A 72,089-nucleotide genomic window follows, 5' to 3' on the forward strand; every position below is an offset into this window, starting at 1 on the left:
GCACGCCAACTTGAAGAAATCACTCGGTTTCCAATGACTGCTTCGCAGCAATGAAGTTTATACGGTTTTTCTGTCAAGAAATAACACAACATAAGACACTAGTCACAATTCAGCAAGCACAACAGTCGAACTGATAAACGTACCAAATTTGTTGACAAACAGTTCTCAATCCACTGTACGGTACACAAGTTCCACAGGTTGGCCAATGACGCACTGAATAAATAAATTCGCGATGTTACCTTACACAATTATTACGTAGGCTACCGTACCGTACAACCATAACGCTAGGTCAATAATCATTAAAAAACAAAGAAACGTGGCAATTCACTTGGCCTAGTTAAGATCGGTTTACGAGAATTAATTTCCATTAGGCTGACAAATTATTGGTCAATAATTCAGTAGTAAACATAAATCCACAATTCACGACACAAATCAATCAATCATACAATTCAGAATAATGAACGTACCGGTAGTATGACCGGATCAGTAATGCCAAATGATGCACTTGTACGCGAAGGATTCTATAGTGATTGACTCTGCAATATTTAAGTTTGAAGTATTAGCCTAACAACAATTTACGCACATCAGAGATACGTTACGTTTGTTTACGGTAGACAGTCAACATTCAGCTACAAAAAACATTATTACATCACAAGTACGCTCACCAGTAAGTTGAACTTTGAGATAGCAAGCTGCAAATATGGAATTCAGCCTACACGCAAATAAGTATTACCATAGCAGTTGTCAAACTTAAGTCCTTATTCAAATAGAAGTACATAACAGAGAAGCAGCTAACAAAGCATAAACATCAATCAATCAACTTTCAGTCACAAACTACAGTAACTAACAAGTTCGGCTAGCTGGCAAACTAGCAGCAAAAACGAAAACGTCTCGAAAGTTCCATAGACAATCTCGTGATGAGTGTTGCCATTTGCAAAGAGCGATAACATAACAATGAAGGGGAAACGACGCTAGGTGGCGAATACACAAATTAACGGGAGTAATGCGGTAAAACGAAAGGCAGGCCTATCAAGGACCTGTTGAAAATCTAACACTCCCGGGCCAAAGAAGGGCCAAACTGGCTCGTTCTTTTCATGAGTAAAAGTTTTTCAACAGTCTATTGTCATGTAACAGTTCAGTCTCTTCCTCATCGCTCTGATCTTCCAGCAAAATCTCAACGGTGTCTATTGGTGTCTCATCTTCATCTGGATCATCTTCTTCTCTTTGGACAATTACACAAAGTTTGGATATTGGTCTCTTCAGAGATCCGGTTGCAGTCTTCACTTCTACGGAACGAACAACGCCGTGACGATCAGGAAATGTTTCAATTACTCTGCCTAGTGGCCATCGTTGTCTGGGAGCAGAGTCATCAATCAAAAGGACGATATCTCCTCTTCGGATATTCTCCTTTCTGTGAAGCCACTTTGCTCTTGACATCACAGATCGTGGGTATTCCTTAACCCACTGCTTCCAAAAGGTGTTTGCCAGAAACTGCACATGGCGGTATCGATCACTTGGTCGGTAGCCATCTCTGTCGCAGCTTAACATTGGCGGTAAATTCGATGAAGAATTCAACTTCAACAAGTGGTTAGGTGTCAGGGGTAAGTCGCCATCAACTTCCAGTTTCACATCGGTGAGTGGTCTTGAATTGACGATGTCTTCTACTTCAAGAAGTAATGTGTGCAATGTGTCATCATCGAGTGGTTGTTTTGGTAAGATGTTCATAAGAATTTGACGTACAGTGCGAATCATTCTCTCCCAGGCTCCGCCCATATGGCTGGCTGTTGGGGGGTTGAATGACCATTCTATTCCTTGTTGTCGAAGGCTCTGGTGGATCTGGTTCTGATTCCACTCATCGATGGCTTGCTTCAAGATTCTTTCACAACCCACAAAGTTGGTTCCATTGTCAGAGAAGATTTTCTTGATGGGGCCTCTGCGAGCTATGAAACGCCGTAGGGCATTTATGAATGCGCCAGTTGTCAGGTCTGGTGCCACTTCCAAGTGAATGGCTCTAGTTGTGAGACATGTGAAAAGGCAGCCGTATCTCTTAATGTCACTTCGTCTGTTTCGGACATTTAGCGGCCCAAAAAAGTCAACGCCAGTCTGTGAGAATGGTGGCTGTGATATTTGTAACCTTGCTTCTGGCAGTTCTGCCATGAGCTGTTGTCTAGGTTTTGCGGTCCTTCGCCGGCAAGGCAGGCATCTTGCAAGTACCCTTTTAACCGCAACTTTGGCATTAACTATCCAGTATTTTCGGTTAATATTGTTCAGTGTATGGCTTTCACCCATGTGCTTCGATTCGTTGGTATGACAATGTTCAATTATCAAGTCCGTTAAGTGGCGCTCTGGAGCTATGATAGCAAGATGTCGCGTTTCGAACGGTAAGTCGGCTCTGTCGATTCTTCCGCCAACACGTAGAACATCTTTCATTAGGACAGGGCTGAGTTTTTCGAGTGGGATCCTCTTGGCTTTGGGCATGTTTGGATGTTTTCCTTTGGATAGAGATTTGATCCAGGCTGGAAAACTCTGACGCTGCTCGTATTTGATTAACTCAATTTCTGCCTCATCAAGTTCTGGCACACTGATTGGTCCTTTCAGTGTAATCTGGGTTTCGTTCTTCATGCGCATCAGTAAGTACGATTTGAATCTCAGGAACCAGGCTACTGATAGTTTCAGTCGGCGCAGAGATGAGAAGTAGGAGATTAGCCTGTTTGTTCCTTGGCTTTCAGTTGTAGAAATGGTAAAGGTTTCGATTTTCCTCTTTGGTTTGTAAGCAGCAAAGATATCTTCAAATTGTGGTTTCTGAGCAGTTTGATTGGGCCATTCTTCTGGAGGTTTCCTCAGAAAATCTGGGCCATTGAGCCACATCCCAGAATGCATCAAGGCTTTGGCCGTCATGCCCCTTGAAGCTTGGTCAGCAGGGTTCTGCTTCGTGTCAAGGACAAGAAAATTTGAAATGTCAGATTCAGCACCGAAATTGCCTACACCTGTCTCTTTTGGTCGAGTACCTCTAAGCAACCAGCCTAAGGGTGTCCTGACTGCATCAGGTCCTTGCTTCGGGTTAGGTGCAAAGCGGCTTTCAATGCATCGGTGGGCGACAGCATGATCATTTCCGATCAACAGTGTAACTGTACCATGGTCCAGTTGCTTCAAGTCAATGCCTTGGAGGTGCTTGTGCGTTTGCAGATACTCCGGAGAAGGCGCTGGAGTTGGCTTGGTAGGTATCTTGTCAACGACGATCACATCTGTCAGTTCTTGCACTTCGCCGCCAACTACTGGTAGAACTTTCAACGATACAGTTGAAGAATTAAAGGAATATGGTCCACTCGAAGACAGTGTTTGTACCTGGAAGTCACCAGATGGCTCAGGTTTCAATTCAAGCATGTCTACAAGCTTTCGTTCACAAAAGGTGCGGTTTGAACCAGAATCTAGGAGAGCATAAGTATGTATTACCTTTCCTTCTCCTGTCACACGTACGGGAACGATGTCCAAGTAAGTTGCCGAGTTGCTTGTTCTGGAATGGAAGGTTTCTACAACTTCATTTGTGTTCCTTGCTGATGGTCTTCTTCCGGAATCATCTGGCTGGCTATCATTTCTATTAGCAATGTGATTAGGGTGTCGTCTCTGGACGTGTTCTCCAGTTGTGACCAGATACCGATGTAAAAGAGAATGATGTGATGAGCTTCCGCATTCAGTGCATTTACCTCGGCTTCTGCAGTCGGCACGTATGTGATCTGGTCCAAGACAGTTTAAGCACAGTTTGTTCTTCCTTACAAATTGCTCCCGTTCAGTGACGGATTTGGCTTTGAACTCTTTGCAGTGTTGCAAATAATGTGTATTATCGCACAGGATACATTGTATGAGTCGCTTGTTGCCAATTTGGAGCTGTCCGGATCGTTCAGTAGGTTTTGTCACTACGTTAAACAGTGAAGCCTTTTGTTTCCCTTTGGTGTCAGGCTTGTTAAGTTTGTCGACATTTGATGAAAAGAGTTTCACGCCATAGATTGAATTGGCAATCCTAGATTCGTTCGTTATGAAGTCAGCAAAATGTTGGAATCCAGCCACTTTTCCAGTGTCATCATTGATTTTCAGAGCTTCAATTACCCACTTTTCTTTCAGAGACGCTGGCAGCTTATTTGCAAGGCAGGTGATAAACTGCACGGTATCCAAGTTCGAAGCTTCGGTGTTTGAGCTCAATGATGAACAACATCTTTTCAACAGGACGGACAACTTCTCCAATTGTTCGGGTTCGTGGTGAGAAATTCTGGTAACAGCTCTCAAGCGTTCCTCGCAAGCATGCGCAATAACGTGTGGTTGGCCATACCTCCGTTTCAATTCTTCCCACGCTTCATCATAGCAGTTGTGACCTTCGCTGCTATCGGCAAGGTGCCTTATTTGTTCACAGACTGCATCACAGCAGTGCTGCATGAGGTAAGACATCTTCCTGTCGGGTGTCAACCAATCAGAAATATGGGACTTAAAACGGTGCCAGAAAGCCCAGAAATCGAGTGGGTCACCAAAGAATTTCTTAACATCTGGTTTAGGTAGAAGTCGTTCTGAAAGATCAGGTTGTCGGCTAGTATAATAACAAGGGTAATTTACCTTTTGGTCTGGCATTCTTGCAGATGTTGCAGTTGGTTCTTGTTTGTGCCGCTCATCACCGTGACGCAGAGGTTCCAGGTGTGTGTCTTTGTGAGTGAAGGTTTGCTGTGGCAATCGTACGGGTGTCATTGATCCAATATTGATAACCGAAGAAGAATCATCTTGCCAGAGTGCGGCTTCAGTTTCAGCAGCTTTAATTTGACGCAGGTCTTCAGCTTCGGCTCTCTCACGTTCAAAGCGAGCTTTATCCTGCTCCAACCGAGCTTTCTCTTGTTCCATGCGAACTAGTTCTTCTTCCTCTCGTCGCCTGGCATCATTCTGTTCTTTTGTCAAACGAGCTAGTTCCAATTTGGCATGTGCTTCACGTTGACGCAAACTATACATTGTACTCGATGACCGAATGCTTCCGGATTTGGAGCGATGGGAATGAGTACGCAAGGACGAGTGATGTGAGCGTAGTGGAGGAGTTTTAGTGTCTGTCCTCTCGCATTCCGAGAACCACTGTTTGACTCTATCAGCAAATTCTTCTTTACCTTGAATGTAATCTCGTTTAGTTGAAAGGCCTCCTGGAATTTGTTCATTCTCACGGACATCGACACAAAGCGCCATTAAAGAGGCATAATTTTTGTCAATTTCTAACAGGATAGTCTGCACTTCTGTGAGGTTTTCACGTTTGCTCATCAGTTGTTCACCACGCTTGTAGCTGTCTCTCAAAGTAACAGCTGCTTGTTGAATAGCTTCGGCTTTGGAATCCATAACTGTGTATGCAAATCCGCTTCGTAACAGCATAAGCTAACTTCAGCAAATGAGAGATGTCACGTGACACTGATGGGAACTAGGTAAGTAAACGCAAATTTGATCGTCAGGTTGGTGAAGATCAGCAGTTTGGTTCAATTGACGAAATCAGCTTCAGTTCAAAGATGGTTAAGCTTTGATGTCAAATTTGAAAAACGATGTTGTGTGCGACGCGAACACAACAGGTGCGGTAGTTAATTGCGCCGGTGACGTCACGATTTTCCTAATCCACCCGGCAGGACTGAGCAACTGTTAAAGCACGCCAACTTGAAGAAATCACTCGGTTTCCAATGACTGCTTCGCAGCAATGAAGTTTATACGGTTTTTCTGTCAAGAAATAACACAACATAAGACACTAGTCACAATTCAGCAAGCACAACAGTCGAACTGATAAACGTACCAAATTTGTTGACAAACAGTTCTCAATCCACTGTACGGTACACAAGTTCCACAGGTTGGCCAATGACGCACTGAATAAATAAATTCGCGATGTTACCTTACACAATTATTACGTAGGCTACCGTACCGTACAACCATAACGCTAGGTCAATAATCATTAAAAAACAAAGAAACGTGGCAATTCACTTGGCCTAGTTAAGATCGGTTTACGAGAATTAATTTCCATTAGGCTGACAAATTATTGGTCAATAATTCAGTAGTAAACATAAATCCACAATTCACGACACAAATCAATCAATCATACAATTCAGAATAATGAACGTACCGGTAGTATGACCGGATCAGTAATGCCAAATGATGCACTTGTACGCGAAGGATTCTATAGTGATTGACTCTGCAATATTTAAGTTTGAAGTATTAGCCTAACAACAATTTACGCACATCAGAGATACGTTACGTTTGTTTACGGTAGACAGTCAACATTCAGCTACAAAAAACATTATTACATCACAAGTACGCTCACCAGTAAGTTGAACTTTGAGATAGCAAGCTGCAAATATGGAATTCAGCCTACACGCAAATAAGTATTACCATAGCAGTTGTCAAACTTAAGTCCTTATTCAAATAGAAGTACATAACAGAGAAGCAGCTAACAAAGCATAAACATCAATCAATCAACTTTCAGTCACAAACTACAGTAACTAACAAGTTCGGCTAGCTGGCAAACTAGCAGCAAAAACGAAAACGTCTCGAAAGTTCCATAGACAATCTCGTGGTGAGTGTTGCCATTTGCAAAGAGCGATAACATAACAATGAAGGGGAAACGACGCTAGGTGGCGAATACACAAATTAACGGGAGTAATGCGGTAAAACGAAAGGCAGGCCTATCAAGGACCTGTTGAAAATCTAACACTCCCGGGCCAAAGAAGGGCCAAACTGGCTCGTTCTTTTCATGAGTAAAAGTTTTTCAACAGTCTATTGTCATGTAACAGTTCAGTCTCTTCCTCATCGCTCTGATCTTCCAGCAAAATCTCAACGGTGTCTATTGGTGTCTCATCTTCATCTGGATCATCTTCTTCTCTTTGGACAATTACACAAAGTTTGGATATTGGTCTCTTCAGAGATCCGGTTGCAGTCTTCACTTCTACGGAACGAACAACGCCGTGACGATCAGGAAATGTTTCAATTACTCTGCCTAGTGGCCATCGTTGTCTGGGAGCAGAGTCATCAATCAAAAGGACGATATCTCCTCTTCGGATATTCTCCTTTCTGTGAAGCCACTTTGCTCTTGACATCACAGATCGTGGGTATTCCTTAACCCACTGCTTCCAAAAGGTGTTTGCCAGAAACTGCACATGGCGGTATCGATCACTTGGTCGGTAGCCATCTCTGTCGCAGCTTAACATTGGCGGTAAATTCGATGAAGAATTCAACTTCAACAAGTGGTTAGGTGTCAGGGGTAAGTCGCCATCAACTTCCAGTTTCACATCGGTGAGTGGTCTTGAATTGACGATGTCTTCTACTTCAAGAAGTAATGTGTGCAATGTGTCATCATCGAGTGGTTGTTTTGGTAAGATGTTCATAAGAATTTGACGTACAGTGCGAATCATTCTCTCCCAGGCTCCGCCCATATGGCTGGCTGTTGGGGGGTTGAATGACCATTCTATTCCTTGTTGTCGAAGGCTCTGGTGGATCTGGTTCTGATTCCACTCATCGATGGCTTGCTTCAAGATTCTTTCACAACCCACAAAGTTGGTTCCATTGTCAGAGAAGATTTTCTTGATGGGGCCTCTGCGAGCTATGAAACGCCGTAGGGCATTTATGAATGCGCCAGTTGTCAGGTCTGGTGCCACTTCCAAGTGAATGGCTCTAGTTGTGAGACATGTGAAAAGGCAGCCGTATCTCTTAATGTCACTTCGTCTGTTTCGGACATTTAGCGGCCCAAAAAAGTCAACGCCAGTCTGTGAGAATGGTGGCTGTGATATTTGTAACCTTGCTTCTGGCAGTTCTGCCATGAGCTGTTGTCTAGGTTTTGCGGTCCTTCGCCGGCAAGGCAGGCATCTTGCAAGTACCCTTTTAACCGCAACTTTGGCATTAACTATCCAGTATTTTCGGTTAATATTGTTCAGTGTATGGCTTTCACCCATGTGCTTCGATTCGTTGGTATGACAATGTTCAATTATCAAGTCCGTTAAGTGGCGCTCTGGAGCTATGATAGCAAGATGTCGCGTTTCGAACGGTAAGTCGGCTCTGTCGATTCTTCCGCCAACACGTAGAACATCTTTCATTAGGACAGGGCTGAGTTTTTCGAGTGGGATCCTCTTGGCTTTGGGCATGTTTGGATGTTTTCCTTTGGATAGAGATTTGATCCAGGCTGGAAAACTCTGACGCTGCTCGTATTTGATTAACTCAATTTCTGCCTCATCAAGTTCTGGCACACTGATTGGTCCTTTCAGTGTAATCTGGGTTTCGTTCTTCATGCGCATCAGTAAGTACGATTTGAATCTCAGGAACCAGGCTACTGATAGTTTCAGTCGGCGCAGAGATGAGAAGTAGGAGATTAGCCTGTTTGTTCCTTGGCTTTCAGTTGTAGAAATGGTAAAGGTTTCGATTTTCCTCTTTGGTTTGTAAGCAGCAAAGATATCTTCAAATTGTGGTTTCTGAGCAGTTTGATTGGGCCATTCTTCTGGAGGTTTCCTCAGAAAATCTGGGCCATTGAGCCACATCCCAGAATGCATCAAGGCTTTGGCCGTCATGCCCCTTGAAGCTTGGTCAGCAGGGTTCTGCTTCGTGTCAAGGACAAGAAAATTTGAAATGTCAGATTCAGCACCGAAATTGCCTACACCTGTCTCTTTTGGTCGAGTACCTCTAAGCAACCAGCCTAAGGGTGTCCTGACTGCATCAGGTCCTTGCTTCGGGTTAGGTGCAAAGCGGCTTTCAATGCATCGGTGGGCGACAGCATGATCATTTCCGATCAACAGTGTAACTGTACCATGGTCCAGTTGCTTCAAGTCAATGCCTTGGAGGTGCTTGTGCGTTTGCAGATACTCCGGAGAAGGCGCTGGAGTTGGCTTGGTAGGTATCTTGTCAACGACGATCACATCTGTCAGTTCTTGCACTTCGCCGCCAACTACTGGTAGAACTTTCAACGATACAGTTGAAGAATTAAAGGAATATGGTCCACTCGAAGACAGTGTTTGTACCTGGAAGTCACCAGATGGCTCAGGTTTCAATTCAAGCATGTCTACAAGCTTTCGTTCACAAAAGGTGCGGTTTGAACCAGAATCTAGGAGAGCATAAGTATGTATTACCTTTCCTTCTCCTGTCACACGTACGGGAACGATGTCCAAGTAAGTTGCCGAGTTGCTTGTTCTGGAATGGAAGGTTTCTACAACTTCATTTGTGTTCCTTGCTGATGGTCTTCTTCCGGAATCATCTGGCTGGCTATCATTTCTATTAGCAATGTGATTAGGGTGTCGTCTCTGGACGTGTTCTCCAGTTGTGACCAGATACCGATGTAAAAGAGAATGATGTGATGAGCTTCCGCATTCAGTGCATTTACCTCGGCTTCTGCAGTCGGCACGTATGTGATCTGGTCCAAGACAGTTTAAGCACAGTTTGTTCTTCCTTACAAATTGCTCCCGTTCAGTGACGGATTTGGCTTTGAACTCTTTGCAGTGTTGCAAATAATGTGTATTATCGCACAGGATACATTGTATGAGTCGCTTGTTGCCAATTTGGAGCTGTCCGGATCGTTCAGTAGGTTTTGTCACTACGTTAAACAGTGAAGCCTTTTGTTTCCCTTTGGTGTCAGGCTTGTTAAGTTTGTCGACATTTGATGAAAAGAGTTTCACGCCATAGATTGAATTGGCAATCCTAGATTCGTTCGTTATGAAGTCAGCAAAATGTTGGAATCCAGCCACTTTTCCAGTGTCATCATTGATTTTCAGAGCTTCAATTACCCACTTTTCTTTCAGAGACGCTGGCAGCTTATTTGCAAGGCAGGTGATAAACTGCACGGTATCCAAGTTCGAAGCTTCGGTGTTTGAGCTCAATGATGAACAACATCTTTTCAACAGGACGGACAACTTCTCCAATTGTTCGGGTTCGTGGTGAGAAATTCTGGTAACAGCTCTCAAGCGTTCCTCGCAAGCATGCGCAATAACGTGTGGTTGGCCATACCTCCGTTTCAATTCTTCCCACGCTTCATCATAGCAGTTGTGACCTTCGCTGCTATCGGCAAGGTGCCTTATTTGTTCACAGACTGCATCACAGCAGTGCTGCATGAGGTAAGACATCTTCCTGTCGGGTGTCAACCAATCAGAAATATGGGACTTAAAACGGTGCCAGAAAGCCCAGAAATCGAGTGGGTCACCAAAGAATTTCTTAACATCTGGTTTAGGTAGAAGTCGTTCTGAAAGATCAGGTTGTCGGCTAGTATAATAACAAGGGTAATTTACCTTTTGGTCTGGCATTCTTGCAGATGTTGCAGTTGGTTCTTGTTTGTGCCGCTCATCACCGTGACGCAGAGGTTCCAGGTGTGTGTCTTTGTGAGTGAAGGTTTGCTGTGGCAATCGTACGGGTGTCATTGATCCAATATTGATAACCGAAGAAGAATCATCTTGCCAGAGTGCGGCTTCAGTTTCAGCAGCTTTAATTTGACGCAGGTCTTCAGCTTCGGCTCTCTCACGTTCAAAGCGAGCTTTATCCTGCTCCAACCGAGCTTTCTCTTGTTCCATGCGAACTAGTTCTTCTTCCTCTCGTCGCCTGGCATCATTCTGTTCTTTTGTCAAACGAGCTAGTTCCAATTTGGCATGTGCTTCACGTTGACGCAAACTATACATTGTACTCGATGACCGAATGCTTCCGGATTTGGAGCGATGGGAATGAGTACGCAAGGACGAGTGATGTGAGCGTAGTGGAGGAGTTTTAGTGTCTGTCCTCTCGCATTCCGAGAACCACTGTTTGACTCTATCAGCAAATTCTTCTTTACCTTGAATGTAATCTCGTTTAGTTGAAAGGCCTCCTGGAATTTGTTCATTCTCACGGACATCGACACAAAGCGCCATTAAAGAGGCATAATTTTTGTCAATTTCTAACAGGATAGTCTGCACTTCTGTGAGGTTTTCACGTTTGCTCATCAGTTGTTCACCACGCTTGTAGCTGTCTCTCAAAGTAACAGCTGCTTGTTGAATAGCTTCGGCTTTGGAATCCATAACTGTGTATGCAAATCCGCTTCGTAACAGCATAAGCTAACTTCAGCAAATGAGAGATGTCACGTGACACTGATGGGAACTAGGTAAGTAAACGCAAATTTGATCGTCAGGTTGGTGAAGATCAGCAGTTTGGTTCAATTGACGAAATCAGCTTCAGTTCAAAGATGGTTAAGCTTTGATGTCAAATTTGAAAAACGATGTTGTGTGCGACGCGAACACAACAGGTGCGGTAGTTAATTGCGCCGGTGACGTCACGATTTTCCTAATCCACCCGGCAGGACTGAGCAACTGTGAAAGCACGCCAACTTGAAGAAATCACTCGGTTTCCAATGACTGCTTCGCAGCAATGAAGTTTATACGGTTTTTCTGTCAAGAAATAACACAACATAAGACACTAGTCACAATTCAGCAAGCACAACAGTCGAACTGATAAACGTACCAAATTTGTTGACAAACAGTTCTCAATCCACTGTACGGTACACAAGTTCCACAGGTTGGCCAATGACGCACTGAATAAATAAATTCGCGATGTTACCTTACACAATTATTACGTAGGCTACCGTACCGTACAACCATAACGCTAGGTCAATAATCATTAAAAAACAAAGAAACGTGGCAATTCACTTGGCCTAGTTAAGATCGGTTTACGAGAATTAATTTCCATTAGGCTGACAAATTATTGGTCAATAATTCAGTAGTAAACATAAATCCACAATTCACGACACAAATCAATCAATCATACAATTCAGAATAATGAACGTACCGGTAGTATGACCGGATCAGTAATGCCAAATGATGCACTTGTACGCGAAGGATTCTATAGTGATTGACTCTGCAATATTTAAGTTTGAAGTATTAGCCTAACAACAATTTACGCACATCAGAGATACGTTACGTTTGTTTACGGTAGACAGTCAACATTCAGCTACAAAAAACATTATTACATCACAAGTACGCTCACCAGTAAGTTGAACTTTGAGATAGCAAGCTGCAAATATGGAATTCAGCCTACACGCAAATAAGTATTACCATAGCAGTTGTCAAACTTAAGTCCTTATTCAAATAGAAGTACATAACAGAGAAGCAGCTAACAAAGCATAAACATCAATCAATCAACTTTCAGTCACAAACTACAGTAACTAACAAGTTCGGCTAGCTGGCAAACTAGCAGCAAAAACGAAAACGTCTCGAAAGTTCCATAGACAATCTCGTGGTGAGTGTTGCCATTTGCAAAGAGCGATAACATAACAATGAAGGGGAAACGACGCTAGGTGGCGAATACACAAATTAACGGGAGTAATGCGGTAAAACGAAAGGCAGGCCTATCAAGGACCTGTTGAAAATCTAACAATCAGGTCAAAACATAATCAAATTAATCATCTGACCAATAACCTTTCTTCATTAACTTTTGCATTCACCACATGCTTAGCAGAGACGAATGAAGCCACTTTCAACCTTGCTTTTGCTACGCTATCCCCCCTCCCCCCGGACAGGAGAATAACTAACTTTTATGATTTAATTTAGGGTGCTTTTAACAGAACATTTTTAACGTAAAGCATTAAATCACCGCTTTGGGCCCCTAATTTGCGCACAATGCACTTAGTTACCTTTCCGGGCCCTCTTGCTACATTACGGGCCGCCCCAGGACTAAATAATAACAACTTTTATGCTTGAATTTAGTCATTTAGGATGGTTTTAATCAAACATTTTTGCGCGTAAACTATAAAGTCACAATTCCGGGCCCCCCAACAGTCACAAGTCTGGGCTCTCAAGGGTACGCCGTACCCTCCGTACCCCCCTCTCATAGGCCCTGCTTGGCTTTGAGCACTTTTTGTGGTAGGCTAGGCCTATTATAGTAAGTTAGTATTTATTGTTAATTTAGTAGTATGGTAGCCTATTTAAGTCGATCACCATGGCATGTACTTTATAGCCTACCCGTGTAATGTAGCCGTATGGACTTTTGTAACCAAATGTTTTTTGACAATTGAGAGTAGCCTACTGAGAATTGACAGTGATAGACACCTTTTTGCTCATTAGGCTCAATTTATCAGCGGTGTAGCAGCAGTCAAGAGCTGTAGGCTAAAGCATAACTTAGTGGTGTGTTACTGATTAGCCCAATATCATTAGCAAAACATATGTCTCAATATTTGCTAGTTTGCTACACTTGATTGCCGAGAAACATTTGTTTATTGCAAAATTCTTCTTGGCTGTCGTGGAGGCAACATTGGTGAGGTTAGCAATTAGGTAGGCACTTTGACATAGGACAGTTTCCTTGCGAATAAGCTAATTTCAGTCATGCGACTCAACACGTGATATTCTGACCGATCTACTAGAAAGATTTTTGATACAAAGAAAATTAAGTGAACGTATCGCCACAAGCAGCGTGACATAATGGGTTAAGGTTAGGGCAAGGGAATAGTCATTTCGATAGCGTGGGTTCGATACCCACCATCTGCTAATGTTCTTTTTTCTTCTGCAACTGAGCTGAGTGCAAGAAGGATTTTAATGACCGTAATCAATAAAGAGTCGAGGCATCACTGTATGCATGTGAGGCCTCGACTCTTTATAGGAGACACGAAAGGCAGGTGAACCACTTCCACCTTTCCTGCCTCCGAAAGCTTCTCAAGATTCGATGGCAGGACAAAGTCCCAGACACCGAAGTTCTCAGTAAAGCGAACATGCCCAGCACTCTTACCCTCATAAAAAAGGCACAAATAAGATGGGCTGGCCACGTCCACCGGATGCCGAACCATCGCATTCCTAAACAACTGCTCTACGGAGAACTGACTAACGGCAAACGTCATGTAGGTGGTCAAAGAAAACGCTTTAAGGACACTTTAAAAGCTTCCATGAAAGAATTCGCCATCGACTTAGATTCGTGGGAAGACTTAGCCGCAGAACGACCAACTTGGCGCAGTCTTATTTATAAAGGCGCAGAATCAGCTGAGAAACACCGTACGCTATCTGCTGTCAGAAAAACGAGAACATCGCAAGGCCCGAGCCTCAAAAAAACCTGGACCTAGTCAACCATCCTTCCAATGTCCATCCTGCAGCAGAAGCTTCACCGCACAGATAGGCCTCATCAGCCATCTCCGCACTCATGTAGCCTACACTGACCAAAGCCCACACTAAAAAAAAGAAAAAAAAAGCTTGATCTCAGTCTCATTGGCCATCTTCGGAAACGAAGGGCGAACATCAATCAATTGAGTTTATAAGGAAAATTGTCCTACCTTTCTTAACCAATGCGCCACGGCGCAATGGTGGTAGCTGGTTCGCACGGAAAACTGTCCTATGTCAAAGTGCCTACCTAGCAATTAGCCTACAATGATCAATTTTCTAGTAGGCTAGTAGCCTACAAATGTACGATACTCACCCTTGTGTATTATCAGGTGGATTGCTCCTTCTACATAAACTATAAGTTACAAAAAAAAAAAATCCGCTAACATTATTTGACAATGACACACTTTTTTATTGATCGACTAGGGATTGGACTCGACTAACATTTGGCTTTATTTTGGTCTGGCAGTTTTTGAAGGTGCATTTTGCTTTTTTTGAAATTTGGGTCTGGCAACCCAATACATCAGCAGCCAAAATATTGTCTAAAATTTGTGTTGAAAATTGAATGAGGCTGTTCACCAGGCATTAAATTAAATGATATGAGATGTTCTACTGGTGCAAATTAAGCTAAACTATCACAAGATGTATACAGTGACAATCTGCTTTTATTCCGACGTTTCGTCAATCAGACACGACTGACTTCTTCAGGGGGCTAGACCAGGTAGTGACCACCTGTCTAGCATGGCAAAACACAGGACATATTGCTGAAAACAACTAAACATGCAAAATGAAAATTAAATTTCTGGACAAAAACTTATCGCGCACAAAGTTTGAAATAAGTTAGAAAAAAGGGGGGACTTAATTGCGATCAACAAGAAACTTAAATAACAACAAGATAGGAGAGTGAACGACATGAGTCATGAATCGAGTTTTGTACGCACTACTGCCAGGGGCGCCGGAACGATTTTTGACTGGGGGGGCAAGATTACGAAAAAAGGGCACTTTTGTTTACTAAAAGGCCAATTTTTTTTTAAGTTTTAAGATAAGATATAGCGATAATGCTAATCTATCAGCTCACTATGTATTGAGTAATGATAGCCTACAAGTGTCCGGTATACAAAGAAGGGCATCATGCTATGTTATAATGATGTAACCTACTGTCAAGCCTTAAAGCAGCCAGCGGCCATGGCCGCTAAGTAGTGCTTGAATGACCGCCGGTGCTACCTCCTCAATCGGCCAGGTTTGGCCCCCGGTCTCTTCTAACCAATTATTTAATTTCGCAGTAGAATGATCGTGGATTAACTGTCGAAAATATGTAGCCTAGTATCAAAGAGTGACGCAAAATTAGGTTAGCGCGTCATAATCGCCACTGTTGCGTTGTGCGGGAATATTTGTTATTGATGGAATATTATTATCCATGTGCGATCACCAGCGCTGTAAGTTTGTCTAAGTCTTGTTTGTAATTCCCGACGTTTAGTTTAACAAAGTCTTAATCCGAAGTGCTAATTTAGGCTACATCGGCTGGCAATATTGTCGTTTTATTGTCGATTCGATGTTGTCGGTCATTGAATCGTTGTTAAAAAGGAGAACTAAGTTAGTTGACATCCGAGGGAAAAACATCTTTTGATCAGATTTTGCAAAAATTATGCTTCTTTTAGTACCGGTAATGTCCTTCACATCATTGAAATACTTATTTTATTACCTTGCCGTCATCGTCAACACATGTCGAACGTTGTTTTTCGTTGCTAAAAAGAATTCTAGGGGAGTGGCGAACTTCTTTAAAATCAGCCACATTGGAGACACTCGTGCGAGTGTCGTTAGATGGTCCCGCAGTACTGGATTACAATCGCGATAAAGCAGTTACTGCGTGGTGCAACGATTCTATTGTAGGACGTCGCCCAGGCCCAGACTTCAACAACGCTAAGTGATCATTTTAGCATTGTTGCAAGTTTAATTCTATTTACTTGTGCTATCGTCATTTTTAGTTTGTATTTTGGCCGCTAAGCACGCAGATTTGGCCGACGAGAAGGAGCTCTGGTAGGCCACGATGGCTGCCGAAAAAAAAACAGTTTTAAGGCCTGTTACCTGTGTTGCAAAATTGTGTTCCGTAAATATTATTTTGAAGCAAAAATAAAAGATTATAATTAGGCTAAAAGCGAATAGCAGAAAATGTTATATTGCAAAGTGTGCAGTAACTTACATGACTTTAAAAGGGCACCATTGCCCCCCCCTGCCCCTCCATCTGCAGAAAAATTGAGGGCAGGGGGGGCATCCGCCCCCCCTGCCCCCCCGCTTTCGGCGCCCCTGACTACTGCACAGTTTTACAATCAGCATGAAACCAATTTAAAAAACGTCAAATAAGCACTTACAATAGTTTTTTGTAGATAGCGGGAAAAGAGATGCCATCATTGCGATTCATTACATGATCGAGGCTTTTGATTGATGAACCAACTTTCAGAAAACATTCGCTTTTTATAATCACTTTCAACTTTTAGAATTTTAGAATTGCTCCAAGTTATTTTATGATCTGAAGTTATGGCATGCATGCAAGGAGCAGAATGTTCAGGGCGTTGATATTTGAAAGCTCTTTTGTGTTCATTAATGCGAGAGTTGAGATCTCGTTTTGTTTGGCCAACATAAATTAAATTGCAATCATCACAAGAAACTTGATACACTAAACCTGAGATTTCGCTTTGATTCAAGGGGTCTTTTAAAGACGGCAAAAATTTACTTATTGTCAAGAAAGGTTTCAAAGCGACTTTTACACCAATTTCATTTAAGATACGCCGAATTTTTTCAGAAACTCCCTTAACATAAGGTAAAGAAACAAAAGGCTTATAGGCCTACTAGGTAGATAGGGGTACTAAACTTTTAGGTTGTCGTTGGCAAGCATGCTTTCTTGGAAATCCATTGAGGATTTCCAATATGTCCTGTTATATGTCATATGTCCAATGTCAATGAATAGCCTATAGCCTATGTCAATATGTCCTGTTATATGTTATATGTCCTGTGTTTTGCCATGCTAGACAAGTAGTCACTATAACCTGGTCTAGCCCCCTGAAGAAGTCCGTCGTGTCTGATTGACGAAACGTCGGAATAAAAGCAGATTGTCACTGTATACATCCTGTGATAGTTTAGCTTAATTTGCACCAGTAGAACAGCTCATATCATTTAAAATTTGTGTTTTATGGATATTCATTAATTCATTTATCTTTCATCATTAACGCGTCCGTTTCGAAAAAGATACTATATCCTAACTACAGTCTACAATAGTCAAAATACCAACTCAACCGTTAATATAGTCAATATAGACCAACCTAACCAACCGTTAATGAACGGGAAAAGGTAGCAAAACCTTGAAAGGTTTAGAACGTGCCTGAATAATAAGTCATGTACCGTAGTTAGCACGGCCACGAAACCCAAAAAACAAACAGCAAAACATAAAACAAAGAGAAGCATACATGTAATAATTTTGTTTGTTTGTTTGTTTGTTTATCTTTATCCTGCATTGCGGGAAAGCGAACTTGAGCGCTATGCATCGGTGTACGCCTTCCGACGTACACCTGACCCACGCTGCAGCCGACGGCAATGTCTGTTTCCGGTTGTCTACTATAGGTGTCTACTACTATAATGCCTACTTATGACTTAAATTTGGTACTACCCATTACTCGAAATCGATCACTGGGTAGAGGCAATTATCGTAAAGTTTCTTGCCCAGAGAAACAACAGCAAGTGCGGGTGGCTGGAGTCGAACATGCAGGCTTTCGACTGTGAGCCCAACGCGCTAACCACTCGCCACTCGCCAAGGACAGCCTAATGAAAAGTGTTGTTGATTGAATTTGCCGGTTACAATATTGATGTGGATGAGCAATTGGGTAGGCACTTTTACGTACTGCACTGCCCGAAGAGGCAACCGCAACCATGCGTATCGTATATGACATTACTGGTGTTTTAGTCACAACTTTTCTCATAAACTCCATTGTTTGCAGTCACTACGATTCTTCTTGCACTCAGTTCAGTTGAAGAAGAAAAAATAGTATTAGCAGAGGGTGGGAATCGAACCCATGCAATCGAAATTATTACTCCTCTGCCCTAACCATTAGGCAATGTTGGTTGTGGCGATGCATGCAGTTAAATTTCTTTCTATCAAAATCTTTCGACAAAGACGACCAGTTAATCACGTGTTGAGTCATGTCACGCATGATAGCGCTACCAACGTCAGCGATGTCGTATGTCACGCATGGTTGCGGTTACCTTTTCGGGCAGTGCAATACGTAAAAGTGTCTACCGAGCAATTGAGCAGCATCATAATAATTTGCGCCAGCAGCAAAAAATAAAATTGATTGATTGATTGATAATAATAGGATGGAGAAAGAAAACCGGACATACAAGATACCCAGGTGCAAGTATAGTGGTCAACAAGACGTCACAAAACGGACGCAACTACTACATAAAGGGTGAAAAAAAGAATGCTGAAAAGCGGCGGAATGAAAGTGATAAAGCGGAATGGATATGGATTTTTTGACAATTTTACTGTGTTTTTACAATAAAAACAATAAACCAGTGTCGAGTGTTGAATTTAACTACCTAGAATGACATAACATTTACCAAATTGCATCAATTCAACTAAAAATTTACCCAATTAAACTTTAAAAATAAAAATATGAAACGTTTGCAACTAAATGTGTTGTAGCTATCTAATTTCTGCTCGCATTTTAATTTTTACAATAAAAGTACCAATCTAACGCAACTGCAAAAAGTATGTCTTGCTTTATTCACCTGGAAAGTTTCAGGTTTATATCTTATCTACCAAACGAGCAATCGTCGTTCAAACTTAACCGCCCAGTGACACTTTTTTTCAATGCATTGTAAAATGGATCCTTAAATGGATCCTTATTCAGTATACGCCACCCCCTGTTTGCAGTGATCGGTAAATAGTGCTTCTACTAAACTTGCTGTAGTTTTCTCGTTTCTGCTCGGATTTTAACAATTTTGCCATCGTTGGAAAGCACGATCATACATCTACATGAATCAATTAAACAGTAGCACAAAATAAGTAGTAGCTTCACCTTGTGATGACTTAAACTTCACCAACTTGTGACGATTCTCAGCAACTTAATTTTTGCAATAAAATCATTAAATCTTTGCAAACTAAAAAAAATGTCTTGCTTTATGCACCTGGAAAGTTTCAGGTCTATATCTTATCTATAAAACGAGCAATCGTTGTTCAAACGTAGCCGCTCAGCGACACTTTTTTCCAATGCATTGTAGGCTAAAGGCGAATCGATCCTTATTCAGTATACGCCACCCTCTGCTTGCAGTGGTAGCCACTTTAACAAGTAGAAATTCTGCCACTGAAATTGATTAGAATGAAACCGCCAACCAATCAGAACATGTTATAAGAGGCTACCGTCCAATTGTGACCTTTCTAACACTCAGCCAGAGAGTTAATGCTTGTTTTGAACTTTTTTGGTAATTACAGAAGAAAAAAGAGCAATAGCAGTGGTGGGAATCGAACCCGCGTCAATGAAATAACTACTTTCTAGCCCTAACCTTAACCCTAAGCTAGGGTTGCCATACCGTCCGGAAAATTCCGGACATGTCCGGAATTTAGGGTTAAATTTTGCGTCCGGGAGGAATTTTAAAAAATGCTCAAATGTCCGGAATTTTATGATGGGCGTTTTGGGGGAATTAAAATTGCGGAAATAATCCTGTAAATGAGGGGTGTCCTAAAAAATTCGCTCAGCCAGCTCATTTTACTGCATCTGCAATCGTACTGTGCACACTGCCAATCCAGAACATTGTTATTTCGTACCGTGTGCATTTTTTTTACTACGAGGTTGTACGGAATTATGATGTAACAGAGCGTTTTCCTTATCAATGATGTTTACCTCTTAGAAGTCAGTGTTACCACTTTAGTCTTTTTAAAACCAAATCTGGTTTATTTTGCAACCGTTTGGTTTATTTTTTTTCGATTTGGTTTATTATTTATTTTATTTTGGTTGATAATTTGTTTTTTTAACATACTTTACGTCAGGTATTCGGTTCGTTGCAGTGATTATTTCACTCGAACAAATTTTTTAGTTTATTTCTGCTTCAATTTGGCTTATTCTGGTCTTTTTTGTTTAGCTTCATGTGTCGTAATGCGATTTATTAGTATTGTATGTTGGTTTATTTTTTAGTGTATTTCTGCTTCAATTTGGTTTATTGTGTTTTTTTTTAGCTTCATCTAGTTTATTTTTATAAAACCTTTAACTTAATTTGTTTTAAGCATGTAATTGCTGTTCTTCCTTTTTCGGCACAACCTAATTCTCATTATTGTTTTTCACTCTGAAGTTGAAATTTTTTTCAGTGACGGTCCATAGCTATATTTAGAGAGTGCTTAACCTGCCTGGTGTGAGATTCTGCTCGTGACAGAAGACAATAGGCTACTTTTCATTTCGGTAGCTGGCGCTTTAGCATGAGTATCGTACAACGTTTGCAGCTTTAGCATTTCGGTAGCGCATATAGCCTATATGGTCTCATGAAAATAGTCATGCACTGTCCGGAATTTTGCTTTTTCAAATATGGTAACCCTACCTAAGCCAACCAGCTGACTGAAAGTCCGTCACTTGATTTGCTTTGTATCATCTTCTTTTCGGTCTTTTTCACGTCATAGAAAACGGAGCTTATGATTGGTTGGCGGTGCATTCTAGTCAATTGCAGTGGCAGAATTTTTCCTTGTTAAAGCGGCTACCGTTTGCAGTGATCGGTAAATAGTGCTTCCACTAAACTTGATGTAGTTTTCTCGTTTCTGCTCGGATTTTAACAATTTTGCCATCGTTGGAAAGCACGATTATATATCTACCCGAATCAATTAAATGCAAGCACAAAGTAAATACTAGATTTATCTTGTGATCACTTAAACTTTACTAACTTTTACCGATTCTCAACAATTTAATTTTTACAATAAAATCATTAATTTTTTGCAGATTGAAAGGTTATGTCTTGCTTTATGCACCTAGAAAGTTTCAAGTTTATATCTTATCTACAAAACTGGTAATCGTCGTTCAAATGTACCCGCTCAGCGACACTTTTTTCCAATGCATTGTAAAGGCTAATCGATCCTTATTCAGTATACGCCACCCCTTGTTTGCAGTGATCTGTGAGTAGTGCTTCTACTAAACTTGCTGTAGTTTTCTCGTTTCTGCTCGGATTTTAACAATTTTGCCATCGTTGGAAAGCAAGATCATACATCTACACGAATCAATTAGCTACAAATCCAAAACAAGCACCATGTTTTTCTTGTGTTTACTTAAACTTCACCAATTTGTATCGATTCTCAGCAATTTAATTTTTACAATAAAATTATTAATCTTTTGCAAATTGAAAGAATATGTCTTGTTTTATGCACATGAAAAGTGTCAAGTTTATATCTTATCTACGAAACTGACAATCGTTGATCAAACGTAGCCGCTCGGCGACACTTTTTTTAATGCATTGTAAAGGCAAATCGATCCTTATTCACTATACGCCACCCCCTGTTTGCAGGGATCGGTAAATAGTGCTTCTACTAAACTTGCTGTAGTTTTCTCGTTTCTGCTCGGATTTTAACAATTTTGCCATCGTTGGAAAGCATGATTATATATCTACCCGAATCAATTAAATGCAAGCACAAAGTAAGTACCAGATTTATCTTGTGATAACTTAAACTTCACCAACATGTTCCGATTCTCAGCAATTTCTTACAAATTTCTTACAAATTTCTTACAAAACACCCCCAAGCCCCCCTCCCTCTTTGGCTACAGAACTGATAGGAAGGCTATGAGCTACCCTCCAAACTATCCCAATTCAAAGGGTCTAAATTGTGTTGCGTGTTCTTTGAACTGGACGAATGACAAAAAAACGGCTAGCACCTTGCTCTTTTCCTAGATGTGAGATGTATCAGTGTTGTCCAAATACGAACGACGATTGCTCGCTTTATAGATAAGACATAAACCTGAACTTTTCAGTTGCATAAAGCAAGACCTACCCTTTCAATTTGCTAAGGTTTAATGATCTTATTGTAAAAATTAAATTGCTGAGAATCGGCACAAATTGGTGAAGTTTAAGTTATTTCAAGATAAAGATAGTACTTGTTCTGGATTTGTAACCAATTGATTCGTTTAGAATTAGATGTATGATCGTACTTTCCAACGGTGGTAAAATTGTTAAAATCCGAGCAGAAACGAGAAAACTACGGCACTTTAAGTGGAAGCATTATTTACCGATCACTGCAAACAAGGGGTGGAGTAAATACTGAATAAGGATCGATTCGCCTTTACAATGCATTGAAAAAAAGCTTCGCTGGGCGGTTAAGTTTGAACGACGATTGCTCGTTTGGTAGATAAGATATAAACCTGAAACTTTTCAGGTGAATAAAGCAAGACATACCCTTTCCATTTGCAAAACATTAATAATTTTATTGTAAAAATTAAATTGCTGAGAATCGGTAAAAGTTAGTGAAGTTTAAGTTATCACAAGATAAATTTAGTAAGTTACTTACTTTGTGCTTGCATTTAATTGATTCGTGTAGATAAATAATCGTACTTTCCAACGATGGCAAAATTATAAGTTTCTGGGCAGCCGATTGTAGCATCGAATAGACAGCGATAGACACGTGTTTCGCCCATGAGGCTGGGCTCATCAGTATCGCACCGTATTCTTGCCATGGCAAAATGGCAGATGGCAAAATTGTTAAAATCCGAGCAGAAACGAGAAAACTACAGCAAGTTTAGTAGAAGCACTATTTACTGATCCCTGCAAACAAGGGGTGGCGTATACTGAATAAGGATCGATTCGCCTTTACAATGCATTGGAAAAAAGTGTCGCTGAGCGGCTACGTTTGAACGACGACTGCCACTTTTGTAGATAAAATATAAACTTGAAACTTTCTAGGTGCATAAAGCAAGACATTCTCTTTTAGTTTGCAAAGTTTAATAATTTTATTGTAAAAATTAAACTGCTGAGAATCGGTACAAATTGGTGAAGTTTAAGTCATCACAAGATAAATCTAATACTTACTTTATGCTTACATTTAATTGATTCGTGTAGATATATAATCGTACTTTCCAACGATGGCAAAATTGTTAAAATCCGAGCAGAAACGAGAAAACTACAGCAAGTTTAGTAGAAGCACTATTTACCGATCACTGCAAACAGGGGGTGGCGTAAACTGAATAAGGAGCGATTCGTCTTTAGCCTACAATGCATTGGAAAAAAGTGTCGCTGAGCGGCTACGTTTGAACGACGATTGCTCGTTTTATAGATAAGATATAGACCTGAAACTTTCCAGGTGCATAAAGCAAGGCATATTTTTTTAGTTTGCAAAGATTTAATGATTTTATTGCAAAAATTAAACTGCTGAGAATCGTCACAAGTTGGTGAAGTTTAAGTCATCACAAGGTGAAGCTACTACTTATTTTGTGCTACTGTTTAATTGATTCGTGTAGATGTATGATCGTGCTTTCCAACGATGGCAAATTTGTTAAAATCCGAGCAGAAACGAGAAAACTACCGCAAGTTTAGTAGAAGCACTATTTACCGATCACTGCAAACAGGGGGTGGCGTATACTGAATAAGGATCGATTCGCCTTTACAATGCATTGAAAAAAAGTGTCGCTGGGCGGTTAAGTTTGAACGACGATTGCTCGTTTGGTAGATGAAATATAAACCTGAAATTTTTCAGGTGAATAAAGCAAGACATACTTTTTGCAGTTGCGTTAGATTGGTACTTTTATTATAAAAATTAAAATGCGAGCAGAAAGTAGATAGCTACAACACATTTAGTTGCAAAAGTTTCATATTTCTATTTTTAAAGTTTAATTGGGTGAATTTTTAGTTGAATTGATGCAATTTGGTAAATGTTATGTCATTTTAGGTAGTTATATTCAACACTGGTTTATTGTTTTTATTGTAAAAACACAGTAAAATTGTCAAAAATCCATATCCATTCCGCTTTATCACTTTCATTCCGCCGCTTTTCAGCATCCTTTTTTTTCTCCGTTTATGTAGTAGTTGCGTCCGTTTTGTGACGTCTTGTTGACCAGGGTGGCGGATTCTATACTTGCACCGAAACTGAGCGGCTACGTGCGGCCTATGACGATTGAGGTTTAAGATCCAGTTTAAGTAATTGTTTCTTGTCCAGGTGGGTAATGGAATGGATGAGCTTGTAGATAAGATGATGAATTGATTAGTGTTGGGTGATATATCGAATTTTCGATACGATGTCTTTTCAATATCGATATTTATTTCAATGTCGTTCGATATTTTAACTATTACAGCCCTAACTCGTAACTGCAAACCCTTACAAAGACGTTGTTGAGGCCAAACGGCAAAAGTTGAAATTGCCTCGTCAATTGCTGTGAACGTTTATTACAAAAAAAATTGTACCAAAACATGTAAATCGAGAAGCGAAAAATATACTAGAGTGGTAGTCTATCACGATCGCACTGTTTGATTTGTTTTGTGATGTAATAATATTACCAAAAGTAGCGATAAAGCGAACAACACGATACGCACGCTGTTGCGGTAATTCACATTGAATAACTCACCGGGAGGAAAAGTTTATGTTAATTTTGGGTTAATTCAATGTTAGAGTCAGCACAAATCGATTTAATTTTCCCGGCGTGTTATATTGCATAACAACAATGCCCATTAAAAAATTTACGTTTGTTTTACATTAATTCGACATCTAGCGACGTTGAATTATCATAAAGTAACTTTCAGGCAGTGGCTATTTGACCGGCTCCGGTCTTTGAATCTGAAACACTATTTGACCGGTCATGACGTCACTACATAAGCACTTTTTTCTTTTAAAGCAAAAGACGATAAGCGCGTTAAGTTTTAAATTCAACACGTTTTCTTCAACTGAGTCCGTGGCGCATACGCAACGTCTCGGGCTGCCATTTTAGAGGGAATGAGTTCGACACTATCCGGAAGCGTTTTTTTTTTTTTTTAACTACAAAAGGATACAAACTGATATGAATGAATCAACAAGTGAATAAAAAAGTTTCAAAACGAATTAAAAAAGTTTTTTCTAGTCTTTATTTTTAACAAATTCCTTTCATTTCTTAGCACAAATTCTCTGAAAAAATCACACCTTCTAATAGGCTGTAAGATTACGTTTCGCTGAAGTCCGAAGTTAAAAATTAAATCCAGTCTCATTGTCGCACAACAATCAGTCAAGTTTCAAATCATCATCTCAACCAACCCTTCAAGACAACTTTCCACTTTCAAAAATTTAATTAAAAAAAAAAAAAAGAACGCTTCCGGATAGAATCGAACTCATTCCCTCTACAATGGCAGCCCGATACGTTACGTATGCGCCACGGATTCAGTTGAAAAAAACGTATTAAATTTAAAACTTAAGGCGCTTATCGTCTTTTGCTTTGAAAGAGAAAAAGAAAAAAGTGCTTATGTAGTGACGTCATGACCGGTCAAATAGTGTTTCAGATTCAAAGACCGGAGCTGGTCAAATAGCCACTGCCTAACATTAACTGCTCAATCAAGTACCGGTAACAAATTAATAGCTCCCTGCGAGAAGATTGCCTCGATTTACGTATGCACTAACATAATTTTGGCAGAATTGGGATACTGCGAGCAACACTAAGTCTGTTTGATGAAGAACTAGATGTCATTATCGGAATCATCAGATGTTGTACCGGAGGATGAGGTTGTCGCGTCATCACTGGAATCAGACACATCAAGAGGCTCATCGCTTGGCTGTAAATCTACACTGTCTTTGCCGTTCGCAATGAAGCGTCCACGTTTTGCCGCTTTCTTGCTTTGATACCCGTCCACACGCCTCTTTCGCAGAGCTCCATCAGGGTGTTGACTGAGGAGCAAATCTATGACTGTGGCATAACGACTGGGAGGAATGTCTAACCCTAACCTTACAAGCGCTCGTGTGGCCTCGGCATTTTTATTGCCGACGCTAATGCGCCATTCATGCATCTGCGTCGACAATCACCTATGCAATTGCCGACACTAATTTCGAAGACTGAGAAACTCTTTTCTTAATTAGAACAAAAATATCGAAAAGTATCGAAATATCGAGTATTTTTTCAAATATCGTAGGCTATCGTTTTGTTTTTTTCAATATTGCCCAACACTAGAATTGATGTCTTGATGAAGCTCTCATCCCGTTTTGTGGTGGACTGGTGGTGTCATGTTGGTTATGGAGTGTTGCGTTTTCTGTTAATATCTACAAACATAAAAATACAGCACAAGCCAGTCGACATTATTGTTAGATAGTTAGAGTTACTTTGAGGGCGACTACAATGAGCTACTAAAATGCACCAATACAGTACTCTTAAAATAAATTTTCTTCAATTTGTCATGCATTTGAGCAAGTAGTACACTGTGATGCTTTCAGATTTTTTCTACTTGCGACATCACTAGCTCATAGGATCATTGAAAATTTGCATAATCAGGACAAACTCAAAATTTTCAATTTCCAAAACCGTCAGACTAGGATATTCATAAATCATAAACGTAAAAACTTTTATTATCCATAGTTATGAAGTACGGTAACCCAGCAGCAACCTATTTTGTCCCCTGAACACTTCGTCCACTGAAAAGATAAAATAAAAATACAACAGAGCCGAAGTCGCTGACCGGAGTTGGCGCAAACATTTCTCTCAATCTTTTTAGGGGACAAAATAGGTCGAAATTCAATTTGGTTGACAGCGGACAAATGTCTGCGCAGCTATCTCGGCGGAAACACCAAACGTCTTAGCAGCTATCTCGGCAGACACACCAGATTTAACGTCGATCGTCAATCGTCATGCTTAATCAGTTAATCACTTTATCTTATTAATTCTTTTCCATTTTAGAATTATACCTACGGTTTAGAAGGCTTTTTAAAATTTCAGCAAAATCACTCTGAAAGGCTTTCATCAGACCAGACCATTGAAGAGTCAAAGCACCCTGTAGCTGCCCAATATGCCACACCACTGATTAACTTCCACCAAACGAGGTCGTTGCGTCACAATGCTCTTGGCACGAGTCCAGAAAACCTCTGCACTAACTTACTGTTTTCTGCTGTGCAAAGTTTCACTAGGCTTTTTTCCTTAGGTTAATTTTTGCGTGTCATGTGAGTGAAAATGACGAAGAGCAAGTAGAATTTTTCCTTTTAGAATTTCTCCTGGGCCTTTTCTTCCTTACTGTAATACCAAAACTTAACAAATTTTGCTGTATCTTGCCATAATAGCCGACTCGTATATAATCTAATTTTGTAACCAACCTTGCCTTATCAATATTACTCGATTAAAGCCAGACATTGTGATAAGACTTGAACTAAGTTGCACGTGATTAGTGTAGAAGTACTGGTACTCCCATCGATTCTTAGTGAAGAATTCACCTTTGTTATGCTGATTGAATGTGATCAATCGTTAAAGCAACATAAAAATTAAAAGCTTTCCTGCTTAAATGGATGCTAAGGGATACACTATAGTTTATTAACATTTTCTAGATGTGCACTAGAATGCGCTGGAAATTATATTCTTGCAACAATTGTTCGTGCTATGCAATGACGTCAAAGTTGGAATGTTTCTATTTCTAACCTTAACCTTTAATAAGGATTCAATCTATTTCGTCCAAGTAATCCTTTTCCAGTCTTGCCTTAGTAGTATCCCTTCAACCTTATGACCTTCAGTCAGGTCATTGTCCAATGACATTATGTAGACTAACAATATTGAATTTTATAAGGCTGTCTAGTCCTGCTTTAAAATATAAAATCAAACACTAAATTTAGATTTTTATTAATTAACCTAAACTGAATATGGTATATTTTATACTTTAAATAACTTGAATATTGTGATTTTGCATACAACTTTCAATCCAACAGCCTAGAGCCTAGCTGATCAAACAGTTTGTTGTCTTTAAACATGGATGTTCAAATGGAAGATGAATCCAATCAATCAATAGAAAAGGATAAATGGATTGAAGAAATGGATAATGTCCACATTGAATCAGCTTTAATGAACCGATTAGTTATGGATTATCTGGTCACAGAAGGGTTTAAAGAGGTGTTTACTTTTAATCAAAGTAGCCTACTGTTAGGGATGCCCAAAGTAGAATTTCGAATCCTTGAGATTCGAATCCATCCAGATTCGAATCTAAAAACCGCTTTTTTATCGGGTATATGGATTCGGAAATAATACGGAGAAAAGTAAAAATTAGAAAAAAAAAAAATTTTGAAAAAATACGCCTGCAAGTCTTGCAACAAAGCAGACTTCCCACTTTTGTACAATTTAGCTGCAAAATACGTGGCCATTCCAGCAACATCAGCTTCTTTGGAGTGATCGTTTTCAAGCGCTGGGCTGACTGTTGGAAAACTCAAAACAAGGCTGACAGGGCAGCATCTGGAGGAGATAAACGTTCTACATTGCAATTCATCACTGTTGTGAACGATTGAGAACTTGTTAAAATGATAGCTTTGCAAAGCTTTTTTTCATGCCAATATGTGTATTTTCTCAATAAAAAGAAAATGTTAAAATTTACGCTGAGGATTCTAGAATAGGATTCGAAATTCTAGATTCGAAAATAAATTCTAGAATAATTCTAAAATAGGCAATTATTCTACTTTGGGCATCCCTACCTACTGTATTAGTGTATTATATATGGTACTAAGGAAAAATTTGACTTATGAAACAAGCCTGAGTAACTAACGCCATTGTTAGTGTCCATTTGATAACATAGCCTACCGCATTTTGCTCAATTGTAAATTGTGGCCCATAGACCATAGTTATTATTTGTCATCCTTTGTCTGGTTTACGCGCCAAGGCGGCTAATGTTTTTGATCGGTAAGCAAAAAATTTGTTACGGTATCCTACAATATTAAAAATGTAAGCAACCAACCAATATCATATTTTGTTGCTGTTTTCTAAAATAGATTAACAGATGCCCAAGGTTCCAGTTAAACGCTGGCATTCTGTGACAAGGAACTGTTAATCACATTAGTAAGGTCAACAAAAAGTCTAGACATAGACCTTGCATGAAATATCTACTCAGTCAGTGCAAGCATTAAATAGAATTCACGCCTATTAGTCTCGTGGGAGGTGTCCCTGCGACAGGTCCAACACAGTCAGTTGTCTTGCAACAGAAAGTCATGTACCTGTTGCTAGATCTGTAAATGGTGGAATACATATTGATAATGATATAGGCTAATCCAGTGAAAGTGGAAAATGCGTAACAATAACAAGTAACTACAGTCTAGTTGACTCATACTGTTTTTTTGCTAAAGTATTTCAGTGATTTGTTTGAATTTGCGACTTTTGAGTAAAATTTTCTGTCATCTTAAATTTATTTCAGTCGATTTTCTGCCAGTCAAACGTTTGTTCTAGCTGTTTAGTGTCTGCTAGTATAAAGAACTCAAAAAGTGTTTACCCAATCTCGCCAGCAAGATCTGTCTTTTGTCTTCACAAAATTGTCTGAAAACGTTGAATCAATGTTAAAAAACAGATTCACTAGCTAGTTATTTTATTAGAAACGTTTTTTTTGTTTTGTCCATGCAAAACCTTGTCAGCATGGAAAGCAGACAAACTTTTAAATCAATGAAAACTTTCAACTTTCACCAGCGAAGATTAATATGTTGTATTGCACAAAAAGTTACAAAAAACAATTCAAAACGAAAATAAACTGCAAACATACTCCCTTAAAGAAAAAAAAAACAGAAAGTATTTAAAGTAAATAAAGTCTCTTAAACGATATCATCTTTCATGCTGACAAAGCCTGGTCATTTCACTGTTAACCATAGTGTAAATTACTGTAAGTGTAATCACTATTATAAATTTCTAGTTTGTATGACATTGCGTTCAACTTCGAGCACATAAGCAGTTGAGATGATGTGAGAATTTTTTTAGTGAGATAAGTAACTTTCGAAAGCATATAAAAGCCCCTTCCCACTTCCCAGCATTGCGTTCTTCATATATCATTAGCATCAGCAAAAAATTGCCATTGTTGCAGAATTTGAAAATTTTGCGTTATGTATTGCAGTCATTAGATAATGATTAGTTGTTGTTTATGCAGCTCTGGAAAGAAGCTGACACGATTGTTTCTGTTGTAGAAAGTCATTAAAAAGTCACAGCTGAGACGAGTTTTTCAAGGTCCTTCCCAGTTCCCACTTTATTGCACCCACACTGAAGTTTTTCTTCTGTAATGAAATTCAAACATGCACACGAACATTGTTCATCATCCTTCTGAAGACCATTAAACAGATGCAAATAGTTCAGCGTCAGTTTGATAGCAAAACTTATAAATTGAGACTTATTCACTAAGCATATTAAAATTGCACTATTTGACTGTCTGTCAATATTCCCAATGCAAATTTGAAGCCACATGATAACAGCTATGCAGCATCGCAAGCGAACATACCTCAAAAGGATTTGTCAAGCCCGCCCAGACACAGGAAAAACACTGGATGTGATCGCTCAAGCCAGCAAAATCGTTTGCATGAGGACGTTTCCTTAAATTGCATTTTACGGATAGGTGCTACTTAGAGCTCTAATGGTCATCCCAGCTGTTCGGAATCCCAATAAAGTTTTTCTAAAAATAAAGCCCAGTAAAGATGCAAACGTATTTTTCTATTTTGTACTTTCAGATAGATACGGAAAATTGCACGAGATGTTCAACATTCGTGTTTCCATCAGGAAAAAACTGCCTATATCATGCTTTCCTAACAAAACTTTTTGCAGACCTGAAGCACAAGTTTCAATCATATAACCCATGTCGTAATATTAATTATATACATTACATGTTGTAATAATTGTCGTAATAGTTACATTACTTACTTTGTATAAAAAAACGAAGAGAATTAATATCAAATAATAAAATGTGTAAAGTCAGTTGCAAAAAAACCATGACCAAGCATGTAGTAGATGTACCGGTACACTGTACAGCTACTTACATTTTCTGATTGGTTTTGCAAACTTGTTTTGTTACACTTTCTGCTGTGATCAGTTTGGGGGTCTGCTACTATTCGGTGAGTCCGATTCGGTGAGTTCCTAACCTCTAACCCCTAACCCTAAAACGGCAATGATAATTAGGCTATGTGTCACGATTTCTTTCTATCTCTTACCAGGAAAAAGACTTGGAAGGGTTCAATGACGTAGTTTAATGGGTTAAACCGAAAAGCAGTCAATTAAATGTCGAATAATTCTACTAGTGAAATGATAATCTGACTTCTTGAAGAACTTTAACGAACGGCTTCTCAAATAACTCTAATTTCTGCATCAACTACCAATCCACAACTCATAGCACACCTCTCATAATCAACTCATAATAATCACCATAATAATAATAATAATACATTACACAAACTACACCACTATTTATATAGTTGGTTGTTCAGTCCAGTAACTTCGAGAAGGTGACGTAGTGTTGCATCACACGAACTCATCGTCGGTCACGTAGCATTGAGCGGCATAAACAAGCAAGTTCAAAGAAATCTAAAGAATGTCACGTAGGGGTAGAGGACTGTTACATAATACAGATTTCGTAATCAGAGGTCCATTCGTAAACAACCTTGTGACATCATGACAAACGATATTGGCAATTGTGAAAACAACAGAACGTTCCAGATACAGAATGATCTAGAACAGTGTTTCTCAACCTTTTTTGGCCCAACGCCCCCTTTATGAGCTGGCAAAATTTTACCGCCCCCTCCCCCCCAAACAAAAACGATTAATTATGAAAAGCGAATATAAAACAAGAAATATTATTAATACTACAAAAAGTGCTCAATGCCAAGCAAAAAGCCAAGGAGAGCGAATTACATCAAATATAGGCTAGTTAGTTACCAGTCTCTAAAACACTTACAGCCTGTTTTACCGTAAAAGGGGGATTATCAGAAGGTCCTTATTCCAGTAGAATTCTATTTCTATTAGAATAAGGACCTTTTGATGATCCCCTTTTAGGGTGAAACAGGCTGTAACGGTTTCAGAGACTGTTAGGCTAACTATATATATTTGATGAAAAGCAAATATATATTTGCGAGCATGAAAAAAGTATAGGCCTACTGGTAGTCAGTGTGAACCTTGGGCTTGGTGAGAAAGTGCCAGTTTCTTCACATCCGGTGTAAAGCCAGTGAGAAACAATCGAAGATCACCTCTTACGGATATGTCAAGTGGGTTTCGCTGTTTGGTATGTAGCAGAACAACACAGCTGAATCCCTTTTCCACCAGGTATGAGGTAAGAAATGCTACTACGAAGATACGAGCTCTTTGACGAAATCGTTACGCTGGACGGTAGATGGGTTAAACCAGAATGCCCCCTAGTAATCAAAACGCCCCCTTTAATCCGAAGTAATCATAACGCCCCCCTGCAAAATCAAAACGCCCCCTGGGGGGCGGTACCGCCCCCGTTGAGAACCACTGATCTAGAATTACGTTGCAGAACAACGACTTCACAATTAGAGGTTACTACTGGTCATTGACCGATAATAACATACCGCTCAAGAATTCCATAATGAAAACAGCACATTCTGTCAAGACGCAAAGCAGCCCAACGCGAGGCTTTGCACATTGATTGTGACATACGCCCCCCCTTAGAATATTGTTGCAAACAATATAAAATCAATACAAAACACACCACAAAACAATTAATTACTCAATAAATCAATTCTCATAAGTCCATCGTTGCATGATCTACCAACGATAACTTTTCTCAAAACAATAGTCACGTTTACTGTGAAAGTTTTCATCGTCCTCAATGTCTTCAGTGCATCGGCGAGCAAGATGACCCATTTTCCTACATCGGAAACACCTCCTCTCCGGACAGTCCTTGGCCAGATGACCTTCTCTGTGACAGATGTAGCAAGCCTTTTCATCAAAAGAGCAGCTCCTGGCTATGTGTCCAATCTCCCCACATCGGTAGCAGTGGTTGTCACGGCAACGTCTGTTTTCCGAATGTCCGCCGTCAGCAACGCACTCCCTGGCGAAGTGTCCGCGTCTACCGCATCTATAGCAAACTCCAAATGGTCGTCGCCTGCCTCTTCTCCTCGGTTCTTCGCGCTCATTGTATCCGTCATCGTGAGATCGTTGCTGATTATCTGCAGAACAATCTCGAGCAAAGTGACCATTCTTGCCACAAGAATAACAAGTAACTTCAGAATCTCTCTCAATAACATTTCCGATTATAAGATCAACTAAAGAGTTTTGTAAACATAACGCTTTCACAGTCCCGGTAAGGTAGGGAGTATCGATATATATCTTCGCTAACGGTCCTTGAATTGAAGTGTTATTTATCTTTATCACCATTCCAGTTTTTCCCGTTAATTGACTGTCTTTAACCAAATCTCTCCTCACTATTATACCAGTAGAACCAGAATCACGTAAAACTTTTACCTTTTTGTTTCCAACTTTTCCATCCACTACTGGCAGGTAATCTTCAGGTATTATTTTTCCGCAAACATCTTCATCCGGTTTCTCCTCCCCAAGCGTGGGTTCAGGAATCATTAACGCACAACCGCATCGATAAACGTCCGTGTCTTTATCTTTTCCAGACTGATTGGATAAAAATAACGACTTGTCCTTGCATTCCTTCGCTTCGTGTCCTTGCCTATTGCAACGATTGCACCACTTCCTCGATTCCTGATGATTTCTGTTAGTCTTCCTCCGGCAGTTAACAGACTTATGACCTAAGCCATTACAATTAAAACAACGTACTTCTCTTGGAACCGCACCTCCTTTAAAATTATTTGTTTGCTCCTCGTCATTATCGCATGACAACGTTTCTTCAGTCGACAACTTCTCATCATGAGCAACTAAGTACTGTTCTGCCACACTGGCTATTTCTTCTAGATTCTTTGGACTTCTCTCCATTAGATAAACAGACAGATCTTTTGAACATGAATCTGTGAATTGTTCCTTAACTATAAGGTTTGCCAATCCGTCCAATGATTGTTCGGCCCCCGAAAGTTCAAACCATTTTAACAAAAGGTTTCTCAAACGTTCAATAAATTGACCTGGGCTTTCGTGTCGTTCAGGCTTTGCCTCACGGAATCTTTGACGGTATCCATGCTCGGTAAAATTGTATCGCTTTAACAGAGCTAACTTCAATCTGTCGTAGTTCATGGCCTCTTCTTGCGAAAGTCTTGAATATACATCAAGAGCTTGTCCCGATAATAACATGCTTAGCTGGGTAGCCCACGTCGACTTCTCCAATTTGGCTATTGTAGCATATCTTTCAAATCTTAACAAATAACTATCCAACTCATCTTTTTCTTCAACAAATGATGGCAAATCTGGACGTCTAACTTTCGCCACAATAACATCTCGAGCATTATCATTAGTAGAATTAGATCGCTCACCAATGTCCAGCTTTTGTCTTTCTAATTCAAGTTTTAACTTTTCCAATTCATATTGCGCTCTTCTTTCTTCAGCTTCAGCTTCGCGCTGCGCTTGTTCCTCTTCAGCTTCTCGTTGAGCTTGTTTTTCTTCAGCTTCGCGCTGCGCCCGCTTCTCCTCTGCTTCAGCTTCAAGTTGTGCTCGCTTTTCCTCAGCTTCAAGTTCTGCTTTCCTTATTTCACGAGCAGCTCTTCTATCTTCTCTTTCATCAGCTTCTCGCTGAGCTTTTTGGGCCATTATCTTGTGATACTCTTCCATCACAAACTGAGACTTTTCATTGTCACTCAGCCCCATTCGTTCAGCCATGCTCCGTAAGTCTTCAATCATCTCATGTTTGACGGCATCCGCCATTTTGACAGCTTGTTGTTAATTTATTATTCTTTCAATAAATCTTTCGGTTTTTCGGTTATCCCGGACGAGCCCCCAGAATGTCACGATTTCTTTCTATCTCTTACCAGGAAAAAGACTTGGAAAGGTTCAATGACGTAGTTTAATGGGTTAAACCGAAAAGCAGTCAATTAAATGTCGAATAATTCTACTAGTGAAATGATAATCTGACTTCTTGAAGAACTTTAACGAACGGCTTCTCAAATAACTCTAATTTCTGCATCAACTACCAATCCACAACTCATAGCACACCTCTCATAATCAACTCATAATAATCACCATAATAATAATAATAATACATTACACAAACTACACCACTATTTATATAGTTGGTTGTTCAGTCCAGTAACTTCGAGAAGGTGACGTAGTGTTGCATCACACGAACTCATCGTCGGTCACGTAGCATTGAGCGGCATAAACAAGCAAGTTCAAAGAAATCTAAAGAATGTCACGTAGGGGTAGAGGACTGTTACATAATACAGATTTCGTAATCAGAGGTCCATTCGTAAACAACCTTGTGACATCATGACAAACGATATTGGCAATTGTGAAAACAACAGAACGTTCCAGATACAGAATGATCTAGAATTACGTTGCAGAACAACGACTTCACAATTAGAGGTTACTACTGGTCATTGACCGATAATAACATACCGCTCAAGAATTCTATAATGAAAACAGCACATTCTGTCAAGACGCAAAGCAGCCCGACGCGAGGCTTTGCACATTGATTGTGACACTATGGTACCCGATAATTAAAAAAAAAATTGAAAAAATCATCGAATAGGGATCGGACTCACCGAAACGGGCCATTCCGTCAGTTTGGCCGCCGTCATCATTCACCAATCACCATGCTGTTTCTGGTTTGGTCACACGAAAATCCATATAGCTTTGCCTAATTGAGCGCCTTTTGACATGTATTGTTTTCGCTGTGATTGTCAGAAATGGAAGCAACCGAACTGACTGTTATTTCTGTTCTGGTTTTTCAATCGCTGACGTTAGTCGCTGCTGCATATATCTTAAGCATAAATTTAGCAAATACTGTTTGTCACAAACAGACTTTTATCACATCAGTGTTCATGTCTTTTCAACATTGCAAAACATTAGAACAACATTTAACGGAGAAACCGCTATCTTATGAATTCAAATCAATTTAGTTTTAATGAATTGGAAACTAACTTAAAAGCTTACAGCATGATCCAACTGGCTGTGATTTTACCCCATTAATAAATGAATCTCTTTCCAGCGGAAAAAGGGCAAGTTCTTTACATTGTATTGTGGTAGACACTCAATCAGCTGAGACATCGTTGTGTTCTGAGGCCAGGTCAATAAAGCTTCACAAAGCTCGCCATGAACTCAGTATATATATACTGGAGGCCTCGAAATTCACGGCGGTCATGTCCGCCGTCACAGCATGTGATGTCCGCGGGAAGTACCATCTAGATCGGTCATATTTGTCCGCCGAGAAATAACATAGGAACTAGCGATACAAATCGTCATTGCATAGCACGAACGTCGAACAATTGTTGCGACTTGCGAGAATATAATTTCTCGCGCATTCTAGCGCGCATCTAGAAAATTAAAATACTGTACGATATCCTCAGCTTCCATTCAAGCAGGAAAACTTTCGATTTTTACGTTGCTTCAACGATTGATGACATCGAATCAGCGTAACAAAGGTTAATTCTTCGCTAAGAATCGATAGGAGTACGGTACGATTTTTCTACAGCAATCACGCGCAACTTAGTTCAAGTCTTACGTCACAATGTCTGGCTTTGATCTCCGAGTAATATTGATAAGCCAAGGTTGGTTACAAAATTAGATTATACGAGTAGGCTATTACAGCAAGATGCAGCAAAATTTGTTAAGTTTTGGTATTACCGGTACGTACAGTAAGTAAAAAAAAGGTCCAGGGAAAATTCACTTTCGCTCACATGACACGCAAAAATAAACTTAAAGAAAAAAATCCTAGTGAAACTTTGCACAGCAGAAAATAGTAGCGTTAGTGTAGAAGTTTTCCGACTCGTGTCCAGAGCATTGTGACGCAAGAAGCTACACAACCTCGTTCGGTGGAAGTTAATCAGATATGCGGCATATTAAGCAGCTACACGGCGCTTTGACTTTTCAAGCGCACGTCGTTGGTCTTTTCAAATGGAGAAGAATTATCAAGATAAACTGATTAAGCATGACGATCGACGCTAAAACTCGTGTGTCCGCCGTGAGACTTAATTTGTCCGCCGAGATAGCTGCTCAGACCGGACACGTTTGTCCGCCGTCAACAAAAACGAATTTCGAGGCCTGTACTGTACAGCATACTTGATAAACTGATACACCATGCTGTGATATTTCCTGTCTAGTGACTATATGATATACATCTGTTTCAAAGCAATTGATCCATCAAGAAAACTGTAACCACAGCGCATTTTTTGGATACAATTTGACTATTATTTGAACACAGTAGTATGTAAATGTAAGATCGAAGTTGTAAATGTAGTGACGCTAAGTAGTGACGCTAGCTTGTGGAGATTTTGTTGCTTGTGGAGATTGTGTTGTTTGTGGAGATTTTGTTGTTTGTGGAGATTGTGTTGTTTGTGGAGATTTTGTTGCTTGTGGAGATTTTGTTGCTTGTGGAGATTTTGTTGTTTGTGGAGATTTTGTTGCTTGTGGAGATTTTGTTGTTTGTGGAGATTTTGTTGCTGGTAGCTAAATTGCATAGACAACGGCGTGACGTCACACCAACGCGTAAAGCTGTCAAGGAAATAATTTATTCTTACATAACCTACACATTGCATATATCGCGCGGTGAGAAATGATGAGATCAATAATCCTTATAATTGATTTTGTGTTTTAATTTCCATTAAAATATTAATACTGTTGGATCCTGACTGTCACTCTCCCTTTTTTCTACTCTGGTGTGTATATAAACACGAAAGGAGTACTAATGTTCTAAATTATAGAAATGTCTTATCACGAGCTTAAAAGAATGTCTGATAAAGAGATTTGGCGTGTGATGAGAGGGGGTGATGATCTACAAAAGAGGTACCTCCGTCAACACTTGGCGTTTTTCCGTCAAGACTTCAACCCGAATCAAAGTGAGGATAGTGATGATGAAGATAGTGGATATGAATCCGACCGCCGAAGATGTATTATCTCTCTCAATAGCTCAACACCTAAAGGTGTTTTTGAAAGGTTCGACCTATCCGATCGCGAGGGAGACATTCCACCTCCACACACGTTTTGTGATCCCTTCTTAGCCCCTTTTCCAATATTTGATGTGGAGGAAAGCGATGAAGAAGATTCAATACCTCTTCAAGAAAAAAGCGTCGAAGTCCCCCTTCAAACTACTGATGAGTGGGATTCTAGGAGATGTGAGCATCGAGGGTGCGATGCCCAATGTCTCTGTGAGATTTATGACTCATTTGAGGAGGTTGAAACACCATCTCAATCCTCACCTGATTTGTTTAGTGATGAATTTTGGAGCGTTAATAAATCGTGTAAATAAATATTATTCCGTCGGCGTTGTTTTTCTGTATAATTGAAATATACCACACACACACAAATTGTAAACAGTTTGTTTTATTGGACTGCACAAGCGAAGAAATCATAAGCGAAGTCACACAGCAATTAAATCTTTTTCATTGATCCAAGTGTTGAATTCAGGTGGATAACCTAACCATTTCACTTGTACTTGTTTATTCCTTCCTCGTTTTCGTTCTCCGACAATAGCTTCAATTAGATACTCATCATCATTCTTTGTGATTTTTTGAAGTTCTTGAGGATAAAAACGACCTTGGAGTTCTTCGTTGTTGTAGTCTTTTAGTTTGTAAAGAGTAGGGCTTCCAATGAATCGTTTTGAAACGGTAAAAATTTCCTCAGTAAAGTTAGGCATATAACCTTTCTCAAACAGTTGCTTCACCTTGCTGATGCGAACCTTATCTCCAACCTGAAATTCGGAACCTTTGAAGGGTCGTTGCTTTCCATATAGAACCTGCCAAACTTGTTCCTGATTTTCCTTATTAACCGAGGCAGGAGTCCGTTTAATTGAGCGATGATAACTGTGATTGTAGCTCCACAATAAATCATCCAAGACATCGATGTAGGTTAGAGTATTTTTCGCCGTGAAGTATCGCCACATCTTTGTTTTTAACGTTCTGTTGAATCTTTCTACAATGCTAGCTTTAGTCTCATTTCTTGTTGTGAAAAAATGTATGTTGTTCTCTTTTAGAAAAGCTTGAAATAGACGATTGGTGAACTCTTTTCCTTCATCGGTTTGCAGGCTATCGCATTTTCGTTCTTGGATGATGTGAGAGAAAGCTTCTACTAGGCTCTTTCCAGTTTTATCTTTCAAAGGGACAGCAAAGGCGTATTTTGAAAGCACATCAATACATGTCAACAAGTATTTATAATCTTTGTTGTGTTTTTTCAGCTTTGATAAATCACACAGGTCCGCTTGAAACTGTTGGTTGATGCTTCCTACAATCACTTGCCTTCTCGTAAATTTTCTTTTGATTGGTTTATGTAATGTGTAGGTGTCTTGTCCCATTAACCATTCTTTCACTTTCTTTATAGGCTTTTTTGAACTTTTTTGCAAAGCACTAACGCCACCAAAACTCCCAGGGTTACGGGGGTTGTAATAAATTTCCTTCAAAGACATATTTTAATATGGCGACCAAACAAATTGTTTCGATTTCTGTTTGGTATTTTTCCTCTTTGATCGACTAGGTTTGCTTTGCTTTTGTTCTCGTCCCAGAGAGCTGCTTGGCGCAGAAGGGTGCATGTAGGCCCACCGTTCTTTATTCCCAACTAACGTTTGTGGAGTGTTGATCTGTTTTAAAGCGTTTCCAAATTCTTTCCAACCTATCGGTTCAAAATTTTTTCTTTTTCTTAATACATCATTGATTAAATCTTGTACATTTGAACCAGAGAGTAATTTATCGTTTATTTTCACCTCGCCCAACTCATTCCAGCTTATGGTGTCAGAGTTTTTCATTAATTGAAGAAGATCTTGAGCTGATTTTCGTTTTGAATTTGGGACGCTATCTAATATTCTCAGCTCAATTGGTGGAGTCGTTGTATGGTTAGGTTTTGGCAATTCTTCTTCAACTCGAATCCGGATAGGTTGATTTTTCTTTTCTTGGTAGGTTAAGTAACGTTGCAAAACTTGCTGATATAATTTCGATTTTTCATCATCCGGTAAATCACCGCTTAAGATGATATTCATCTCCTCGTCTAAATTCGAAAGCATTTTTGAGGTGGGGTTGGAAGCAGGGTTGTTCAAAACTCGGGGATCCACCAAAACCATCTTTTTTGCATGCATCATCACTTCCTTGTGAAAAGACTTGTTATAGCAGGAATGACAGCCCCAATAAGTGGTGCAATTAAACTTCCGAGAAAACCGCCGTTTTGTAAAATTTTCCTTTTTTTAGAAAGCGCAGTGCGTTTGCTTGCAAGAGTTCTCAAGTTCTTTCTATGACGAAAGAGCTTTTGCTTCTGGTTTGGTGTGAGAGTCACGTTCCCTTTTAAAATATTGAGAGCGCACTCACAGAAAGTATTAACCAAGTCTTTGTCCGCGCTTTTGATGATTGCCTTCCGTAGACTGGGTTTCGCTTTTGTAAGAACGTGAAACGTTCTAGCGTGACGTCTAACCCTCGCTGACATCATGAGAAAATGAGTCAAAAAGTGTTCTCTCGGCTCTTTTTATCACTTTGGAACATAAACAGTTTGTTGCTTCCCAGAAAAAATAGACGTTCTTAATCGTAACTTTTCCGGTGTGTCTTGCTTGAGGTCAACAAGTAAATATCCGTGTGGTGGAGCTGTCGCATCACGAAACGCTTCAACCATGAATTTCGACTTTGAAGGGTACATCTGGCTTGCTAAATGTCGAATCTGTGTGACATCGCGTGGGTTTTTGAAAAGAACTAAGTAATGAGCATTTAAGCTCACAGTCCTATGACCCTTTCCTTTATGAAATAAGTTTTGCACAATGTGGATCACGCTTAAATTTTTATGGTGAGACTTCTTAGTAAAAATATCAGAAATCACCTCATCGTGGTTTCCCATCAAATCATCGATGATGAGTAGTGTTCTCTTAGAAGTATCAAGTCCGGACAGATCCGGAAGCCCCTCAACAAACTCCACATTGTTTATAGTCTCGTATAACGGTTGCCATTCTGAAAAGCACCATATCACTCTGTCTGGGGGAGGGTTGACTAAATGGGATGATTCTTTAATGAATTTATCTGTAAAGAAGGATTTTCCAGACCCACTCGGACCTGCTATTAAGCAACTGAAGGAGTGCTTCCAGCGCGAATCCATTACTATAACTGTCGAAAAATTTCATTGCAACACAATATAAATCACACTCGAAAGACTTTTATTTTGCGATCAATATCTTGTCTGCAGATAGGACACGTTGTTAAAGCGGAACTACAAGACGCACAACAGCATAAATGAGCACATGGTAAAAATAATGTATCAACATGAGCAGTTAGACAGACACTACACTCTCCTCTGTCATGAACTTCTGCGATGTCTTCTCCCGGACTCTGTTCTCTGGAACCCGAAAGTGCTGTGATTCTCTGTTGTGGTATGGCTTGCCCTCTCATCAAAACCTCCCCAGCCGGAGTGCCCATGTGCATTAAATTCATGATTCTTCGTGTTAGATTAGAGATGTGTGGGTTTCGAATCCGCACTCGCTCTATAGAAGGGGTTTGAGAAACCACTCCGTAAACATATTCAGGACCTCTACAGCATAGCACGTACTCGCACAAAGGAAAGTGCTTTGCATGTTCCTCCCAAGGGTTATCAGTCACAACCCAATTTTGTAATCCACCACCACAATACCAGCACTTCGTTCGATCGCGATCGCCAGTGTAATATAAACCAGCTTCTGCGAGGGAGAGACAAGAAGGACTAACGCCATGACTGAACCAAGCTCTTCCGCCTCTATAAAATGTTTGCAGGCGGTTTCCTACATGGCGCATAGACGGATAGCCGGGTTCTTGACAAGCAAATACCCCTCGATTGTCGGTTTCATTGGTGCTCGTCATGATTTTATTTTCTTTCTATCCAGCTATTGTCTTTTTATAGACCACTACCTTTTTTCTTTCATTTCTTTTTTTCAACACTTTATCAAGCGGAATAATCAAACATCACATTTCGATTTTTATCAACCTCCAACACATTATCAAATTCAGCATATACAATAACATTGATAGAATGAGCAAGGGCGTCAGCAAATTTAACATCCAAACGAAGTGTGCCGTGCCTTACAAGATCAAAGTGACCACCATCGCTCAAATCTGGGCTTAAATCAAAAGCAAATAGGGAATAACCCTTGCCATAATCGGAGTAGTTAATACAATTGCCCAAATCTTTAAAAAAAGATCCTGTTCCAGTGAAAAGGGTGCTGTACGAACGAACATACTGTGGTGGGTCAGAGAATTTTGGAGTTAGGGGCTTTGAAGGAATCTGTTCTCCATTCAAATACAACGATAAAAAATTGATATTGAAATGTTCAAAATTAAATGGATTTTGATTGTATGCACCGTTGTAAGCCGTATTTTTAACAAATCCAATCACAACACGTTTCGGCATCTGACCCATGAAAACATTCTCATGCGTTGAACTCATATCTCCACGTGGTATACTAAACGTTTTAGTAACAACACGACGAATAGGATATTTTGCATTTGAAACTTGCAATGCTTTTGTATGCCCTGTGATGACAGCTGGGCTTAAATTCACTTGTCGAATAAAAAGAGATACTTCTTTTATGACGGTTTTAAACTCAGCAGCAGCAGCAGCTGCCATCAAATTGAAAGCATGCTTAGAACGAATGAGACGCAATTTCATATTAACACCACTCAGTAAATATCGATTTTGAAAGAAAACGTCCAAATGAAGTTTTCCCAGCATTCCGACTTGACGGCTAGTTGCAGTCAAGCCTTTTCTTTTTATGAAACCGGTATTGTTCTGATCAAGATCCGACATGTGTGATGGGGTATCTTTACTCCACATTGATGCGGAGAGTTGAGAGTCTTTGGCGGCTGGTCCGAAGCTGAGCAATGTCTCGAGATAAGATCTGTAGGGATAAGTATTGTCTGAAGCTGTAATGAGTTTATCATTGAGATAAAGATCCACTTGAGAAAATAGCGAATGCATCCAATAATTTGTACCAGCCACAGCCGCCTGTGCAGCTATATCGGTCCCATCTCCTTTAACGATTTGTGCTTTCACAAAAAGCATGGAATTGGACAAATCAAAATAAGTGTTTCCAGAGGAATTCATGGTAAATTCAATAGAACCGCGTTCAGAAATGTTGTTTAATGGTTGAAATTCTATCCATTTTCCATCTTCAACGCTGGTTTGCGTCGGATTCACACTGAAAAGATTCAACTCTGACTTCAAGCACTCACAAGACAAAGGGTGAACCAACGCCATTTAAGAAAATATGTCTCTTGCTTTCCTCTTTGCTCTCTTTGATTTGAATGTATTTGAGGGTTGCTTGCGCTTTTTATTTGTGTGATTCATCATGGAGTGAAGAAGGTTAGAGCCAGCCTCCCTACTTCTTTTCACCACTGCCTGCTTTGCATTTTTTCCTTCTAAAACATCTCCTAGAAACTCTGAGCCGGAACGGATTGCTTGATGGGCAATGGCTTTTCCTGTCTTTTTTAGGAAGGGCATCACCATTTTTGCAGCTGAAGAGAATATATTCGCAAGACCATGACCTCGCTGAAATTCAGCTCCATGAAACACCGGGAGACCGTTTCCGGCTTGATCAATAAAATATTTTTCATAAGATACTGGATCAGACTGATGCATGATGTTGTTTTCTGAGATGCACAATCACGACAACACGTCCTGGAAGGAATGGCATCTTTTTTCCAGTGTCTGTTCTTAAATCCAATTCTATGGTATCAAAACTTTTGTGTTGTAATGGGTAGTACTGCGCTTTTTCATATTGTTTGGATACATACTCTCCCCATCTTCGATCGAGTGGAATCACACGCAGAAGCGGGGCATAAACATCTCCAACCATGCTTGGTTTAAGCAAATCACAATAAACATACATTGAATAAAAACCCGACTTGAGATTCACAGGATTTTCGAGTGTGTGTTTCCCGGGTAAGAGAAAATCTTCAGCGATGCCGAGTATTGTGCGCAAACGCGGAGAGAAAACGAGGGTGGCTCGTTCCATGATTTCAAATGTAAGTTTTCTTGTAAAATTATCATAATGCACTTGAAACACATGAGCTGGTTTGACGCAAAGAGCATCAATATCATCACGCGAAACACCTCCCTCAATTGTTTTCCGATAGAGTTGTTGGCTTAACGAATTCAAAATCGAAACAAGCTTTTTAGGTGAATCACAGTGTCCATCAGGGAAAGAGAGGTGAAGCTGTTCGCCCATGCAATTTACCACGATAATACAGGATTTTGCTGAGATGTTGTTGAAGTTGATTGGGAAGTGGATTTCTGATAACCCCATCTCCCATCCCCCCTCCAATCTCACTTGATGGGGAAGCTTTACTTTGAAATTTGCGAGTGTGTTGTCTGGAAATTCATTCATGGAGGCATTCGAAGGGAGAGTAATATACATGTTTACTTGATGACTGGATTCGGTAATAAATAACCTAAGCAGGAGCTGAGCAGGGAAATCCAAAGATCTTTTTGTTCAACACCAGTCGAGAGATTATAAATACTTGCTATAATGACAGCATACACAATGATAACTTGACAAATGAACGCAATTTCGTTGCGTGGAACTTTTTTTTGCCCAAACAGACCCCAAGACCCCTCAGAGGCTGGACGTGCACTCTCTTCAGGACTCATTTTCTTTCTGAAGGATGAATGGTCGGGCGTTTGCTTATAAAACACGATTGAACCGTGAAGTGATAAACTTTTTTGCCAGTTCATCGTTCTTTGATAGATCATCAGAGTAAATGTTCAAGACCTCTTTCAACTTATACCCTCTTGCAGATAGCATACCGAACAACAAAACGTGATGACCACAAGATGTCGCCATCAAACCTTGCACTGTCTGTTCATTAAACTTGGTTGAGGTCGCGTTTATGCGGAGGAAGAGATAGATTTCTCGATACATTGGATGGAGTCCTAAAGGGTCAAAATAAGTCGCTTTGTGGTTTTCATCAATGAAAATCCCTACCCAATGTGAGCCGGGTTGATCGGATCTGTCGAGATTGATAACGCATAAGCTAGGGTTTTTAAAGTCAACTTCCATCAATTGATCCCTCGCGAAAACTCCTTTAAAAACTGTCCTTGCATATGGGTCGGTCTGTAAAACCCTTGCCAATTGCTGGGTATCCATGCTTAATTTATGATACTTATTCAAAAAACACATTCCTCTTTATTAGCGAAAAAGGGGAAACTCATTTTTTCTTTTTTTTTTACTGTATAAAAAGGGTGGAGTTTTTTTTTAAGTGACAATTTGGAAAGCATGGAGAAACAAATCTCACCAATCTATGCGCCACAACCGTATGATTATGAACCATTCTATGAGGCTGAACAAGACTTAGCTAAAGAATCAAAACTTAAACGTGCTACAGCAAAAGTTGTTGACATTGCCAGTACTTTCAATGTGAAGCATGAAATTGGATTTAATCCTCACTTAAGACGAGCTTCATTATCTGTTCGCGTCGGAAGAAAAGCCTTTCATCCTGAACAACTTTGCAAAGTCGCGAAAAAGCTAATTGTGAAACAACCGTTTTTTGCTTTCCCCTCCACGAAAAATATCTTACAAATTTTATACTGGAGCAAAGAAGAAGATTCAACTTATTGTCCTCATAGCGAGCATATCCAGCGTGTGAAAGAGGAGCTCCTACCTCAACAAATTGATTTGAATTTTACCAGTGGGAAAGTTTATGCGCCAGCTGCCTATCTCTCTTATATTATCGATGGGAAAGTGAATGTGAAGGTTTATCATGAAGCGTATCCCTTGCCAACTCCGGAAGACCAATTACAAGAAATTTTGAAATATTTAAAAGTCCTAAAGGATCAATCACCCAGCGCTTTTCGACCTCAAAAACGTATTAAATTAGATTCTATTGTGTGATTGTTTTGTACGATTTGTCAATAAAATATGATTGAAACTGTACTATCTTGTTTCCTTTGTCAGTCAGCACATAAGTTTTATTAAACAACAAGATCTCCAGTAAAAATTAAAACACAGTAAAAAAAATAAGTCGTAAAGCATATACACAAAGAAACATACACAAATTATATTGATAACGGTAAAGTAGTGACATCATCAGAACAAACGATACGTTTCGCATAAAAATACGCCAATCCTTTTTTAGTTTGATGATACGTGTAAATTTTGTTGTCTCTGACACGAAAGGAAACATTAACCCCTTGGCCACTTTCATGTGTACTCAATACATTTAGATAGGAATTTTTGTCAAATTTGTTTTTTGTAGTACTTAAACCTTTAGAAACTTGCTTGTCCACAGTACCAAAGCAATAATATGTTTTCGAACACAAACCCACAAAACCTGTGCCGGCCCATTCTTCCTTAAACAAACCAGGAGTACGCTTATCAAATTTTTGTTGGGCAATACAACACTCCTGGGGAACAAATTCATTGCCATTACACTTCATTGAAACAAAATCTGCGCGATGTACAGGACAGGCAATGGAAGGAAACCAAAGATGATAACAACTAAAAAACTCAAAACGCTTTTCGGGCTTCACGACTTGTTCCAACGATGGAGCAGATAAAGCGAAATACAACGAGTCAGTGTCCATTTCGAGACACTGAAAATCACTACGATCAACAAATTGATCTAAGAAGTCGAAATAAAACTCTAGCATTCTGAGTTTGGCATAACCGTACACAAAAAATCCAATTTGGAGGGGGAGGTCCAACTTGATTGATTTTTTAAAACTTTCTACTTCAAACAGATTTTCATGGACAGGGTTCAAATGGTGAAAAAATGGTTTATTAATTTCTTTTGCCACTGTGTCACTATCGCAAAACTTAATTTTCTTATGTTTTTGTTTGTTGGTGATTGTTTTACCATAAGCCGAGATTTTCTAAAAGCGACTGGCACTTCGTTGAACTAAAGAAGCAACAATTTGTTCTTTTTTTTCTAACTTGTATACGGAAATATTAATTTGAAACAATTTTTCGATTTGATCTAAATCAAACAATGAAACACCTAAAAATTGAAACGGATCAACATTAAATTTCGAACAGTAAACATGAAACTTTTCTTTTGCTACTTTTTCTAAGTTATGAGGTAAACAACCAGCTTGCAAGGCCAAGCAACGAAAAAGACACAAGTGATCAGTATAAGTTTGATTACTTTGTTTACTTTTGACAAGTGCATTTAAACCAGAATTTTTTAAAATAAAATCAGGTAATGTTAGCGAATGACCAATGGGGTGATTTGGTAACTTGTTAACATAAAAGCAAACATTGGTGACATTAAGAACAGTCCAGCTTGAATCAGGGCGTTGAAGTTGTGCAAATTCCAAAATATCGTGATGTAATACGTTTTCTAGAAAATCATCGAAATCATGCGAGTTTGAAATTAAAGGAGAAATTTGTAGAACACGGTCCGCTCCGTGGGACGGGTGAAAAAACCTCAGGTCCCCATGAACACGGTGACGTAAAATAAACCCGAAACTATAATTAATTTTAAAAGCAGAGTTTTGTGATTGAAATATTACACGTCGGAATTCGTCTCTTCGAGATAGCAAATCATTATTGTTTAATGCAAAATTAAACCGATCTTGGACTCTTTGGTGGGTGATGTGTTTGGCGTGGATGCTTCTTGAATGTTTCCTCAAAAACTTTCTGTAATACAAACCCTCTTGTAAATGTTTGACAAAAGATTAACAGCTAGGCCAAGTGAAGCATAGTGTTGGACAGATTAAAATTTGAACAACAACTCACTGAATATCCTGTTCTGCGGGAGATTGTTCAGCACTGTTTCGACCTTCCAAATCCTGTGACCATTGTATATCTCTGAAAAAAAAATTGACTATAATTTTGACCAACGTTTGTTAAAAATTAACTTTTATTAAAGTTTTTTTTTTTTGAATGTCTACTAAAAAACTGATCATTTTTCAACCCAATCAGACCATAAACGTGTAAAACAGAAACGTTTGAAAGCTTCTATTAAAAAACTTTTGAAGTGCTATTTAACTAGCAATATGTAACTTTCTTTTAAATTTTCAAGAAAGACCATAACTATGTAAAAGATAATATGTTTCCAATCAACTTACACCCATAAATCAGGGTTCTTCAAGTCTTGTTCGACTTCGTGCTGTGCTTCCCAATTAATGTCTCTACAAAGGAAAGTAAAGTTTCAAAAAACAAATCCCTGTTTTACAATCATTTTAACTAACTCCAAACTAAACAGTTTAGATATAATGACGTTTTGGATTTGTTGATTTTGCAACACTTTTAATTTACGTTCTTAATCAATTTTAAATGAGAGTTTATTGCAAAATGCTTACCCCCACAAGTTTGGATTCATTAATTCCTCAATTTCATTCTCTCTGGGGACCTTTTCCCTTTCACTGTCATTCCCTTCAGCCACTCTGAAATTATAATCAGTCAGACAACTAAAATTAGACAATTTCACAATAACGTGAACAATCAAACTCACTTGTGAAACCTCTGCTCATGCCGATTTCTTGACACTACTTGCGAAAACGTCCTTGCACAAAACCTACAAGCAAAACGAATGCTTCTGTGTTTTAGCATATGTTGGTTTTTTCCATTTCTCGACTTGAATAGACCGATCCATCGCCTAGCAACGCTCAGCCAATCAGAGCGAAGGAGAGCAAGCTATCTTTCTTAGCCCACTGTCTAGCATTGCTTTTTATGCAGTTTCCGTCACATTTATGCTGTGATTTTTTAGAAGTAGAATTTTCATCAATGCGGTACTTGCAGGTTTGACAGCAAATACCTATTTGAGATGTCTTAAAAAACTTACAATCGGAAACCTACTGCAAATAGTGCTTTTTAAGACATTGTTTAACTGGGTTGTTAGAGCCATGCAGTGTTATCAATGGTTTGAATAGTTGATCATATTTTTATAGAAGAAGTTATATAGCCTGGATGGTGTGCTGTGCTGCAACTGCTACGTTGTTTGATTGAGTTGTTACAATTCACTGGAGTGAAAAATTAATCTAAAGGCCAAATCTTTTAAATGAAACCCATTTCTTAGTCTGCAAAGAGTCAAAAGCGGCTGATTTTCCAAGACAATTTCAAACATTTTCTTTGCATTCTTTGTATTTAATGGCACTTGTGGTATTTTTGCATCAAAAAATCAAACAGGGTTTTATAATGCAGGTGACTTAAACCAGTATAATATGCAAACAATTCACTAACAGGAGAATTTAAAATGGATCTTGCATTAAAAAATGACCCTTCTTGCAATTGTAGCAAAAGAAGAGATTGCGATTCATGTTGCATTTTTAGAGCACAAAGTTCTTCTTTCAAAGCTTGATTTTCAGTTATCAGCTTGTATGATGCATTATTGCATTGCATAATGATGCAATGAACAGTGAATGAGATGACCATGTAGCCTACAAAAGAAGCAAAAAAGTATATCAGAAGCACAAAATAATAGCCTAGTAGGTTATAATTATCCATGACATCTCATTTAGTCATTTTGCAATGGGTTGGGCTATGGTTTATTTCTTGATTTGTATGAATTAATTAGGCTACTGGTAGCTTACGGTAGGCTACTAGGCTACCATTGGTATTATATGTTTCAGTTCATTTTTTTTATCTTATGCAACCATTGAATTTAAACAACCATAGTTTACAGGCTATGCTTTCATTGTCGAATCATGCAAGCTGATAACTGAAAATCAAGCTTTGAAAGAAGAACTTTGTGCTCTAAAAATGCAACATGAATTGCAATCTCTTCTTTTGCTACAATTGCAAGAAGGGTCATTTTTTAGTGCAAGATCCATTTTAAATTCTCCTGTTAGTGAATTGTTTGCATATTATACTAGTTTAAGTCACCTGCATTTTAAAACCCTGTTTGATTTTTTGATGTAAAATGCCACAAGTGCCATTAAATACAAAGAATGCAAAGAAAAATGTTTGAAATTGTCTTTGGAAAATCAGCCACTTTTGACTCTTTGCAGACTAAAAATGGGTTTCATTTAAAAGATTTGGCCTTTAGATTAATTTTTCACTCCAGTGAATTGTAACAACTCAATCAAACAACGTAGCAGTTGCAGCACAGCACACCATCCAGGCTATATAACTTCTTCTATAAAAATATTATCAACTATTCAAACCATTGATAACACTGCATGGCTCTAACAACCCAGTTAAACTGTGTCTTAGAAAGCACTATTTGCAGCAGGTTTCCCATTTTAAATTTTTTAAGACATCTCAAATAGGTATTTGCTGTCAAACCTGCAAGTACCGCAGAAGAAAATTCTACTTTTAAAAAATCACAGCATAAATGTGACGGAAACTGCATAAAAGCAATGCTAGACAGTGGGCTAAGAAAGATAGCTTGCTCTCCTTCGCTCTGATTGGCTGAGCGTTGCTAGGCGATGGATCGGTCTATTGGACATGACATATTTCACAATTGTACATTTTCTATGCTTCTTTCTATGTTTTTCTTATCAACCTGAAAAAATATTCAGTTCATAACCTAATTAGTAGACAAAATTTCCTGCTAGTTCAAACAATACTTTTCATAACTCGACTTGCCTCTCAAGCATAAATCTCATAAACTATGGTGAGAAATCATAAAGTATTGAGGAGACCAAATAAAGGTAGAACTCCTTTTGTATATCATCATTCCCTGCCATCACACACCAAATCTCTTTATCAGACATTCTTTTAAGCTCGTGATAAGACATTTCTATAATTTAGAACATTAGTACTCCTTTCGTGTTTATATGCAAACACCAGAGTAGAAAAAAGGCAGAGTGACAGTCAAGATTCAACAGTATTAATATTTTAATGGAAATTAAAGCGCAAAATCAAATATAAAGATTCTTAACATCACCATTTCCCGCAACTTAATATCTACTAGCAACTCAAATCTAGGCAAAGGTTATGTTAGGCCTACACCTAACATAAATTATTTTCTTGACAGCTTTACGCTGTCGCGTTGGTTTTCCCGCAAATTAATATCTACTAGCAACTCAAATCTGGGCAAAGGTTATGTTAGGCCTACACCTAAAATAAATTATTTCCTTGACAGCTTTACGCGTTGGTGTGACGTCACGCCGTTGTCTATGCAATTTAGCTACCAGCAACAAAATCTCCACAAACAACAAAATCTCCACAAGCAACAAAATCTCCACAAACAACAAAATCTCCACAAGCAACAAAATCTCCACAAGCAACAAAATCTCCACAAACAACACAATCTCCACAAACAACAAAATCTCCACAAACAACACAATCTCCACAAGCAACAAAATCTCCACAAGCTAGCGTCACTACTTAGCGTCACTACATTTACAACTTCGATCTTACATTTACATACTACTGAACACTGCAAAACCAAATTGTTTTCTGACATTTTAACCAAGTAGACTAATTTTTTTGTATTTGTTATTGTATTTTGTTATTGTTATTTTTGTGTATTTATTATTGAATATAGGGTAGTTTGTTGGAACTATGTTATAAATAATGCAAAAAATGGGATGAAGATCTGTGTTTCAATTACATTATTTTAGGTTTGCCATCGGCTGGGGCTGTTTGAAGTAAAATTTTTAACAAAGAAATATTTCCTTTGCTTTCTTCATTAGGACTTAAGAAATATCTTAGTGTTTCGTTATTCCTCAAACAAGATACGTTTCGGTGATAGTATGGCTATATGTAGTTTAGAACACTTCTAAAATGTCTTGATGTTTTTTTTGTATGTACAAAAAATTTTTCCATGGCAAAATAAAATTGCATTTTAATTATAAGATAACATAAAATTCATTTCAAGTAGTCTCACTGTGAGATGTCCCTGTGACGAGTCAGCCACTGTCAATTGTCTCACGTTATGTCAATCGCGAAAGAATTTCCTGATTTCTGTTTAAATTAGGCTGCTGAAAAATTTGAAGAAGAAGCTGGTGTGGTAGCGGGAACTAGCCTGGAAGCTTTAGATGCTCGTATCAAGATAAGAGATGCAATTTTAGCTGGCTCCATAGAGCTTGCTGTGTCGTCAATTAATGCTGTTCACCCTGAGCTACTTGATGACAACAGGATCTTGTTGTTTTACTTACAGGTCAGTATATTGTTTGATAGTATTGTCAGTATATATATTGTGAGTTTCATGTATAGGCCAGATAAGTATATGAATTGATGTTAATGCATGTATGAGTTATCTACCACAAAGTTGTCATTTAAATAAAGTAATGTGAGTATTTGTTTTTTCTCTTCAAACGTTTGTTGTCTGAAATCAAAATTAGAACTGCTACACATAGGCGTAGCCAGGGGGGGCAAAAGGGGCCATGCCCCCCAAATTTTCCAAGTTTGGATTCCGAAGTTGAGCCCTTTGTTGAAAATGTAATAAAATTTGTAGAAATTTATAACGTTTTCCAAGACATCTGGCTATTAACACCCCCAGGACTTGTTTTAGACACACAGAATGACACCAATAAATTTTGCAAATCGTAAATTGTGCAAAGTTTACTCGATTTACGTTTCTTTGAACTAATTTGTGGAAGCAATTTCAGAATGGCTTAGTGTTGGGTTTTTGTGTAGCTGAGTTGTTGGTGTTCTCTAATTTTAGCCGCAGTTTTTGCTCGTTTGTGTGTAAGAGCTACCTTTAATAAGTTAAGAGCTGTTTATCTGCTAATAAACTTCATACAAATATTACCCTAAAAGTGTTTCCAGAAAGTGTAATTTTGCAAAAATTTTCCGAGGGAGCATGCCCCCGGACCCCCCTACAATATGCGTGCCTTCGGCACGTTCTAACCCCACCACTTTCATTGCTTCCTTTGCTCAACCCACCAGGATACGCCACTGCATATCAAATGGCGATGGCTTAAATCAAGCACTTTGTTGTTCTCTTCAATTCATCAAATATTTGGCCCCCCCAAAAAAATTTTTCTGGCTACGCCACTGCTGCTACATCAAAATTATGATTGTATGCATGTAACACTTTTAAAGAACATACCGTACATTCTGTGTCATGTTTTCTGTGTGTGATATCTTTGCAGGAAAAACTAATTCTCTTGTTTGAAGGGTTGGGTAAGTATTGTAATGTAGGTGGCCGTCTGCCATTTTTTAGGAATTTTTAAAACTAAAGGAAAAATTGACTGCACATGAAATAATTTATAAAGGGGCTGTCACAATTCTTTTTAAAACCTGTAATCTCATTTTTGTTTCTTTTTTATATCCTCAGGCCTATCCTTTGGCATGTAAACATTTTACTTCTTAGTTCTTACACATGTTTTATACTTGCTGCCTTTCATTTTTGGAACAGTTCTTTTTCTTACAGAATCACAGGCACACGCCTTAATTTTTCTGGCGACCAAGCATGGCCTACCAGGGCTTCTTCCCGCCAACGAAATACTCACGCCAGGCAGCCAAAATAAAAAATCCAAATTTGTGTTTTTAAAAATCAATTAATTAATATCGTGTTTTTGCATTCACTCGGGTAAGAACAACATAAACAAGGCCCTGAAACATCTTTGCAGTTGTAACCTACTTGAATTCACTGCTTCCCAAGTAGGCTACAGCTAGTCTTCAAGTTTTTATTGGTCGACGCTCAGACTTTTTGCTAATCTTTTATCAGCAATATTTCTTGTCGGCATGTGGAGACTTTGCCTTATTTGTAAAAAAGGTTGTGATTAGGAGTGAAGAGAAACAAGTATCAAATACAAGCGCGAGTGGAGAAAAAAGTTTGAAATACAAAAGCGAGTAGAGAAGTGTTGCCTTGTGGAAGCCGGCGACCAAACATGGCCTACCTGCGCGGTCGTTTCGGACGCCATTTAATGATTTTCTGACGGCCATGTCCGCCGAGAGCTTAGAGGCCTAGGTTAGGTTGCAGAACTTTTCAACCACGTCCAGTTTATCTTTATCCAGAGTAACTATGCAATTTTTTTTTATCTTCCCAAAGTTTGCCCTATTAAACTGCTAATATTTCATTATAGCTACAACATCTCATTGAATTGATTCGTGAAAAGAAAACCGAGCAGGCTTTAGAATTTGCCCAGCACCAACTTTCTGAACGAGGAGAAGATAGTCCCGAATGTCTTGCTGATATGGAAAGAGCCATGGCGCTTCTTGCTTTCGACAAACCTGAAGATTCTCCTTTTGCTGATCTGCTTCAACCAGCACAAAGGCACAAGGTATTTTCTATTTCAACCGTCTTTGACTTTGTGTTTTTTTTATTCTGTTATAATAGTTAGGTAATCTGGCTAAAAATGAAATACAATACAAACTCAATTGTTTGCAGTGGAAAGACGACATTCTGGCACGGCCGACCTGTCCAGCGGGCATCCTCCGGTAGACTATTTGACTAAATTCTATTTAATCCATTGAACATATCTTAACTTGTGCAAATGTTTTTGTTTACCGGTGTTGAATTTCCTTAACAATTTTATTGCTTGACATTTGTCACGTAAAAGTTATCAAATATTTGAAACACGGAATTACAGACTACGAATAAACAAAAAAGCTAATCTACCACTGAAAGAAACATCATATCACAGACAATTACAAATTGCAATACGTTCAGTAATTTGACTTCACATGATAGAAGCCAGTATCTCTTACACCGAGTGGTAGGTTAAGAACGGTTCAAAAATAATCATATACACTATGATAATGCTTTCGGAGGGAAGCCAGAACCATCGTATGATGATATGGGTTGTTGAAAAACGTTATTTTAAGGCAGTGGTTCCCAAACTGTGGTACTCGAAAGTCTCACAGATGGAGATGCACGCGAGAAACTCACTTAAGTTTACGTAGACGTCCTTAAAATAAAATATTATAAATTTGCGTAAACTTTCTGATTACTCAATTGTGCATTATTGTGTCATAATTTATGGTTTAATAACTCACTGGGAGAGTAGCCATTGGCATTAGGCGTATGGCGAAACTGCATCAAAAATTTATTGGTCGCTTTTTGGCGGCAACAACGATTTTCTCAAAGCCTGCTTAAAAGTGCGCACCAAACGCTCGGCAGCACCGTTTGTAGCTGGATGGTATGGTGCTCCAGTGAGGTGTACTATTCCCCTCTTACAATAATTCTGGAATTTTTCCGAAGAGAACGTGGTGGCATTGTTCTCTAAAAGATCAATGTTACGTGGCAATACGTCACAACAATAAGCATGTGCCTCCAATGCAAAATCCGCTTGTGCGATAACTTGAATGCAGTACCCTTGGGTAGTGATAGTGGCTCTGGCCCGCGTGTGCGCAACTTGTGTGTGGTTGTGGTCAAGCTGACCTTGGATTAATCTAGTTGTTTGGCATCATTGTATTCCATTAGTACTGCAAGAGTACACACTACACATGTTGCTTTTTATATTGGTTTTAAAACTTTTAATTGTATTAGTAAGATTTGAAAACGGGATCAAGGAAGTCATCCCAAATACCTTAAAAACTATATCACATCGGATGGATAGAAAACATTGCCAAATTTAAAATCTATTCAAAGTTTTACTTCTATATGGACCCTTCACATTGCCATAATGCACCTTCTGGAGGGCTTGGTGAGAGTGGTATACAACCGCTCGGTTCGGACATCGAGTATAATTATGAAGTAGATATCAAGAAAAGCCGGAAACTGCAACCGGAGTTACAATTCTCTAGCCGGAACATCAGGCCTCCGGCCAAAATGTTGCAAGAAGAGTTTTACTGTAATTAATTTGTGTCATAATTGTTTCAGCAATAAGTTTGGGATTGTCGCAGTGCGGAAGGGTCATCACTACAGGGTTGTAGTGGGTAGTCGCCGGGGTATCCGAGCAGCTACCCGTATGAGCTGGATTTTTCTTTAAAAAAAAAACGAGTTCTTTAAAAGGACGTGGCTAGATCTACAAAACTAATGTTGCCAGATTAGGCATTCTGCTCCAGTTTAAAAAAACTTCGAAGCTGTTCAAGTAAAAGGACTTAAAGCAATACCTGTGTGTCGGAACAAAGCTTTTTCTCAAACCTTTCAAAAGTTATATTTTCAACAACTAATCAAATATTACAAAGTTTGGGTGTTCATCAGGATGTTAGCTTTTCTAGCATTAGTTTTGTTGCAACTATTGCTAGAAAAGAAAAAAATTAGTTCTTGTAAGATTTAGCAGGCTTAGCAACCAGCAACTCACTGCCGAGGAGCATGATTTTTCACATCAATGCACTACTTTACATAAATAATAGTCAACTTATTTTCAAACAAATTCTGCAAAAAAAATTTTTTTTTCGCAATTTTTACGTGATAAAATCCAATTTTTGCCCATAAAATCTAGGTTTTCTTACCAAAAAGTCTGTTTTTTCCCATAAAAACCCGGGCTGCCTAGGTTTTATTTAAAAAAAATACGGTTTTTTGCTACCCTACATCACTATGGTAACAATTGCTCTGTTGATTAATGATTTTACATGCTAGTCAGTTTCCTGCTTCGCCAGTTATAAATGTAAGCTGTGCTGTTTTACTTTTTCATGAAATGACTTGCTATAGTTGATAAAAAAAAATTTTGCAGCTTGCACGTTTTTCATATTTTGTAAGTTGGAAATAGTAATTCAATCCGAATTTCAGGTGTGGAGCCGAGTGAACACAGCCATCATTGAGGTGGAAAGCAACACATCGATGCCACGTCTTGCTAGCCTCGTGAAGCTTCTCATGTGGTCGCAGGAACAACTAGATAAAAAGAAAATACGCTACCCGAAGATGAACGACATTGCTCAAGGAGAAATATCTTAGACACCAACTAAATGCTCTTCATCTTAGGATTTCTGTGGTCAACACTGTGACTTTCTATATTGATGGGTTCAGAATCATCGCTAAAACAAGAACCAAAAGGAACTGAGTATTCTCGATGGGGTTGCTTTGAGAGCTCTGGAAGAAATATGCATTTTGAAGTCTCGAAAGGATTGTTGATTCTGTTGACATTTCCATGTTCAAGTACGGTTTGCTCCGAAGGGAATCGCATTCGCATTTGATGCTGAAATGAAGTGTCGAAATTTTTCGTTTGTCATTTTATTCTTGTTGACAATGGGATAGTCGTAGTAGATGCAATTTGTGTATCGACGGTTGGTTTCCGCTTTCTAAGAGTTTTGGAATTGGTAAGTTTGACACAGTCGCATGCTGTTTGCTTTTTGACAGTTTAGAATTTGAGATAATTGTAAGATAAGCATTGTTGCTTTTGGTACATTTTGTATACTGAGTTGCAATAAAGCGATCGTTTGCGAATTGTGGCAAATCACGTTAGACAATGGCATTTAGCGCACTGCAGAGAACGGCGGGCAGTGTTGCCGAGAAGGTTTCCTCAACCAGTGTTACGTGGGGAAAAGTTGATTTGTAAACTGTTTATGAAGGCGGCAAGAATAAAACAAACAAATTGCAAAGCCAAAAGTTTCAAATTATAGCCTACATTAAGTGTTGCGACCGTGGCCATATTTAAACCTGATTGTCCTGTTTTAGTGTCAAGAACGTTACAACGTCTGCGTTTTGTCGCTTCTACCTTTTCTAGACCTCTGTTATGTTTGGCATACAGGCTATTGTTTTTTGTTGTGATAGTCAGGAATAAAAACAAACTAAACTGAACAGTGAACACTGATGAAACTATTTTTTTACATTATGCAGTATTAGGCTACTGTTTACGGTAGCCACTTAAACATGACAATTCCCTGTAAGATCTGTAAGACGCTGCCAACCAATCAGAACATAGGCTATGTTTAAGTGACTACAGTCAAATTGTGACCCATCTAGCATTCAACCAGAGAGTTGATCCTACTTTGAATTTTGGTAATTACATAAGAAACAACAGTTGTGACAGGGGTGAGAATCGAACTCACGTCATCGAAATGTATTCCCTAGGCTTTGTAACATGTACCATGTTTTTAACTAACAAAATTATAGTTTAACATTTAACCGAAAATTATCAGTATTGCAAAATGCATTTCAATGCTGCAAATTCAAAACCTAACGTTCTCATAGAACATAAGTCAAGCTTCCTGTTAACAAACGCCACTCACACAGAATCTAGCTCAACACATCTGTATTTCTAAAGCGACATAACTATGAAACCGGTATAGCTTTTCCTTTGATTCTTACGATAGCTGTTATTGATGAAAAGGCTCTACCGGTATATTATGAAGTAAGCGGGGAATTGAAAATGACAGGCATTCGGAATTTGACTAGCAAAACGAACGGACTGAATTTTAGAACGAGAAGGTTAAATTCACGCCGGGAGAATGTCACTCACCCGACACCCGTCTCAATAAATTAAATTAGTTAGGTATTTTCTCAACTCCCCGAATACTAAAACTTGTAATATTGATAAACAATAAAATGTATGATTCTATTTAATTCGTTTGCCTTTTGTAGGAAGTCATACCCCTAGACTAGACAGCCAGAAGCCTAAATTATCCTTCTAAAGTATACTTTTAAATTAGAGACTTAGAGTCTCAATATTCTTTTAAATTATCTTTTTAATTAGAGACAGAGAGCCTCAAAATCCCTTTAAATTATTCTTTAAATTATCCATTTTTATTTAGAGACTTAGAGTCTCTCAATATTCTTTTAAACCCTACACTAAAGGGGCTTCAGACACGTAAAAAACCCTACACTGGGGGCTCGTCCGAAGGCGAAGTGTAGGCCTAACATTATTTAAAAATACATTCATCAGTAAGTGCTTTTTTGCCTTAGAAACGAAAAAGTGGTAGCGTGGCGTGCTTGCCAGATTCTTCATATTTTGCTTGCTAAAACTTGTTAAACTTACCTTTTTGCTTAAACCTACGTACGTGCGAGGTCATCAACTTCTATATATTTCCGCTATACTCACTTGCTGTTTTTAGTGTGTTGTGGAATTAATTAGAGGTTAATCATCGGTTTGTTTGGTTAGTTAGTTTAGATTTTAAGTTAGAAATAGAAATTGTGGCAGAGTTTGCTTGCCAAATCTTTTAGGGCTGATCTTTCTGTTTTTTCTCCAAATCTTTCTGCTTTGGGGTGAAATTTTCTTGAACTCTTTGTTGGTGTCACCAAGGAGGTGCGCAGTTGCGCACATTATAAATTAAGTTTAATTCATTTTTTCAAACCAACTTGCGTCCGGAGGTCGCCAACGTAGTAACAGTTGTTAAGAATGTTTTTGTGAGTCGATTGATTGTAATGACTGTCTGATAAAATTCTATCTAATTTGACTACACAAAATCTTTTTAAAAAACTGCTGTTTTATCATATTTTTTAAATGAATCAGACGTTAATCATTTTCATTTGAACGAGTTTTATTTCTGCATCTTATTCTTCTTTTCCGAAATCTTTCTTTTTGGTGCTGACAGAAATAGAGGCTGTCTGGGGTCCCTAATTTTGACATTGTATTGCTCTTTGTAATAATCAACGTAACTTCTTTTTTGATCGGGAAAGCAACTAAGTGAAGAAGGTATTCTGTAAGGTTTGTTTCAGTAGGGACTGGTAGCCTAAAAGTTAAGTAACTAATTGTGTATGAAACAAAGACGTAGAAAAAAAGAAACCTAAAGAACGGTAATGTATTAATATTTATATTGAGGCTATTTTTCCAATGTCCAATTTTCTAAAAGTGACTGGCAAATTCTTCCCATTTGTCCGCCAAAGAACGAGACACCAGTCTGACCCAGTGACGGTAGTAGAAAACACATCAATTTTACCTCGAACGCCTGAAAATTCGACATCTTTCTCTTCAGAAAGCGCAACTACATCTTTTTTAAATTCACCTACTAATTTGCCTACGACCGCTGTTGTACTAAGCGCCCAACCGCGTAACTCGGCCGCAAACACGGATATGAACAACGAAAACGCGACAACTAGCTCACCGGAATCAGGCCGGGGAAATCACGAACCGCCACCGATGTCGCAGACCGCGATTCAACCCCCAAACGCCACGCTTAACAACGCATTTTTTAATACAGAAAACGAAACATTTGCTACTTCTAGAAACGACCCGTCGCTGTATTTGGCTAATGCAAGAAAAAAATATCTCTCCCGAAATTTTACAAAAATCAACCGGAACTGTGGTTCAAAATGCTGGAGGCAAAAGCAGCAGCGAACCATATAGCTAATGAAGAACATCTCTTCACTAACGCCTTAGAATTTCTTGACGAGGAGCAGGTTGCGTTGGTGCACCACATCTTTGATGATGGAGATGCACATCCCTATACGAAACTAAAAAAAACACTGATTAAACACTACGAACAGACTACAGCGTCAAAGCTGCAGCTGCTGCTGACCGACCTGAAATTAGAAAATAAAAAACCTTCCACCCTCCTAGGCGAGATGAAAACGCTCGTTAGGCAGATTGGATACTTCGGTAGGGATTGCGAAAATTTACTTTTAAATCTTTTCATTCAAAAAATGCCTAGTCACGTACGCGTCGCCTTGGCAGGGCATTTACAAGAAAAAACAGTCGATCAACTGGCGGAAATCGCAGATAGTATATTTCTAATTAAACAAAACAACGACGCCTGTGGTCAAGACAACCTGTCGAACGCGGAAAACCTTCGCCAAGGTCTGATAAATGATCATCTCCAGCAAGAACTTTCAACTTTGACAAAAAAATTGGAGACAATGGTAAATTTTCAAGAGAGCACAACTCATACGCCTCCGTACCACAACGTTGCAAGCAATAACCCGCGCGCTTCTTTCTCACATTGGTCTCCGAGACAACCGTTCCAACCCCCTTACCGAAATACGCCTTCCCAACCTAAACCTAGGGTTTGGAATCGACATTTTTCCCAACAGAACGGGAATCGACCTAACTTTTCGCCAAATCAAAGCGGTTTTAGGGCGCAATTTAATCCGAGACAACCGTGTTTTTACCACGCTCGCTTCGGTTACAGAGCACGAAAATGCGAAGGCAACTGTTCCTTTCCAAAAAACGCGCAATTTACCCAACAATAAGTAGGGTTGTTGGGAAGGAAAATTGTGAAAACCACACAAACCTACTCCATGTTATCGACAAAAATACAGGGTCTACGTTTCTAATCGACACCGGTTCGGAAGTGTCAATTCTGCCAGTCAACAGCCGTCAAACTAAGCGTAAACCAATCATGCACTTTAGCGACGTAACTGGCAGACCAAGCATCAAATGCTATGGATTGATTCAAGCAAAAATAGATATCGGACTGCAGAAAACTTTCAACCAAACCTTCTACTTGTGCAATATCAATAAAGGAATTTTAGGTTGCGACTTTCTAAAGGCGAACGAAATAACCGTTGACATCGCTAACAAAAAATTAGCACGTAACTCTATCAAAACTTTTTCAGTAAATCACGTTTCACGTAACGCAAACCCTTCACACGCAGATACTTATAACACCCTATTGGCAGAATTTCCTGCGCTAACAGCCGAATTCGATTGTACGAAAGCAGTAAAGCATCGGCACAGATTGCATATTATTACGAATGACTCGCAACCAATCTTTAGCAAGCCACGCAGACTTCACCCAGAAATGCTCGAAAAGGTTCGAGCAGAGTTAATTCGCCTCCAAGAGAAAGGAGTCATTTTTCCAATCTCTGGGTCTAGTTGGGCTTCTCCAATTCATGTGGTCACAAAAGCAAATGGAAAAATACGTATATGTTCAGATGTCCGAAGAATAAATAATATTACAAAACCAGACAGATACCCCTTGAGAAACTTGCAAGACTTTCGCAACAATTTACGTGATTGCACAGTTTTTTCTAAAATTGACTTAACAAACGCATTTTTTCAAATTCCAGTGGCCCCCGACTCTATTGAGAAAACAACAATATGCACGCCTTTAGGTTCTTTTGCTTACAACCGCGCCCCATTTGGCTTCAAAAATTGCCCTTCAGTGTTTCAAAGACTGATAAATGAGGTAACAGAAAAACTGCCATTTTGCTTTCCCTATATAGACGATATCTTAATCGCTTCCAAATCGCACGACGACCATTTTCGCCACTTAAAAAAATTGTTTGAGAGCCTAAATGAATATGGTCTAAACATAAATTCTGAGAAAAGCGTGTTTGGCGTACCAGAACTCGACTTTCTAGGCCATCACATTTCCAAAGAAGGCATTTCGCCTTTAAACGACAAGACAGCAGCAATCCGAAACACGCCTCTGCCGCAAACTATCACCGAGCTGCGCAAATTTCTAGGTTGTCTAAATTTTTACCGCAAGTTTATTCCTAACTGCTCCAGCACTCTTAGAGAGCTCAACAACTACTTGGGTAATCACCCAAAAAAGTGCAAAAAAGCTGTCCCTTGGACTAACCAAGGCAAGCGAGCGTTTGAAGACGTAAAACTAAAGCTTTCTAACGCTACGGCTCTATCCCATCCAATCCACGGCGCGGAACTACAACTAAACACCGACGCTTCTAACGTCGCCGTTGGCGCTGTATTACAGCAAGTAAATGAAGCCGGGGTATGCGAACCCCTCGGATATTTTAGCAAAAATCTATCTCCCGCACAAAAGCGCTACAGTACGTATGACCGCGAACTGTTGGCCATTTATCTCGCCGTTAAATATTTTCAAAATGACGTCGAGGGCAGATCAGTTACAATTTTTACTGATCACAAACCCCTAACCTTTGGATTCCACCGACCGCCAAACACAATGACTCCGAGACAAGTCCGCCATTATGATTTTATTTCTCAATTCGCTTCTGAGATTAAATATCTTCCAGGCGAAGACAATCACGTCGCTGACCTACTATCACGCATAGAGATTAACTCACTTCAATTACCAGAGGGAGAGCTTAACTATGTAGAAATGGCAAAGGACCAACTCACAGACCCCTCTATAAGTCAACTTCTCAACAAGTCACATGACAACATGATGATAGAAGACAGGGCGTTACCAGGCACCAATCTCGTACTAAAAGGTGACGTCAGTTTAGGAAACTTCCGCCCACTCGTACCAACGCCTCACCGATGGAAAAAATGCGCTGTGTGACGTAGCTGGCTTAATATTAAAACCGCTAAATTGCACTAATATTTCTTCCATTGAATTTCATGACACTATGGGAAAAACAATAAAAAATGCTAACCCCACAACTAGAAGAAAACTAGGCTTGGTCCCCACTCGCCTGCTACAGGAAGCGTCTGACACTATCACTGAATTTCTTCAAAAACAAACCAACGAGATTCACTTTCTAGAATGCCAAATTCAATCCCTTTTCACTTCCTTGTATCATCTAATTTCAAAACAATACCCAGGTGAATCACTTTCCGCCCTGCTAGGAGGAACACACGCCGCTATTACCCAGGGAGATTTAATTACAAAAATTTCGTGCCTTAGAATAAACGGCACTATTCTTCCCAGCTTGCGATATGGTAATTATTACTCTCAACGTCCCCTAATAGAATATTTAAACAATGGTTCCAAGGAGACTGGTCAAGTCATGAGAGACGGAAATGCTTACCCAGGAGTCCACCTTCTAGAAAAATACATGCCTGGAAAGATTCTTACATTCCGCATCGGCGAGGCATTTTTCCTTTACGAAAACTATTCACTAACACACATCCACAAAAAGATTAAGTTGCTTCAAGCTCACCTGGCACCGTTAACTCAGCCGGTTGACTCCCCAGACTTCCTCGAAATCGAATCTCTATACAACCAGTCAAATTACGGTTTCGAAGATTTGCAATCAATCCTGATCGCTATCAGTGCTTCCCAACTTAATAATGAACGCATGCACGATTTCTTACAGTCCAACATCGATGGCGACGATAGCGCAGATATGCAATTCGTGTCATCGACGCTTAGCCAAGTGATGTCAAATGTTTTTTTTCAAATTCTTTCCTCTATTACAAGCCCATTTATTAATACATTGCTAGTCGTATTGTTGTTTTTATCCTTCTTTTGGAGTGCTGTTCTTACTATCATAGCGCTAAAGTATTATCTTCCTGCCATCGCTAAAAGCCTGCGATCATCCGCTGGTAAATTACAACAGCGTAGACAATCCCAGCGTCAACCCACACAGGAAAACGGGGGAGAAACCCCACAAGCCCAACTTACACAAGGGTAGCTTTATTTCTCGCCTGTTCTCGCATTTTAATAGCTTCACGCATAAGCTTGCATCTGCCGCCATGATTAAATCATGTCGCCTAGTGGTTTGAACAATTTTATGCTATATTTTGTTATTGTGTTATACTACCGTGTACGTACTTTACTTATTACATGTACCTTGCGAATGCTACTCTGTATCGCTTTTTGCAGAAGCGCCACCTCGCGACAAGGTTGCTGCTACGACGAGATGCGAGAGACATTGAGAGACCTCAAGAGACCTTGAGAGACTACAGCACTACGACGGATGACACGACAGAGTTCTCTATCGCCACCACACGGTGACTCTCATCAACTTACCTCCACGCGAGATGCCTCTATTCAGAGATGCCTTTACTTAAAGAAGCTCTGCGCAGACGACGTCAACTCGGCTAACCTCATAGCCGCCAACATGCACCGAAGCTGCATCGTTAACTTTCAACATGGTCAATCCCATGTCCGCCGTAAAACTGCACTACCGTGCACAGTAGTTGCATTGTTACGCACTCAAACCTTCTTCACACAAGAAGCACTCTACTTCAACAACATCGCCGCAGCATTCAGCTGCCCAAGACGTCTGCTTTACAGCTTGCGACCTTACAAGCTGACCACTCATTCATGTCGTGCTCACTGCTCATCATCCGTCAACAGACATAAACTGAACTGCTCATCAGCACTGCTTGTCATAGTCTCGAACTCAACATGCTTGAACTGTATAGCATAACTGGTCCTCAAAGACATTACTCTCACAAACGCCATCTTTGTCTAGCTAGTACAACCTTCGCGCACGCGTAGCACACCGCTATTCTATTATTATTATGGTTGCTTCTATGAGTGTCAAGCCTATCTCCCCGGACGCGGGGCATGAACAATCAAGGACACTCACCTGCCTATATAACCTAACCTACCATATTTGTGTATTTTATCTTGCAAGTGCAATCTGTGTATATCATACCAAGCCAAAATGGCTCCCAGGGAATTACGACATCGCCTTATCTCTTACGATAACCGACTGTTACCCCCGCAACCGCAACTACTGTAGCCTATTACAGTCCCGCAATTATTGTAGCCTATATCGTAGCCTACCAAGCCAAAGGGCTTCCAGGGAACTTAAGACATCGCTTTATCTCTTATGATAAACGACTGTTATCCCTGCAATCACGTTATCGACTACTTGTTAACTTATGTGTGCGTCCAATCTCCTCATCCCACGAAAGGAGGGGGGTCATGTGTCTTCCCCTAGCAATTGTTAGCCTACAATTGTCAATTTTCTTTGTAAAAAACATATCTTATAACCACACACCTATATATTATTGCATCATGTATAACCGAGTTATTGTAATATTATTTATCTGTTATTTTGCCGTAAGGAGGGAAGTGTGTAACATGTACCATGTTTTTAACTAACAAAATTATAGTTTAACATTTAACCGAAAATTATCAGTATTGCAAAATGCATTTCAATGCTGCAAATTCAAAACCTAACGTTCTCATAGAACATAAGTCAAGCTTCCTGTTAACAAACGCCACTCACACAGAATCTAGCTCAACACATCTGTATTTCTAAAGCGACATAACTATGAAACCGGTATAGCTTTTCCTTTGATTCTTACGATAGCTGTTATTGATGAAAAGGCTCTACCGGTATATTATGAAGTAAGCGGGGAATTGAAAATGACAGGCATTCGGAATTTGACTAGCAAAACGAACGGACTGAATTTTAGAACGAGAAGGTTAAATTCACGCCGGGAGAATGTCACTCACCCGACACCCGTCTCAATAAATTAAATTAGTTAGGTATTTTCTCAACTCCCCGAATACTAAAACTTGTAATATTGATAAACAATAAAATGTATGATTCTATTTAATTCGTTTGCCTTTTGTAGGAAGTCATACCCCTAGACTAGACAGCCAGAAGCCTAAATTATCCTTCTAAAGTATACTTTTAAATTAGAGACTTAGAGTCTCAATATTCTTTTAAATTATCTTTTTAATTAGAGACAGAGAGCCTCAAAATCCCTTTAAATTATTCTTTAAATTATCCATTTTTATTTAGAGACTTAGAGTCTCTCAATATTCTTTTAAACCCTACACTAAAGGGGCTTCAGACACGTAAAAAACCCTACAGCTTAACCCACGTCCACGCTGGTTACGGCGGAACGTTCACTAATTTTACTTTTCATAAGATATGTTTGCGTATTTTCTCTGTTTTTTCTGTAACTTTATGATTTGTTGAAACGCTGTTCCTGTTACTTTTGATTGGTCCAATGATTCATTTGTTTTAGCCTAATAAAAATTTTATGTTCAAGTGCCTAGCACTTTTTACTGCCACCAAACTAACTTGCAGTGTAGCGGACAGCCAGTAACTTAACTTATCCACTCATACCTAGCTGTAGTTCTAGTCTGCATCGACATTTCGGGCACAACAATGTGGCAGAAATGATCCGCGAACGAGGTCTGTACTTCTTTACTACATGTATGATTTTTATTGTCACCACACAACTTAAAAGATTGCAATCGTCTTTCCACAACAGAACATAATTCAAATCATAAGTCCATATCACTTTTTCACCTAGGGTGGACGTCGCGGGCTCCCGGTCTAAAACAACCCAGATATATTTTACTGCATGAGGCATCGCAGAGGAGCAACGCATTCTGCGATAGATACAGCGCTATATAAAAACAAGCATAATTATTACTTTGACATGAAGCTGGGTGATCAAGATAAGGCTTGGATTCTACAATCTACATCTTGTATCCTCAGGCTTACTTCACATCATATTTTGATTGTTACTAGGCCAGTAAACGTTAAATAGCTGTTTGGTTGGGTTGTAATCAACGTGATTGGTTCCAAATAGCATTATACAACTCAGAAATGTGCCTGGGATTACTTCCAATTTTGTCTATGTAGTAAACGAGACGACGTTAAATCTATAGGGGCTCTCAAAATTGCAAAAAAATATTTTTGCTGTATCTCAAAAACTAGAGCCAATTTCAAAAAAAAAAACTTAGTGTATTTTCAGAATCAGGGACCTCGAAATACCTTAAAATGACTCTCACATGTCGTGCCTTTAAATAATTTTTTTTTGTTGGCCTGTGATAATCGATAAACATCATCAAATGATCCAAGAAACTGAATTCAGTAGATATTTACTACGGTGAACGGTACACAAAGAAAATCATGTCTGAAATGTGGTAGAATTCGACATTTTGAGAGTAATACACGTGTCAGTCAGTGGCGTATATTCAGGGTGTTCAAGGTGTGCACTGCACACCCCAAGAAATCCAGAAAAAAAGAAAATTTCCATCGGTTGTCGATGTTCTTTACTTTCATGATATTCTAACATCTTGCTGCATGCTGATTGCTTTCTTTTCAATTGCAAAACTCTTCTCCTTCTAATTTTAATACTCCAACGTTTGAGGTCATTGCCTTTAATTTTTTTCGGTCATTACCTTTAAGCTGGGTGTGCACTGACAGCTTTGCGAGTGCTATTTAAAATAAACAATTAAGAAAAGTGACGTCACAAGGCAGCGAAAACAGCAATGGTTTTAGGTCAGTCAAGCTGTGCACTCGCTGATCTGCACACCTTGGCGCGTCATTGGGGGAATCCCAGGCAATAGCAAGTTTTAGCTTGTTGGATTAGAGTTTGAGGTGGGTGATCAGCGTTGGAAACAACTTTTGCTAGAACTGAAGCAAAAGCAAGCTTTCTACGACGATGTAATTCAAAAATTTATTGCACAAACAAGAAGAATCGAATTATGCTATAGATGAATTTTCCTTCTGTAGTCGAGGTGTTAAACATTTTCGTTTTTACTAAGTAGTAAGCTACGGCGGATAAAAGTACAGCCGACCAACATAGCAATCGACTTTCTTTTCTTGTTTATTATCGAGTTGCTTTGCTATTGTTTTTTGTTTTAACTTTCACCTGTTTGTTTTTAATTCGCTTGTACATTTCTCAAGGTGTTGCGACCGTGCCTAATCCTTGCATGAAGTAAATCATTTCCATCTCGAGCACGCTTTAACTTTCGCGTTTTTTCAGGCTCCTGCTGTGTTATGGCAAGTAATATTGTTCGTTTTGATGGTCGGAAATAAAAAGTGAACCCAGGAAACTGCACACTGACGGAGCCAGAAGTAATATCACTACTGTACCAAAACCATATTGTAGTGAGCTGCACCAAAATTATAGCATACTCTGACATACTCCCTACACCAAAAGTAAAATTCTCTGTCTATTGAATTAAAGGCCAGAACGCGATATACGTAGTCGCTGAGGCATAGCCGTACGAGCCAGGGGGGGCAGCCGTCCCCCCTGTTGTTTCAAAACGTCGCGAATTCGGGCAAAATCTTGAAATTATTAGGGCAAAAATTGCTATATAAAAAGCTACAAAATTGCATGAATTAAGAAAAACTATAAATTAATATCTTTTACCTATCAAACTAAGTACAGCCTCTTATTTGCACAAGAAATGTGCTGCAAAATTTTCATTTGGCACACCCGTATTGATGTATTGTATTGCATGGTGATCAAACTATAGTACGAAATGCATTTAACCAACTGCATCATGCCAATTTGGGCAGCCACCAAAATATGTCTCTAATACTTTTGTGAAACTGCCCAAATCAAAACACAAAATTTGCTATATAGCTAATTTTATTAATTTTCACAAATGCATCGTGTTGATTTGGGCAGCTAAAAACATAAAATTATTTGAGAAACTGATTTATAGTCTGTTTATGCAACTGCCCAAATTAGCGTGAGGCAGTTTCCCCAAAATGAACAAATTCATTAATTTTTCCCATTTATGAAATTATCTGATCATTGTAGTCTATTTATAAAACTGCCCAAATTGGCATGATGCAGTTGTCTCGCATCAAAATTTACAAAGTCTTTAATTTTTTTCATAATATCCATAAATGCATCATCTTGATTTGGGCAACTACAAAATATGAATTTATATAAATCTGGTGAATAGCCTACTTTTACAAAACAATTCGGGTGGGGGAGGTCACAGTACTTTTTCAACCATAAATGGACATAGCTAAGCAACACCACAACATTTAACAAAAACATGTTATACCTGTTAAAAGTACTGTAATGTTAAGGTGTTGATTAGCTTTGTTTGGTTACTTTTATAAAAGGTTCTGCTACTATTCGGCGAGAGCCTTTTTCGGCGAGTTTCCTATTCGGCGATTTTTTCGAAATCCAACGACACCTTCTGCAAATCCGATGATTGAATATTATTCAATATTCAGACATTGAAGCAATGTAAATACGTACTGTTAGGCTAATTGGGTTCTTTGAATCCTACGTCACCGTCTGTATGCAAACTTAGAATATATTAAACTTAGTTATTTTTGCCATCGAATTACCTAGCCTAACTATATTTTTAGAAGTAGTGCTGCCAGACCTTTTTATTTTTGTACTAAAATTCGTATCATCAAAACTACTTTAATTGATTGAACAAAGTTTATTTGAACAGAAGTAGTATGTCTGTGTTTTATTACATTTAATTATAATTTCTCTATTGTTATGTACTTTTTTCTGAATCCGCATGGTCACCCTGAGCCGGTTTCCTGCAATGTTTATTTTTCTGAGTTTTTTATGACATCACAACTGAATATTTAAGTGGCCTTGTTTATTATTTGTGGTCAAGGTTGCCATCTGGTATATTTATATACCAAATTTCACAAATCTGGTATATTTTTTTTATGTTTGGTAGTTGAAATTTTCGTTTGGTATATTGGTATATATCTGGTATATTTTGTAGCATTTGGTAGGTGATTTTATGAGTTTGGCATATTTTATAATATTGTGTCAATTGACTAGTATTTTTTTCAATGTACAAATTTGGAGTGTGTTAACCAATAAAACCTTGTTTCTTCTTTAAAAAAGTTAAGTTGAAACACTAAAATGTATGTACCATTTGAGATTTAGCCTCATGACCATAAAAACCTAAAGGTTTTCTAAAGCATGAGTGACATTGGAGCTGCTTAACTGCAATGTTTTACAACATATTGTTGTCTCAAGGCGTTAAAGAATGTTAAAGCTTCTCAGTGAGCAACATTGCAAGTGTTGTTGACTTATGATTTTTACTGTGCTGTTGATGGAATGTAAATTTTGGTTTCAAAATGTTGAACAGTGTTGTTAATGTGTGACTAAAACTTTTTTTATGCTTACTAATACCTTTATTGTGTTATATCGTGTGTAATTATTGAATCATAATTACTTAATTCTTTATTACCCTGACGTTGATACCGTGGCAAATTGAAAAATTTCCTAAATTTTTGGAGCACGTCTATTAGGCGCAGACAGTGGCGTAGCCAAGGAGGTGGGGTTACAACCCCCCCAGGGGCGCCGGAAGCGGGGAGGCAGGGGGGCGGCCGCCCCCCCTGGCCTCAATTTTTCTGCAGATGGAGGGGCAGGGAGGGCAATGGTGCCCTTTTAAATTCATGTAAGCTACTGCACATTTTGCAATATAACAATTTCTGCTATTCGCTTTTAGCCTAATTGTAATCATTCATTTTTGCCTCAAAATAATATATACGGCACAAAATTTTGTAACACAGTACAGGCCTTAAAACTCGTTTTTTTTTCGGCAGCCATCGTGGCCTACAAACTGCTTTATCAGGATTGTAATCCAGTACTGCGGAACCATCTAACGACACTCGCACGAGTGTCTCCAATGTGGCTGATTTTAAAGAAGTTTGCCACTCCCCTAGAATTCTCTTTAGCAACGAAAAATAACGTTCGACATGTGTTGACGATGACGGCAAGGTAATAAAATAAGTATTTCAATGATGTGAAGGACATTACTAAAAGAAGCATAATTTTTGCAAAATATGATTAAAAAATGTTTTCCCCTCACAAGTCAACTATAAACCTAGTTCTCCTTCCTAACTACCCAGCAAACATTGATTGCTGGGCCAGCATCGGCTATATGCTGGGTATGTTGGCACAAGGTCGGCAATTTCGTCCAACATTTTGCCAACATTGCCAACAAAACGCCAACAATTTCAATACATCTTATTAAGCGTTGAAAAAGGTCTCAAAGATTTTATTTCAGGTTTATTTGTTTTAAACTTGAAAAATACTAACACAAACCTCTTTTCATGTGGTATTGCTTCTAAACACAGTTGTGTGATTGGTTAACATCGGTCAGAAGCATTGCCAACGTTGTGCCAATTCATAACAATTTCGGTGTTTTCTTTCAAATTATGCAAATGTATGCCATCATTTTGCTACAATTTAAAATTTTAATAATAGGCTATCAATGCTGTTATTATTTTCTGATACCGTACAAGTATATTATGAATATTTAAGACCAGCGTTGGTCAGAAGAGTAGCCAATGCTTTGCCAACAAAGTACTTTCATTTCAGTTTGTTTATGCCAAACTGAGCAGAGGTCTAGAAAAAGGTAGGAGTAACAAAACGCGAACGCGATAACGTGCTTGATACCGAAACAGTTTAAAGTTTCCATTAGCCTACACGTTTCCACAAAATAAACAATTGCAACGTTGGCTATATGCTGGATGTGAGGGCACAAGGTCGGCAATTTCGTCCAACATTGCCAACAATACGCCAACAATTTCAATACTTCTTATTAAGCGTTCAAAAAGATCTCAAAGATTTTATTTCAGGTTTAAGCTTATTTGTTTTAAACTTGAAAAATACTAACACAAACCTCTTTTCATGAGGTATTGCTTCAAAACACAGTTGTGTGATTGGCTAACATCGGTAAGAAGCATTGCCAACGTTGTGCCAATTCATAACAATTTCGGTGTTTTCTTTCAAATTATGCAAATGTAGGCTATGCCATCATTTTGCCACAATTTAAAATTTTAATAATAGGCTATCAATGCTGTTATTATTTTCTGATACCGTACAAGTACACTATGAATATTTAAGACCAGCGTTGGTCAGAAGAGTAGCCAATGCTTTTATTACTTATTTCCATTTTTAAAAATATCAATAGCCTACAAACCTTTTTTATGCGGTTTTGTTTAAAAATATGTTTCTGTGAGCAAACATCGGTTAGAAATGTTGCCAACGTTGTGCCAGTTGAACAACTATTCTAAAGTTTTCTTTCAATTTATGCAAATGTACACCATCATTTGCTACAGACCAGGCC

General features: G+C 39.0%; 3 protein-coding genes and 1 long non-coding RNA gene across 4 annotated transcripts; 1 reads left to right on the top strand and 3 right to left on the bottom strand.

The window, feature by feature from the left end:
• Positions 1-1,092: 1,092 nt before the first annotated feature.
• Positions 1,093-5,358, bottom strand: LOC145770949 (uncharacterized). Its single transcript, XM_082582690.1, has one exon. The coding sequence runs from the start codon at positions 5,356-5,358 to the stop codon at positions 1,093-1,095; it is 4,266 nt and encodes a 1,421-aa protein (XP_082438816.1).
• A 1,388-nt stretch (positions 5,359-6,746) lies between these two features.
• Positions 6,747-11,012, bottom strand: LOC145770951 (uncharacterized). The gene has a single exon (XM_082582691.1). The coding sequence runs from the start codon at positions 11,010-11,012 to the stop codon at positions 6,747-6,749; it is 4,266 nt and encodes a 1,421-aa protein (XP_082438817.1).
• A 16,928-nt stretch (positions 11,013-27,940) lies between these two features.
• On the top strand, positions 27,941-58,285 carry LOC145770075 (glucose-induced degradation protein 8 homolog). Its single transcript, XM_082581663.1, has 4 exons — positions 27,941-28,117; positions 51,871-52,053; positions 53,927-54,124; positions 56,518-58,285. Exons 1-4 carry the CDS (start codon positions 27,977-27,979, stop codon positions 56,680-56,682), a joined length of 687 nt encoding a protein of 228 aa, XP_082437789.1. The 5' UTR covers positions 27,941-27,976; the 3' UTR covers positions 56,683-58,285.
• Positions 48,070-48,557, bottom strand: LOC145770103 (uncharacterized). Its single transcript, XR_014289131.1, has 3 exons — positions 48,460-48,557; positions 48,308-48,391; positions 48,070-48,136 (listed from the first exon to the last, which is right to left on the bottom strand). It is a non-coding gene; the product is annotated as an uncharacterized LOC145770103 (long non-coding RNA).
• Positions 58,286-72,089: the final 13,804 nt, after the last annotated feature.

This window comes from Aplidium turbinatum, chromosome 5 (genome assembly GCF_918807975.1).
Source record: "Aplidium turbinatum chromosome 5, kaAplTurb1.1, whole genome shotgun sequence".
NCBI lineage: Eukaryota > Metazoa > Chordata > Ascidiacea > Aplousobranchia > Polyclinidae > Aplidium > Aplidium turbinatum.

What these genes read in the sequence shown, in the direction of transcription:
- LOC145770949 (XM_082582690.1), bottom strand. Translation starts at nt 5,358, where the DNA reads ATGGATTCCAAAGCCGAAGCTATTCAACAAGCAGCTGTTACTTTGAGA.
- LOC145770951 (XM_082582691.1), bottom strand. Translation starts at nt 11,012, where the DNA reads ATGGATTCCAAAGCCGAAGCTATTCAACAAGCAGCTGTTACTTTGAGA.
- LOC145770075 (XM_082581663.1), top strand. Translation starts at nt 27,977, where the DNA reads ATGGATGTTCAAATGGAAGATGAATCCAATCAATCAATAGAAAAGGAT. An exon ending in TCACAGAAGGGTTTAAAGAG is followed by an intron (nt 28,118 to 51,870) that starts GTGTTTACTTTT and finishes TGTTTAAATTAG; the next exon opens with GCTGCTGAAAAATTTGAAGA. An exon ending in AACCAGCACAAAGGCACAAG is followed by an intron (nt 54,125 to 56,517) that starts GTATTTTCTATT and finishes TCCGAATTTCAG; the next exon opens with GTGTGGAGCCGAGTGAACAC.